The sequence below is a fragment of the Medicago truncatula genome, chromosome 8 (assembly GCF_003473485.1).
Source record: "Medicago truncatula cultivar Jemalong A17 chromosome 8, MtrunA17r5.0-ANR, whole genome shotgun sequence".
Lineage (NCBI taxonomy): Eukaryota > Viridiplantae > Streptophyta > Magnoliopsida > Fabales > Fabaceae > Medicago > Medicago truncatula.
Genome location: NC_053049.1, coordinates 7,105,422 through 7,177,510, shown reverse-complemented (window position 1 = coordinate 7,177,510; position 72,089 = coordinate 7,105,422). Strand labels below are relative to the sequence as shown.

At 33.0% G+C, this 72,089-nt stretch overlaps 6 protein-coding genes and 1 pseudogene across 7 annotated transcripts in view; 2 read left to right on the top strand and 5 right to left on the bottom strand.

Annotated features, from left to right (window-relative positions):
• Positions 1-15,556: 15,556 nt before the first annotated feature.
• Positions 15,557-19,367, bottom strand: LOC11419919 (AP2-like ethylene-responsive transcription factor AIL1). Its single transcript, XM_024773928.2, has 9 exons — positions 18,906-19,367; positions 18,081-18,630; positions 17,714-17,796; positions 17,431-17,439; positions 17,261-17,349; positions 16,998-17,071; positions 16,830-16,880; positions 16,602-16,678; positions 15,557-16,282 (listed from the first exon to the last, which is right to left on the bottom strand). Exons 1-9 carry the CDS (start codon positions 19,123-19,125, stop codon positions 15,702-15,704), a joined length of 1,734 nt encoding a protein of 577 aa, XP_024629696.1. The 5' UTR covers positions 19,126-19,367; the 3' UTR covers positions 15,557-15,701.
• Positions 19,368-25,811: 6,444 nt separating this feature from the next.
• On the bottom strand, positions 25,812-29,502 carry LOC11423981 (ubiquitin-like protein ATG12). The gene is made up of 5 exons (NM_001424897.1): positions 29,403-29,502; positions 29,257-29,315; positions 27,791-27,859; positions 27,646-27,708; positions 25,812-26,283 (listed from the first exon to the last, which is right to left on the bottom strand). Exons 1-5 carry the CDS (start codon positions 29,437-29,439, stop codon positions 26,224-26,226), a joined length of 288 nt encoding a protein of 95 aa, NP_001411826.1. The 5' UTR covers positions 29,440-29,502; the 3' UTR covers positions 25,812-26,223.
• A 2,193-nt stretch (positions 29,503-31,695) lies between these two features.
• LOC11423980 (transcription factor MYB1) lies at positions 31,696-33,493 on the bottom strand. The gene is made up of 3 exons (NM_001424896.1): positions 33,170-33,493; positions 32,753-32,882; positions 31,696-32,559 (listed from the first exon to the last, which is right to left on the bottom strand). Exons 1-3 carry the CDS (start codon positions 33,288-33,290, stop codon positions 32,046-32,048), a joined length of 765 nt encoding a protein of 254 aa, NP_001411825.1. The 5' UTR covers positions 33,291-33,493; the 3' UTR covers positions 31,696-32,045.
• A 1,095-nt stretch (positions 33,494-34,588) lies between these two features.
• On the bottom strand, positions 34,589-46,975 carry LOC11423979 (transcription initiation factor TFIID subunit 12b). Its single transcript, XM_003627215.4, has 14 exons — positions 46,448-46,975; positions 45,837-46,034; positions 45,296-45,526; positions 44,891-45,088; positions 42,719-43,690; positions 40,515-41,021; positions 39,828-40,052; positions 37,826-38,392; positions 37,662-37,736; positions 36,444-36,522; positions 35,755-35,819; positions 35,623-35,658; positions 35,284-35,516; positions 34,589-34,953 (listed from the first exon to the last, which is right to left on the bottom strand). Exons 1-13 carry the CDS (start codon positions 46,820-46,822, stop codon positions 35,334-35,336), a joined length of 3,711 nt encoding a protein of 1,236 aa, XP_003627263.3. The 5' UTR covers positions 46,823-46,975; the 3' UTR covers positions 34,589-34,953; positions 35,284-35,333.
• A 14,111-nt stretch (positions 46,976-61,086) lies between these two features.
• On the top strand, positions 61,087-64,568 carry LOC112416100 (disease resistance protein RUN1). Of its 2 annotated transcripts, XR_005643702.1 has the most exons (4): positions 61,087-61,264; positions 61,370-62,471; positions 62,744-63,029; positions 63,133-64,568. XR_005643702.1 is itself a non-coding variant. In XM_024773339.2 (3 exons), the coding sequence occupies exons 1-3, from the start codon at positions 61,194-61,196 to the stop codon at positions 62,810-62,812; spliced, it is 1,242 nt and encodes a 413-aa protein (XP_024629107.1). In that variant the 5' UTR covers positions 61,087-61,193; the 3' UTR covers positions 62,813-64,568. The 2 variants fall into 2 exon arrangements, 1 of the variants encoding a protein (XP_024629107.1); XM_024773339.2 differs by having other exon boundaries at positions 62,744-64,568.
• Positions 63,119-64,568, top strand: LOC11419918 (disease resistance-like protein DSC1; annotated as a pseudogene).
• A 7,076-nt stretch (positions 64,569-71,644) lies between these two features.
• Positions 71,645-72,089, bottom strand: part of LOC112417486 (uncharacterized protein DDB_G0285291) — a 2,943-nt gene continuing 2,498 nt past the window's right edge. The window contains exon 3 of the mRNA XM_024773343.2: positions 71,645-72,089. This exon is cut by the window's right edge and continues 365 nt beyond it. Within this exon, the coding sequence (XP_024629111.1) occupies positions 72,032-72,089 (58 nt within the window). The 3' untranslated portion in view covers positions 71,645-72,031.

Below are 72,089 nucleotides of genomic sequence, written 5' to 3'. Positions count from 1 at the left end.
ATATGAATTTCAACATATTCCTATAAGTTCTCTTAATTGCATGGTACCTATTTCTACTTTACTTTGTACTGTGATCTAGTTTTTTTTTCTTCAAATGCTACGATCTAGTCTGAATAGAGATATTTTAGTATAGTGTTTTAAAACTCGAACCGAACTAGCTAATAAATCTTATCAACCCTATTATAAAAAGAACTAAATAAAACCTATATATTCTATGACATGAAACTTGTTGAACTTTATTGATTGATCAAACTTTATATTTAAGTAGTAAAGTATTAGTAGTCATTTCGATTTATTTTCACAGCTAGCTAGTGATTAAGATAAGAGGGGGAAAAGGGGATAGAAAAGACATTGTAGTAGTAGAATACTAGTGGAGCAAGCAAACAAACAAGCAAAAAGGAGCAAAGAAGCATGTTGGGCGGATCCAGCTAAACAGCCGGATCAACGCAGTCTCTTTTACCACAAATGTCAGCAACATTTGTCCTATTGCTCATTTCTTGTTCTTATGTCTATGTCTATACCTATCTCCCTATGCATGGCATCAATGTTTTGTCCCATTTACAAGTCACTTCCGAAAGAAATTGAATTTCTTCATCTACAAATCGGTTGGTAACTTCATGAACATTCATACGCAAGAGTTGAAGTTTAAATTTCGGATTCTCCACTACTTCGCATTTATAGTGTGTTAGTTTTGTCATTAGACTACTTAAAATGATAGTCTGGTGCACTAAAGTTTTCGTATATACAAGGTCTGTGAAGGAGTCACACCAATTGATGTATAATACACAATCTTTCCTTGTCCCTATAGATTTAAACTCGTGATATTTTAGTCACGTGACAACAACTTTACCATTATCACTAGATTACTTAACAAAAAACATTGCACTTCTTTCAACTCACAAATCATTTGATTATTTGTGACCGATTAAAAAGGTATTCAAGTATGTGTTTGGTCAGACATTTGGTTTAATGTAGTCATGCGGTGAAAGAGAAACTAGGAAATTTAACTTCACAAAATCACTATAAACATAACATTCGAACGCGATAATTGACATTCTGACGTGGAACCAAACATTGCCTAAATAAAAAAGGGAAAATGTTGATTTTACTAGATTACTCTTATTTAATATTGGTGTTATTTCTTTATCATTAATACGAGGATTAAATATGTTTTTTGTCTCTATAAATATGTCAACTTTTTGTTTTAGTCCTTCTAAAAAATTTCTTCAACTTTTAGTCCTCCAAAAGTTTTTCATCTTCGCTTATGGTCTCTCCTTTAAAGTAAACTCAGACGTAAAATTCATATTTTTGAATAAAATTTTGCAGAAAAATTTATAATATTATAAGAATCTCTAAAAAAAAAATTAATTTAATTTATGTAAACATGAAAACATATTTAACCCTTAATACAAAGTAAAAAATATTGATTTGAAAGTGATACAAATTAGTTAATATTAATATTGAAAAAATTAGTTAATTAGATTTTATAGTTGAAAAAATGAGTTAATATTAATATTGTATTAAAAAAATTAAAAGGTAATTAATCGTGAGATGATTTTTTTATAAAAGGATCACTCTTGAGTAGTTGAGAGTATTTGTGAGAGGATGAGAGTGTTACTTTAGCTTAGGTAATGGTTATTTTGAGAGTGTTGTAGGGACAAAAGGTGGCATGTTGGAATTGTTGAGACATAACAAGGATGTGAAATGAATGAAGGGTAAAAAGGGTAGTCATGGTGTGTGAAAGGGAATGCGTCATGAGCCAAAAGAAAAAGTGACCTTAGTCTTGTTGTGGATAAAAAGGGAACTTCATTGTTTATTGTTCCCTCGCCCCATCGTTTTAACTTTACTTTCAATATCAATAGTTTTCATAAAGAGAAAAAAAATAAAAATAAAGATGTTATGAGAAAAGTGCAAAAGTTTTGAGTTTTAGGACACTGAAGTGAAGAAAAAGAAAGGGTATTACGTGACAATGTCTTGGAAATTGAGGCTAAGTTGCTTACAGTAGTTAAAATTCAGCTGGGTGCTATAGGGTACCCCAGATGGCCATTTGGAGGAATGGGGATATCCCTATATATCTCTATGGCCACATTATATCATTCTCATTTCATGATTTGATTTTGATATATGGTAGTTGGATTTTTGTTTTTTTTCTGTTGCACATCTATAGGAATTTCAGTGGTATCTTACAGAAAAAATGGCTATTGGACTGTTCTGCTTTAGCCTTAAGATATATCAGGAAAATGTGCAACAGTTATATCTTAAGACTTATTATTTAACTAAATTGGATTTTTATGGTATTTTGTGGTACAACAGTTATATAGGCTGTTAAATTTAGAGAAATAACGTTTCTTTCTAACAATCCAACAATTTTTACTGCTACACCATAAAGCAATAGTTGTAGAAGTCTAAAGAAATAAATTCTTATGGAAAATTGTATTCTTAGTTAAATTTGAAAGAAAAAAAACTTAACGATCTAATAATTAATTACTTTGTTTAAAAATCTTAAATAATATTCTTAGAACACCATTAGCAAGAAATTTAATAATTTAACATATAATTACTTCATCATTAGAGTCAAGTATGGGTACTAATCAAATGTGAGAGAATAAACTTCTTTGAATATTCTATTTTTCTTTGAGCATTCTATTTTAACTTTCTTTGTGAAATTGTCAATAAACAAAGTTTGAACTTGATGTTTAAAACTAAATCCGATCAATTATTGATCACCTTCCCAATTATCAAACATAACAGTGACATTTAAATTTGTACTAGGTTAAAACTTACACTTTAAAAACAAAAGCAAATGGTTAGAAACCCTAAATCGGAAGAAAAAAAATGACAAACATTAAAAATAGAAGATCTAACCTTTGATTTGAGCGTAGTTACACAAAGAGAGTCAAAAAGATGAGGAAAAATCAAGACCTTGGTTTGAAATTGTTGGTGAATGTGAGGCTGAGTGATATGAGAGATTGAGTATGCATGAGGGTTAGATATGGTCGTGACTGCGAGTTAAACGATGACGATTAGGGATTCTACAATTATGTTTGTGACTAAGAGTGAGAGAGAGCTTCAAGATCGACCTTCATATTTCTATCAGTTAAGTGAGAGAATGTGAGGAGGCAAGGCAACAAGACTAAGTCTAAGTGAGTGAATGCGGTAATGCAAACCCTAAAAATCAAAATGCATGCGTTTAACATCAAAACAACATCGTTTGGTATATTATATGGGGCATGGGTTTGGTTACCTGTGGTTCAAAACTTTCCACCCACACTCACCCACACCAACCCAGACCAAATCGAATTTCGACCCCGTTGGCTCGTAACCCGTTTGTATATGCCCGTCTCACTCTTTTTTTCTTCGGTTACTAACGGGTTTATGTTCAGCCTTGACTACGTGAATAAGAAATTATTCTCTCTATCATAAGCTTCTCCTCATTTTTTCCCCGTCTTCTCCTCCTCTTACTCACATTATTTTTGTTGAAGAATGACGGATGTATGAGTGAATCTAAATCCCTAACATTTATATTTTGTTGACCCGTCAAATAGAAATGTCTCCCTGTAAAAAAAAAATTCACCCCAAAAGTAAAATTGATTTGTGACAATATTATCTTTTATTTTGGATAAGTTATGTGACATTTTTTTATTGGAAACCTCTCAAGTCAAGACAATCGTGTATCCAACCCAACCAGACTATGGTGGCTAAGAACGATTCTCAATAATCTCTTATGTTGATCCCCATATGTCTCATGATAGAACCGTTAATCATGCTCTAATCACACATTCATAATTCCTCATCCAGATTTATGTTCATGTCTCCTTAGAAATCAAGGACGCAATGTTACGATCCTATAGAACAAATCATATTTAAGTAAGGTCTTAGTTACGTGACATTGTATGAATATTATATAATACAAGTAGTTGAAAATGATTATCAATTTACTTTATTAATTAATAATATTATTATTGTATAACTATAACTATTTAGCCAAGTTTTTTTAATGACAAATGTTATTTGTTATATTAAGATTTGAATTCTGAATCATTAACTCCTTAACCTTTTTAATATCTTAGTTCAACTAAATAAGTTACCCATTCCCCGAATTCTTTAACCAGGTTGTCATGGGTTGTATCCGTGACTATTGCGTATGAGAAAATTTCGATTGAAATGTGATGATTCATCTTAAGTGTCATCTAAATTCTTCGACGAAGATTAATCACCATTAAATCCAGGGGCGGATCTCTTTGGAGACCTTCAGGTGTCATGGTATCCCCTAACTTTACTATATATACCCTCCGGTCACAAATATAAGCAAAAATTCATATTTTAAATTCATTCAATAAATGACATACGAGAACTTCTATGGTACACTCACAATTTTGAGTGTACCGGTACTCTTGTTTTACAAAATATATAAATTAAAGATCACTTTAATGAAATAAAAAGGTATTTGTCAATATTTATATTTTAGAAAACATCATTTCATAAGAAAAACCATCATTTCATTGTTTATAAGGATCATATTACAAAATTTACATTTTGTCATAAAAAATAATCAATATTCATTGTCATGAGTAATGAAAATTCTTAAAAATTAAATTTTATTTCGTCGAAGCTTTTGGTATATAAAATTTAATTATTTTAGTTGTCAATGATAGAAAATAATTATTTTTCTTCAAAAAAACAACTCATTTATTATTAATTTTACGACTTGGTGTACCGATACATCCAATGGATGTACCATAGAATTTGCCATGACATATTACCCCTAATAATGCAACATGTTTCACTTGGTCACCAGGGGGATTTGAACCATCTTCCCGTCACAATAATCCAGGAAAACCAACCACTTGACCTGTTATCTACTAATTGCTTTAACTTGAAACCGTTTAATATATAATACATACATTTTTGGCACCCCAAATAAATTTATTCAAGATCTGTCACTGGTTAAACCGTAATCATAATAATATATAATCTCAAAAAAGTTGTATAACTAGGACTCTGGCTGTAAAAAAGAAACTGGGAGTCTATGGTTCATATAAAAATAGTACTATATCTTCGTAAACATGGAATACTTCCACATAATTTTAATTGGGCATAAATGTTTTTATGAAGAAACAAACAGCAAAAGTAAAAAATGCATTAATATTTGATTTTTTAAATGTCGAGAAATATATAAATCATTTTAATCATGACATAAGAACTACTAATTAATTCAGCGACAAACGACTCATAAGTCATACTATGTGATTACAATATGGGTAATGTTAACCCGTGTCGTTATCTAGTGCCTCCGGACACTGGTTAAGGAGTTAAATATAATAAATATTACATTGAAATTTGTGCTGTACTATTCAAAAACATAAAAAGTGTTACTTTTATTTTAAAATTTTCTTTTTAGTTTCCTTAACTAGTGTCTGGATGCACCGGTTAACATGACCTTGCTATAATTAGTAGATTAGATTTTAGTCTACAATCCACGTTGACTCTAAATAGCATCTATCTTCCATAAATCTTTGATTAGATTTGAAATGAAATAGTAGCCAAATAGACTTTAGTTAAACTCGAATATATCACAACTGGTAGCATAGATAGGCTGTGTTTGTTTACAGACTATCGAAAATGACCTGTCTATTCCTAACCCATAACAAAATCACACCCTTCAAATAAAGGAACACAGAAGAAGTACCTATATATATAGCATATTATATAGATGGTAAAAATGCTTAAACTGTCACGCTAGCATGCAACCCATGCAATCTCTGAACTCAGCTCTTATCCTATTCTTCCTTACACAATCTAATTAATCCATAGTACCACCTAGCTAGCTAGCTAGCTAGGGAGTTGTAGCATAAATATAACTTGCAGTTTGATTGCAATAACGCTCAAAAAAGAAGAAAATTAAGAACAAGCTATTAAAGTACACCAACTTTGTTACGTAATATATATACTTATTCCATTGAATGGTTAATTAGGTGTTCATGTTTAGGTGACCATGATGAATAACCTTAAATTAATCTTGTTCTGAACCGGTCAGAATACCAATCACACGTTAACACGTGGTATGACACATCGCCTTAAGGCTCCACGTTTGAGGGAGCACGCCAATTTAAGTGCACCATGCTACGCAGAAGCACGCTCTCGCGGAATTGCCCTACATGTGTCCTCTAACCATCCCTAATCACTTGTTTCACTCTTAAGGTATAATCTGTGTTGGATCCAAATATGTTGACTTGCAATGGCAAGACTTTATATGATAGATATTTATTGAAAATTTTTAGCAATGTAAAAGTGATATATAATAACATCTTTATTATTGAGCAAAATACTCGAGATTATAAACACTATCCTATTCTTTTTAAAAAAAAAAAAACACTATCCTATTATGGGAGCCCCTGATATGGACCCCTTTTATTAAGGTCCACCCATGGTCCTTGATAAATTACCGGTTATAGTGGGTGAATACATTTTCCTTTCATTTAATTTAATTATTTATATTTAATTGTTTATTGAGCACAACCTTTAAATGACAAAACTGACCCAAATTATTGTCTTAAGGTGTTATCCTTTTATTCATGATGAATCTATTTAACAAGTAAGGATAAGATCAGTGATTGCAGGTCTTGTTTCACGAAATAGCAAGGATCGAGTTTCTGAATATGGTTTTACATTAACTACTAAGGTGTATGTATTCGTTCTACTAAAGCAAAATGAATACATCGTAAAGTTACAAATTACAAAAACAATAGCAACTTGTTCTTTAATCTCCATGGATGACTATTTCTTTTTAATCTCTACTCACGAGCTCTTTAAAGAGGACATTTTCTAGAACAAGCAAATCTAAGCTGCAGAAACATGCTAAATTTGCCTAACCTCAACACGAAGGAAATTACAAATAGTTGTTTAAACTAAGCAACTTTAGTTTAAAATTTATGGAAGAGTGGATCTCAATAAAACTCTGCCAATGGAAAAAGTTGGATATGGTTTGGGGCTTTGGGCATCCAGTTGCATACGTTGTCCATGAAAATTAAAGATGGGTTTTTCTTAAGTTTGATTAAAGATTTAAGGACCATTTGAGTTGAAAAAAGATGATTATTATATTCAAGAATTGAAGCAGCACTTGCGTAAACAATGGTGGAAGGAGAGAGAAAACGAAGACATTGAATAATGGCATGTCCTGCTTTAATTTTTTTTTTTTTTTTTGTGTTATATTAATATCCATGTAAACCGGAAATGAAGTGATTTTACCCATTAAAACCGGTCATTTATTAAGGACCATGGGTGGACCTTAATAAAAAGGGTCCATATTAGGGGCTCCCATATTAGAAAAATCAAAGACTCATCAACATCTACAAATTAAAAGTTTTCTTTACGTGTCTTTATATTTATAAAATATGGTAGAAATTATTCAAAATTTCATCTCAAATGCATTTACACGTTGATTTTATAAAATTAATGAGCAAAACTCTTTTTTATGATATAAATTTCCATTTAACGGAAGCAATAGTTTAATCATCAAAATTTTAACAAATATAACCGGAAGAGTAGTGGGGGCAGTTGTCCCAATTTAGTCCACCTAGATCTGTGCCTGGGTATGATTCACTTTTCACAACACTTTCTACATATTTTTCTTTTCGGGGGCTGTTCAGGGTTCACTTTCTACACACTCTTTCTCAGTTCCATTACTAACATGCCTGCAGACCTTTCGTTCTACCGCGAAGACTTGACGCCGTTGAACCGGAAATCGTTACCGTCGTACCGGAACATTATCAGCCACCGTTGCCACTCATCCGTTCTCACCGGACACAAATCAACAATTCAATCTTAGACTCAAGAGCTTCTTAATTAAGCTACTCAAGTTACCAAACCTGTGAAACATATTAAGTGGATCGTGAACCGACTTAATCATATGCAAGGAATCTGAATAACAAATAACTCGCTGGCAATCAATCGACCAACACAAATCTAGATCGTGGTAAAGTGGAAGAATCTCACCATGTAAGATACAACAGGGATCAATAAATATTATTCAGTTCTCTCAAATTAAAATAAATATTATTTGTCGTTATTTATTCCTTCTATTTTTGGCGCTTTTAGATTAATGAGTTAAATATGTATTTGCTTCGTATAAATATTCTAACTTTTTATTTTAATCTCCATAAAAAATTCCTTAAACTTTTAGTTTCTTAAAAGTTTTTTCATCACTATTTTCTCTGCTTTTAAGTCAACTCATGTCTATGATTTAAACAATTTCTTGAACTCTTAGTTTCTCAAAAGTCCTTCCACTATAACCAACACTTTGGCCACCACTATAACCACCACTCTATTAGCCGTCTGCTGCCATCTTTGCAACCACAACTTTCAACCATGTTATTCTAATTATTATTAAATATATAAATTTTAAATTTATAATATTTAAGTGGGTCTTCTAGATTTAAATTTAATTTTTGTTAAAATAGAAAACTAAATGGTAGCATTCTAAAATTTTGTTGAATATCGGTATCATGTGGTCAAAACTCATTCAAAATTTGATTTGAGTTTTAGATAAACTAATACATAAATATGACACATCATTAAATAATTGAATGATAAGTATATGTCCAATCAAATTTTAGGGTTACAGACTCCGTTACCAAATTAAAAACTACACCGAACCAGCCTAAATTTGGACGATTAAGGTACCGTTTGGCCAGGCTTTTTTTCGGTCTAAAAGCTACTTTAAAACAAAGTTAAAATAAAGCTCTTTAAGAAAAAGGTTAAAGCTGTTTGGTTTCTTTATTTTTTTTTAGTTCTAAAGTTATTTTTGAGTTAAAAGTTGTTTGGCAAAATATTGTACAAAATTTTGAATTTATTATTTTTTGGTGGTGTCTGGGGTTCGAACCCGGGACCTTGCATATATTTATGCATTATCTATAAATAAAAAATTTTGAATTCATTATGAATTAACATAATAAATAAAAAAATGTCTAAAATATTTTTTGAAGGGAAAAAATGTTTAAAATATAAAAGATATATTTTTATCAATACTATATTTACTCAATGACGTTTATTTTGTGTAACATGAATACAAATTTGTATCATCATATAAACGACTTGTTAAATATTTGAATAGGATAAATAATTTAAGGAGGCTCAAATAATAACATAAATAATATCAAAGTAGTTTGGAAAATTAAAAACAATAATCATTTTTTTTTAAAGACATAAATCATCACAAACTCAAATATTTCTACTCTCCATCAACGCAACTCCTATTTGATTTCTAACTTTATTCATGTAGCCTCCATCTTGCACTCTTCCTGGATTATATGAACTGATTTCTTCATTTATATTGCTTTCTTCGTCACGCTCAATCATATCTATAATATGTATATGTGTGTATATATAATGAGAATAATTGGTTTTTTCTTTTCCAATTATACTCTATAACAAATTTTGTTATAAGAATACCATATTTTTAGTGTTGGTCAAAAAGATAAGAATTTATATATATAATATTATATTTGTTACATTGCTGGTGTCATTGAAAAAGATATGTTTAGTTTTTTTAATAAGAAAAAGATATGCATAGTTTGTTACAATACAAATGTGTAAATTATATATAAGTATAATTTTTTTAGGCAACTACACTTGTACTTTTAATTAAAATCAAAATTTTATAAAAATAATTATATGCATTACACAACACTAACAAAAATTATACGCATTAGCATAACAAAAAAAAAAAAACAGAAAGAGGAACATAAAGTATTACTCTAAACACTAATGCGTGTGTGTATTTCCGTGGTTGAAGAAAGGGAATAAAAATATTCGGTGTCATTCATTGACAGCGTGAATACAAATATTTGCGTGGTTGTGATGATCAAAAGATATTGAAATTAATATATAAGTGATAAAAAGATAATAAAATTCCTTAAAAAAATAGATAATAAACTTAAATGGAACCTCATTAAAAAATTAAATGGACCGGTTAAAAAAAAAAAAAAGGATGAAAAAAGCGTATTGAAAAAATAAAACAAAAGGTTGCCGGCGGGAGTTGAAGAGAGATGCTTGTGAAATAAATTGGGGAGAAATAGTTTTTTGAAGTAGCATTCAACAACTTTTGGTTAAAGCTCATTCCATTCAATTTTATGCATTCTAAAAAAAGTACTCTTTTTCGAAGGTACTTTATTGATATTGTGTTTGGCCTAACTTCTCCTTAAAAACGTAGAAAAGCTGAAAAATAGCCGGGCCAAACGGTACCTAAATATAATCTCATATTGAATAAAATAAAGACCAAATTTATAATCAAACTTAAATATAAAGTAACTTATATTTGAAAGATGTTGAAACCATATGTCAACTTAAACATAGACTTCTAGAAAAATATTGATGATTTAATAACTGTACCTAACCACTACTATATAGGCAAAGGCTATAGTAGAAGACTTGACTTTTTTTTTTTTTATAAAATTGTTGTCAATCATTGGATGTGCTTGAAAACTTTTGAAGACCATAGTATTATCATACTCTTTAAACATTATATTCACACTATGTTCCATCATCTTTCTCTTTCCCTCTCCATATCTCTTACTCGCCCAACAACAACAACAACAACGCGATGCACCGCACAACAACGACGACGAATTTTGGAAATCTTAATCCAATCTAATCAACCCAAAGTTAGAGAAAACAACATTCATTAAACTCAAATTTCATTTAATCTAATTCACCTCAAAACAAAATTGCAGAAAATATTGATTTTTCAATTATTCAATTCATTCAACCCAAAGTTCACATATTCATCACTAAACTCAGATTAAAGCGATTAAATCCGTCGCCAGACCAAATGTTACACAACAAAACAATCAAAATCGGAATGGAAAATCTCACAGAACTCAGATCTTGAGAGGGATGGTGTTTAAGTTCAGATGTGAACACAAGCTGGTCAATGAAAAATTACGAATGAAAATAGAATAAAAAGAACAAAAAAAGACGTGTTGGTGTTGAAAAAAAACGACGATTTGCTGTTGAAGGTCGACGAAGGAGAATTTATTGTGTTGGAGGTATAGCAATCAACAGAAAGTGTAACAACAACAATGGAGTTGCTACAATACACGTCTCTCTCTCTCTCTCTCTCTCTCTCTTAGATCTACCAAATGAAAAAAAAATCTAGTGTGGAGGGATTATGGTAAGATCAGTGTTCTTCGTCAATCTAACCGCAACACATGCCATTTTTGTTATAAAAAAAAATCAATCTTTTTAATATCTCCTACTGTGAGAGACCTATTCAAGCCTCCTACCATAAACAGCACCCTACTATATAATGTAAATGTGCATGTATGATGTGAATTAATATTAATGTATACACGTTTATATACTTGAAATTGTTCAGAGCTATTGTATCTAATATGGATTTGGTGATTGCATGACACACATAGACTGTAGAAATGAACAGAGCTGGAAATAGGATAGTAATGATGGAGAAATGTCTCTGAATGTTTAAGCATCTTGTCCTATACATGTTGTGTCTTTTTCTATGTCTCTTGCGTCTCATGGCCCTCTCTGCCATTATATGCATATTTCTCTTCTGCAAAGAATCTCTCTCTAAATTTTCTCCCTGCAGCAAACCCCCAAAAGGGCCCCCCTTCAATCCGTACAAAATTTGTTGCAGTGATAAATTTTGTTTGTCCCCTTTTACTTTCATACAGGCTATACAAATAAATGAATACGCCATTTTCAAACAGGAGTTTTTGTTCAATTTAGGATATATTGGAAAGTAACATGATTGTTAATTTAATACTTGCTATTACACTCAAGAGAGTGTGTGTTATGTACTCCAGTTCTTTGCATTAGCTTATTCACACAATTTGATATAGTAGACGATCTCAACCATTTACTTGCTATCAACAACGTTTACTTGATCTCGATTGATTTGTGATCAAATGGTTGAGATTTGTTACAGCGACATGTTGTAAGAGCAATAAATTCAAATGAGTGTATTATTTTCACATGAATGGATTCACTTGATTTTTCTCTTAAATTTTTCTTTTTCAATTTCACCCTTAACTTTTTCCCTCATTTTATATAGAATATTCTTTGATAATCGTCAACGTTGTTAGAGAGATATTGAATATAAAGAACAAATTAGAGAGTCGTAGGAAATAACTATGTTTCAATTCACCTTCTAATCGTTTTTCTCGCATCCCAAAGTTGTTTTTGATGTGAGAATGGTGATGTGTCTGAAGTAACTTGACCACAATACCAAACACACTATATGTCTAGTTGTATAAAAAATATCATATGAAATCAATAGTTTTGTTGAGATGATTGCCTAAGGTGTTGTAATAGTACTAGATATGAAGGTTGGTTGTACCATAACTTTATTACATGCTTGACTTGAGCAAGCAGACAATGAATCTCCAGATGATGCTTGCTCCATGGTACCATAATACTTTATTGTTCGTTTGATATACTTACCTTAGTTATATTAATTAAATAAAGATCATATATATGTAGCATTCATAAAAGATTTGATGAAAGTACATTAAAGTGATAGCATGCATGGTCAAAGTTACTTATACAAATAACACTTGCATGCTTCACCTCAACTCAACAGACAATGAATCAGCTGCCATTGTTATATTCGTACTTGACATGCTCATGTGTTGTTCTTGATGTCAACAGACAACAAGCACCATGCAGTCATTATGCAAACTTTGTGCATTTCTTTTACGTCATCAAACACACTATGTGTTATAGTTAATGTCATCAAACAATAAGCACTAAATGATTATTAATGTGACACACATGTTTTGTGCTACACTTGTTATTAGTTTACAAACACAATGTCTAACATGCATAAAACACCATATACACAAACAAATGTCTTTTTTATTATTGAATCAATAAATAATAAGGTGAAATATGTTATTAACCTTGTAACCTTATAAATAAATAACCATTAATTTTAGTCTATGTAAAAAAGGTTATAATAATAGGGTTTTGAAAAAGGTTTGGTTTAGGATTTTTAAAAAGTTTGTTGAAGTAAATATGATAGATTTATGCTATCAAAAAAGCAAGTGAAGCCAGATAGGTCGTCCGTTTATGGATACTATTAAAACTTATCTTTTATTTATATCAATATATAGTTTATATTAAACATAAAAATCGAGAAACAACTCAAATAATTGACTTTTTAAATAGGCTTTAAAGCCCTACAATTTAAGGCCATATAATGATACACAAGTTTTATAATGAAATAAGTTTTTATGTTGATTTGACACTATTTAATGATTTTAATATGAAATAGGTCTGTAAATAAGCTTTTAGATCAAACCAAACTTTTAAATAAGTTAGATCAAATAAAAAAAAAAAAATAGTCCTATGAAAATCTATATGTCAAGCTCAAGCTTACAAATTTTTCATAAATCAAACTTAGGCCTATCAAAGTCTGCCTTGACGAGACTTATTATCACCTCTAGATTGGAGTCATTCTTCCCATTTTTATTAAAATTAATTTTCCTTCAAAAAAAGTGAAATTAATTTTATTTTCTTCATCAAAAGACACTAGATATTTTTGTCTTGTAGGAAAATGAGAATGGGCACACAATTTAAGGCACCTCCCCATTCATCCATCCCCTTTCTCTCAAGTCAAAAGGGGTATTTTTTATGACATGGCGACAGATCTTTTAAGTGAGTGCGCATTATACCCATAGGTGTATTTTAGCAGGTTGTTCCCTGCTGCTCAGCCGTACCGTACTATGGTAGTCTCCCTTCAGGCGACAACTCTTTGACTGGGTCAAACTATATCCTGTTGTTTTTTTCTTTTTCTTTTTAATCAATGTTAATTTATTAGTTAAGGAATCTTTAAATAATTTTTTTTTAATTTGAAAATGTAAGTTTTTATTTTCATAAAAAATTTCAATTTTAATTGATTAACCAATATCTTTGAGGGATTAGTTAACATTCTCCTTAAATTATTTATTTTTGAGTATGATGATCTCTTTTTAATTTGAAATAATACGACATTGGAAACACATGACAATGATAATATAAAATAAAATTCCAGTTATTTAACTTATGACATGAGTAAAAGAAAATTGATTTCATTATTTGTTTTATTAGTTAATATACACTTTCAATGACCAAAGTCTTATGAAAATAAGCTAAAAATATGTATCGGAGATATCGTAAATCATTTTTAAGAAAAATTCCGATTAACAATTCATAAATGTTTATGTCAGTAAATAATTTTGAGTGTGATATATATAAGATCCCGATCTCTTAGTGGTCAAAATAATTAATCTATTGTTGCTCTGAGTGCTCTTCGAAGTCAGTGGTATCGAAGTCATTAGTTGGCCTCATGAGGGGGACTGGATCAATGTGTATATAACTTGTGTATCAAAAAGAGTATATCAAGTTGTATTGAATCTTAATTTGTATCAAAAGTGTCTTTGCAACAGTGATTTGGATTTGAAGTCATGTAACATATTCTATTTGGATATATATAATGATGTGAGAGACTCACACTTTAAAGATGATAGTTAAAATTTAAATATAAATGGTTAAACCTTAAATTGACTAGAAATAAACTAAATGAATTATTTGTAGGAAAATGCTAATTATTCTGAAAACTTATCTCACGAGACATTCACGATAGCAGTTTACAACTATATCAACACACCTATTTCATTTTCATCTTCATCAACACATGATTTCCGCTAATCCCCACATCTAACGGCTGCCAATCTTTCGCTATACTTTCTTGATAAAATCTTTCACTTTAAATAGCAACCTCTTGTTTATAAAAGAAGTAATCTATATTCTCAATGTCTTAGTATTTTGGATCGTATAGTGATGTTTTAGTCTCTTGTTGGTGTCATTGTGGGTTGTCACTTGGGTCATTGTAGGTTGCTAATTTTGTGAATACATAAACTACTTAAGACTAAATAAGTAAATTATCTACTACTTAATCAGGCGTACTTAATATCAAAGTAACGTTATGTTGCTGAGTAGGGAAATGCCTCATCTTGTCTTTGATGTTTGTCTTGATTCCAAAAGACATGGATGTCACTGTTTTATTTCCCCGCTACATTCCATTAATTTATTACCCTCATTTTATTTGCATGACAAACTGAACCAATTTTCTATAAAGATTTCATGCATGAAAATATCTTTCTAGTCAATGAAAAAGTACTCATGACAACTTGTCAAATGATCATTTTAGATGAATAATAATAAGTTGCTAGCCAAAAAGACATACTAATTTTCATTTTCATGATTTTGTACAAATCTCATCATTGGTTTTATGCAACAATTTTCATTCCAACAAATAAATAATCTTGAGCTAGTTAGTATTGGATTAAGCGCAATATGACAGCACACAATCATACATTTCTCGATCGTTCAATCAAGATCAGATCGTTCAATCAAGATCAGACAGTTCAGTTTTTGAAGAATTTTTTCAAGAAGAGTCCAATCTTACTTAGTCGGTCGAGAAGCGTATGACTGCATACAACCCGGATCCATATTGGATTTGAATTAGTGTATGTACCCTACCTACTGAACACATAAGGAATCAACATTTCTGACATAACTTTTCCTTCAAAAGAAAAACATGTTACTACCATATACCAAACATAAATAATCATTCAACAATAATAATTCTGACATTTGATTTAATTCCTAAGCTAATGTTTTTTAATGTCAAAACATTCCCTTCATTCATTCCACAAAGCAAACATAGGAACTTGATTAACCAAACCCAAATTTCCAAGCCTATTGTTGTTCATGTGGTCATTTTCATTGCTTCCATCATCAAATTTTGGTCCATGCAGTGTGAAGTAACCATGTCCATAATCTGCTCCACTCACTCCAAACTCATTAGGTAGTCCCAATGAACATTTGGGACTTTGAGGGTTCATCTCATTCTTGTTGCTTGGTGAACCGTGCTGTGATGATTCGGTGATGTTGGTGCCGTTCTGAGGTTTTTGCTCGTCGTTGTTGGAATTCCACACCATGTTGGACAATTCATCAGAATGTTGTTCACCATCAGTAATAGTCAGAGGAGGCGGCTGAGAAAGTGTCGATGAACTTCCACATGAATTGAAGTCCTCGGCTGTGGTTGCGGGAGGGGTGGAGTCTTTAGGAGAACGTTTTGCGAGATCTCCGGTAATTAGAGTTGAACTTGAGCATATTCTCTTGACATCATACCTACTTATGTCAAAGTTGGTCACAGCACTTGTTCCCCTAAACTTGATTGCTGCAATATCATATGCTTCTGCAGCCTCTTCTTGCGTGCCTATATAATTTTTATGGCTCACTAATTAGATAAAATATCAAGATACTCAATTAAACTAGAACATGATATCATAAAAGTCAGATTATATTTCACACTATATATCATGCTTAACAACAATGCAAAATAGAATGAATGCGTAGGTTTGGATTTGCGGTGTGATTTTGGAGCTTCGACAAAATCATGGTGCCATATCATGATTTCGTCAAAGCACTTATAACTTTGTACATAAGTAAGGAAATACTTAATTTAACAAAATCATGGTGTCATCGTGATTTCGTCAAAGGATATAGAATATAGCGAAGGAGGATAGGGAACTTACTAAATGTACCAAGATACAAGTCCTTGTTTCCTGCAACCCTTCCAATCCGAGCCTGCCACCTTCCATGTTGATGGTGTCTGAAAATTGGAGACAAGAGGAAAAAGATAAATTGTTAACCAATAATAGTCCATGTGTTTAATTATAAAAACAAAAGCTGAAATTGCAGCAAATAATTCATTGAGAATTTTACTAATATTAATGAAAAAAGCACAACACTTTGGGCCATACCTTGTCACACCTCTATACACAGACGCACCTCTTGAAAATCCACTGCTCTTCCTGTCCAAGTGAAGCAAAAAGGACCATTCATTCCATATTGAATAAAATTGGTGAAAACAAAAGGCCAAAAGGAAGAAAAAAATTCACCAAGTTCACATGGAAAAAATTTAATGGTACCTTCTTAAATTGGCGACAAATTCTTGCCGAGTCATGTGCTTCATTTCTTCAAGTTCCTTATCATAAGTGCTTAACTGAGCATTTAAGAAAGTAGTAGATATAGAGTGATCACAGTTACTAACTATGTAATGTTTCAAACTGCATATACATTAAATATACAAAATAAATATTTGACTTTTTCTAAATATTTTTTTTTCCTTGTAGTGAATATTAGTAAGAATTTTTTACAAAGGAGTGAACTGTGCAAGTCTCAGAAACCTTACAGGGAAATTTATGTGAGTTGTTGGACCCCAATACTTCAGTGCAGCTAAGTCATAAGCCTTTGCTGCTTTTTCTTCCTTATCATACCCACCTAATAATAATGCAAATATGTTATGCATTTAATTTAATTTATGTGTTACATTACAAATGCATTTTTAGGAGTGTGACTTACCAAGGTAAACTGTGAAAGATTTGAAGAAGCCATGAAAGGAGAAGAATCAAACAAGTGCATGAAACAAACAGTTAGTATATTCTCTTTTAAAACAAGAGAGGAAAGAAAAGAAAGATTGAAAATAGAAAAGAGGTTAGAGGACTAGTTTGGTTCTTGAAAATAGTTACAAAACATGCTTCCTTAGTCAATGACAACATAAACCAAAAAACTAAAAAGTTAAAAAAAAAAAAAAAAAAAAAAAAAATTGAAACAAAATCAAAAGTGTATGTCATGTTTCTCTTACCTTGCCTTCCTTTCCTTGTTTGCCCTTCTTTTCTGCAACTATTATCCCATAAATGTGCTTCATATCTCCCAGTCCATCTATGCCTAAACAAAATTAAAAATACAAATTCAACAAAAAATTATGTATTAAATAGCAAATTGTCACAATACCAAACATTATCTTAAAAAAAGTTGATATAAGGACAAAAAAATTGCAACAGAAAAATAAAATTGGTCACTGTATTTGGCATATGTAACATTTAGCAAAAGAAATAGTGACCAATTTGTTTTTTTCTTCTCTAAATTTTTGTGGCAGTTTCAAAGTTCATATATAAAACCTTGAATAAAACTATATAATAAACAAAAATCAAATTAATTAATCTTAATACCTTGTAACACCACGGTATTGAGAAGTTCTTTGTCCAAAAGTATCAATAGATTTACGAGGAACAGGTTCTCTAGCATTAGATTTTGACAAAGACCTTTTCCTAGGATCTTCATTCACTTGAACATTAGAAATTGCACTACCAACACCCCCACCAACACCATTTTGCACACAAGGACTCATAGTCAAATTAAGAGATTGAAAACCATTTCCATCACTAGAAGTTGTTTTCCCCTCAGAAGAAAACTGAGTTTGAGTCATCCAAGATTTATACATGCTATTATCATGGATTAAAGCATGATGATTGTTGTTGCTGTGATCATTATATGCATGAAAAGAGTGAATCAAAGATTGGTTTGTTAGATTCTCCCTTGTGTCAATCTCTGGATTATTATTGGTACAAAAACTTGGTGACACATTAACATTAATTTTAGACATAGTACTAGTAGTAGTACTATTCTGGTTTTGGTTTGAGTAACATCCCAAAAAATCTTCAAGTTTTGGTCCTTCTTCATTTGAATTTCCATCAGTTATTGCATTCTCATATCTCCATTCTGTCACACCAAAAATCCATACACAAATTTAATTACTAAATCATTATCAAATTATTAAAATAAAACAAAAAAATTACTGTTTTTTTTTGTTTCAATTATTCATATCAAGAGTATAAAAAAAAAACATTTTTTTAGCAACATGCAAATAGTTTTGAGCAAAATAAAAAATACCCTTTTGAGGACTAATAAGTAAGAACAAAAAAATGCTACTAGAACATGCAGAACCATCAAAAAAATGTTACTAATAAGTAAGAATAAAAAATACATATATATACCTTGAGGAGTAAAGGAATCAGAAACACAAAGTGAACCATCAGAACGTAGAGGCATAATAGATAAATGATGAGGATGAGGATGAGAAGAAGGAGTAACATAGTTTCTTCCTATTTCTGATCCTTCAGCTACATGGTTTTGGTTTTGGTTTTGGTTTTCTGTACCAAATTCTTCATCAATCCTCAAGTGTGGAGTGAGAGAAAATCCTAACCAGTTACTCATGTTTGTCTAAAGAAGATGTTTGGATTTTCTTTGTTAGGAATGTTGGAGTTTGAGCTCAAAGTTCAAAGCTAAGAATGGTTTGGTTTTGAAAGAGATGAAAATTTTCCATTTAGTTTGTTTTGTTTTCTGTTGAGGGTATCTGAATCTTCTTATTAAGATATCATAGTCATTAATAATCATATGAGTTTGATATATCGTGGGTCTTTTCTAGGCTAGGATTGTGAAATGAGTGTGAATGAAACTAGATATGTGTTTATATATATAAAATAAAATTTATATATTTTTTTAATAATAATATTTGTTGAGGAGGTTTAGACAAAAAGTTAGTGTTGTTGTGTCGTGTAATATTGTGAGGTTTGTAATGAAATGAAAGTGTTGGGTTTTGTGCCAGCTCTTTCATTTCTTTCTCAGATTTCTGCAGAGGTGGCCACGGCATGTAGTAGCAGTCTAATAACAAAATAAAATACTATAATCTTTGGTATTTATATTTCAAGAGAGAGAATAGATGCCAAACTCTCTCCTCTATGATTATAATTTATGAAGCACGGACACTAACGAGGTTAAACATATTTTGGTGTTGGATAGATGTCGTATACGATACTGAATATATAACTACATTTAGTTAGGTGATTTTTTCAAATATTTAATAATATTGGTGTGTCAGTGTTCGTGTTGTGTCTAATATTTTTATTCGTGTTTCATGGATAAATGATTAAGTAGAGGTTGATTTGATGCTATGTTGCAATGCTAATTTTGGTTGATATATGTGATTTGATCAATGGTTAGGGTTGAATACACTTAAGAGATATGGTGGTTTGTGGAATAGTATTTAAATTTCAAGAGAGAATAGATGCCAAAATGTCTCATCAATAACTATGTTCTATGATGTATGGACAATCTTATTAAACGTATTCTGGTGTTTGATACGTGTTATATCTAATACCGACACATATAATTATATTTAATTATGTAATTTTTAAAAATTATTACTCGACGTGTCCATATCTGTGTTTCATATACTAATGATCAAATAGAGGTTGATTTGATGGCTTTTAAATTTCAAGAGAGAATAGATGCCAAAATGTCTCATCAGTAACTATCTTCAATGATGTATGGACAATTTTATTAAACGTATTCTGGTATTTGATACGTGTTATATCTAATACCGACACATATAATTATATTTAATTATATAATTTTTAAAAATTATTACTCGACGTGTCCATATCTATGTTTCATATACTAATGATCAAATAGAGGTTGATTTGATGCTATGTTGCACTGCTTTTAAATTTCAAGAGAGAATAGATGCCAAAATATCTCATCAGTAACTATGTTCTATGATATATGGACAATTTTATTAAACGTATTCTGGTATTTGATACGTGTTATATCTAATACCGACACATATAATTATATTTAATTATATAATTTTTAAAAATTATTACTCGACGTGTCCATGTCTGTGTTTCATATACTAATGATCAAATAAAGATTGATTTGATGCTATGTTGCACTGCTTTTTGTTTACTGTTCGATCTAGTATTGACCGGTGAATGTGATTCGATAAATGGTTAAGGTTGAATGCAGTTGAGAGATATGGTGGTTTGTGTAATAGTGGATGTTTTGAACTTGAACCTTATAGACTATAAAGATAAATAAATAAATTATAGTATAAGAATAAGTAATGTACTGCTACTTTTAACAAATAATAAATAAGTTATTGTAAATATACATAAATAAATGAAATCCTTTATGTTTAAACTTTTTTAAGAAAATGTTAAAAGTGTCCTTAGGGTATTTGGTTAAGAGAACATAAATATAAATAATTTGTTGAAAAATGATGAAAAGTGTTGAATTCAAATTTCTAAAAGTTAAAAAGTTGTAATTCCCAATGCAAAATTACTACTTTTAGTTTCCTTAATATGTGTCCTTAGAGCATCCACAATGGAGATCATCAAATTGAAGGTCTTAAACGGGTCCCACTTGTACACATCACTTTTTTATTATTTTATAATAACAGTACTTAATAGGTACCCAGTCACTCCAATAGAGATCTTCTAACAAAAAGTCTAAATGGGTTCTACAACTAACTCTTAATCATTTAAATTCCACTACTAACATATTATTTTAATAAAAAAAGTGTGTGGGAACTTAAAGATGGGGTCTTAAGTTAGACCTCAAGTCTTACAAAAACCCCCAAATTTTTTCCTACAATAGGAGTACCTATTAGGTACTAGGTCTTAAATAGTGAAGACCTCGTCATTGTAGAGGCTCTTAGCGCACTTGTTAACAAGACCTCTTTTTTAATTGATCCTTCAATTTTTTGTTTTCGAATTGGTCTTGCTCATTTGCATGTTATGCTCCTCTTACTTTATTGTAATTTATGTTACTTTTTGTTACTTTATTAATTTATAAATTTTGTTCCATAACTAAAGATGAAAGCATTACATACATATGTACATTCATCACATCTCACGTTAGAGATGAACAATCATTGTTTGAAGTTTGTGAATTCGAATCGTAGAAATGAAAAAAGACATTATTGCAAAAAAAATAAAAATAGTTATTAATGTATTTGGAGTTGAAAATTTAGATTAAAAGAAGAAGAAAAAAATTAAGAAACTAAGGAGTGGGACAAATCTAGCATATTTATGTGAGTTATCTCAATTTTAAAATGACATGCATATTTTTTTAACGAAACTTGTTAAAACAAAGATAGTGCAAACATAATACAACACAAATGACCAATTTAAGTAGCAAAAGACTGGTCCTTTGAGGATTCACTCCAACAAAGTGAGAAATTAGTTTATAATAGCAAAAATGAGTTTGTATCAAAATTGATAAAAAGTCTAAGCTTAGTATTCTAACTCTCATAAAGTGGACAAACAATTCAATCGTATATCAATTTAAGTGTAAAATGACAACTTCTAATAACTCCCGGCATAGAGGATTTGAAATAACGCTTAATTGATAAGTTTGTGTTTTTTCTTGAATATTTCATTGTTGATGATAACTTGCCTTGTTCTACATTTTCATATTATCGTTCGCTGAACGGCGATTAATTGTTGTTTGTTTTAAAATGATAATTAATTATCATTTAGTACTTTTTAAATTGTTTAAATCAAATTTAATTGATGTAACGATTTAAAAAAGTTTTTAGAACAATAATTAGTTGTCGTTGAAGGTATTTTGAGTATTTTGACGTGACTGTGAGCAATTGATAGGTGTTTAAGGATCAATTTCCCCATATGGGTAGATCAGAAACATAGCACCCACATTATGGCCCAAAATGCTTCAATAGTCCTCTTCTTAATACATTTGTTCTTCTATTTAAAAAAAAAAAAAAAAAAACTTATTTATCACTGTTGAGTTAAATGCTCAAACTCTCAGACTAGAAATATCTCAGCAATTGTTGCGCTAAAACTATTGAAAAATGTATGCATTTGATTTGAAGAATTCACATTTTGCCTTAAAAAAAAATAAGAAAAACGGCAACGGTATCTTAAGGCGGTTTAGTTCCTCCATAAAACAAATGTTTTTCCTTTCTAATAAATAATAGTCAACGAAATTTACTCTTTCTTAAAATATGTCCAACGACAATATAACTACTTTTTTTTTATTTTTTTTAATTGATTACATCAATTTAAAAAGTTATTAAATGATTTAACAACGAACAATAATAACCAAATTCGAGCAATTGTTGGATGCTTAAGGAGTAACTATCAAAGTCGAATGTTTTAAATTGAACGTTTATGAGAAATAATAATGGTAACATGAAAAAAAAAAAATTGTTAGAAATATTATGCGTTATTCATGGGTTAAGCTCATGTGGATATGCAAAAGTATTTATATATTTATTTCTTTATCATCTTTTCATTCTTTTGAAAATTGTTTTTAGATTGAGTTAAAAATAAAGAAACAAAGAATTGTTTCTAGAAAAATGTTTGACCTAAATTAGTTTGCAGCATTCGTGACCCAATTGAACCATTTGGTCCAATCGACTACTAGTTGCAATTGCATTGCATGTATGCTTACTGGTTAGAGCAGTGGTGCCAATTGGTTCAGATTCACTGTGAAATAATGCAAGTTGCAAACCAAGCACAACACAAGTACAAGTTGTCCTCTATTATGTACGTATCTTTAATTTTAGTTGGTGTTTTTTTAATTGAGGAGGTCGAGATTTGAATCTTAAACCTTGCATATATTATACATTGTTCCTACTAACTGAGATAAACTTACAAGGACTTTTAGTTGGTGTTTAATAATACTCTATTCTTTTTCATTCTCTTTAACACATTTTCTAAAATATTTTTGTAATTATATAAAAAAACCAAAAGATTCTGAAGAAAAAAAAAATAAAGTCGTTTTTTTATGACCTTTTACGGAGGTATTCCAAAAAATATATATTTTACAAGGGGTAAATCAAAAAAAATATTTTACAAGGAAAAAAATAAAAAATGACATATATTACAGATGGGTAAAGCACCATTAACCTAAAATAGTTTGAATAACTGTTTTTTTTAGTAGTAAAAGTAGTTGTTATTTTTGTGTGATATTAATTATTATTTTTCTAATTCTACCATAAATTAATATTATCTGAATTACTTTTAAACCATTATTCCACTAAACATTTACAACAACGACTAATAATAATCAATGGTTAATAAGGATAATTTATAAAAAATAACATTTGTTTAATTCATTTATATCTGTTTTTAATCAATGTCAACAAACCTTGAACAACAGCTATGTTGGATCAGATGAGTAATATAATGTATTGTTTCTCCGCCCCTAATTTTGGTCTTTTTATTTTTAGCTTAATACTTTAAAATTTTGGTTGTTTTAAGAAACTAGGATAAAATACCAAACCAAAAAAAGAAAAAGAAACTAAGATAAAATAAGTGTTTTTTTTTTCCCTTTTGTACTCATACAAAACCAAAAGCAATTTTTTTTTTTTTTGAGAGAACCAAAAGCACATATTTAATAACTTTAATTGTGCCAATTAACGATAGGGTAAGAAATAAATAACTTTTTTTTTACACATACATTTGATCAAATCATTTATGTAGAAATATTTTAGGAACTTATTTAAAAATGAAACATCATATAGTAATTTAATTGAATACATGTGTAACAAAAAAATACACTGTCAATGTATACAGAATTAATCATTTCTTAATATGTGCAAAAAAACATATAAACACAAATAAGTTCATAAATAATTGAATTTTTTATCGATATCATGAAGTTGTATATGTATAAAAAAAGAAAACTAGAACATCCAAGGGTGAGAACTTTGTGGTAATTTAGGAGGGAAACCTTAAAATCTCCGCAACAGCGTTGTCAGCATGGCACCATAGGTCAGGTGAAAACTATATGCATATATATAATAACGTTAACTTTTCATTCTATATTCACATTGTTAAAGCATTATGCACCCATCTGTCTGCTGCATTGCATTGAAGCCCATGCAGATTGTAGACAGTTTTTGTGGACTTTGAAGATCAAACCAAATAAGTTGCGAGTTACTTCAATGTGGTTGAAATTTAGACCAATGTGAGTTACTTTGATCATACATTTCAATTCAATGAATCACATGCTCTTCTGTGTCCACTATTTATTCATTCATGAAAGACAACTTAGCTTAGGTCTTGGAGTTACTGCAGATACCACTTGTTTGAATTTGGAATATGAAATTATTAAACTATGGTTGACTTCATGGTTTACCTTGAATAAAAACAAAAATTATCAGAGTGAAATGATATCAGAGATAGCAAAGTTCACATTGTATCTTAAAAAATGCAGTTTAAATTTTCTCAAAAATAGTTGTAAAATGATCTTTAATTCTTTTTTTGTGCGGCAAAATGATCTTTAATGCAACAACACTTTAATTAATAATAATTTTTCTTTTTTCCACTTTTTCAATTGTAGAAATATATAAAGTTTGTTGTTCGAAAGTATACTTTCAAACACAAAATCATCAAGTTTTTACCACTAAGATGTAAATTTGTTCAAAACTTTTACTTATATTTAGTCCATACGTTGAAAAATAATGTTAAAAGCTTCAATTGTGATCTAAAAAGACGAAGTTCAGATACTACCACGCATGACATTTATGAAATGATAATTAATACTCTTAGAGTGTGTTTGGATGGAGGAATGTTTTGAGGGAATTCAACTACTTTAAATTCACCTCAAAGTAGTTGAATTCCCTCAAAACATTCATCCATCCAAACACACTCTTAAGTTTTTGAAATTTATTTTACTTATATTTCATTTGTTTCATGTAGCATATTTTTCATGAAATAAGACAAGACCATGGTTATGGGTTTCTGTCAACGAAGGCGATTCGCAATGAGTGGTCCATCACTCCAATTCATGGTACTATTATGTACCTCCACCCTCTCTATTTACAAAAGAATCGTAACCTCATGCGGGTGAGGGGGAGTATACTAATAATCTTCTGCGTTCTATGAAATCATGCTCATTGTAGTTGTAAATTACAACTTCACATTAGCTACTTAATCAGATATAAGCAAAAAATATCAAAGATATTATGTCTAAATTTGGATAAATACATTTGATATTTTGCTTATATTTAAGGCTGAAGTGAGTAGTGCACAAATATATCAAGTTGCAAAAGTTCTACTACTAAGATGTATAATTCAATAAAATTATTGGTTGAAGCTATATACATCATCATGATATATTGATTAAAGAATAATAGTTGAATGGTTATCACTTCAACAAGCATACGAGTTTCTAAACCACCATCATCCATGACTAAATTGACATGATAGATTTCTCAACAAAAAAAAAATGGCATGAATAAAACTAAAAGGGTGGCTCCATTATGTAAAGACACTCCTAAAATAAAGGCATTTCAAACCAACAAGTTATGAAGAACACATGTTAGTTTTTGTTCCATTTCTACCTTGTCAGAATCTTCAAGTTCAATAGCAATATTGTACTTTGATTGTATGCAATTGAAGTCCGAGTTTGTGCTGAAACGTGTGGTAACAACTAAAGAAAAACTATATATATTCACATTTTGGAATTTGCAGGTTATATCGACCAGCAACTGTTATTTTAGTGTTAGCCCCATGCCATAGAACAAGCGTAGTTGACAACCAGTTTTCCATCAAAGCCAAAATTCTGAAAAATCAAAGTGGCCCATAAGAGAAAATAAAAACATAAGGAGATAATCAGAGATACTCTAGTACAATAAATTGATTATAGGATAAACTAAGATACTCTAGCATAAGATAAAAATATGTATTTTCTTATATTCTAACTATCTCATATTACTTGGAAGCAAACACTTAATAAGTATGCGATCATTGTAGCCGATAATATCAAAACTCTCCTACAAGCTAGTACATATATGTCATATGCATCAAGCTTGTCACATATGGGATGGCTTGACGACATGACACATGCCTTACAAAACCAGCAAGCTTTCAAGCTTTCATGCCTTACAAAACAGGGACAACAGTCGGTGAGATGCCCAATTAGAGATATCTGGTGCTAGGGCCAAAGTAACCAGCTCTAACACTTGGTTGAACAACAAAGACAACCATGGTTCAGTTCTATTACTGTTTCTGAAATTTAGGTTTCTTTCAAACTTACAAGACTAGTAATTATGAGCTCATACTAGAAGTAATCTGAAAATGCTAGAGTAAAATTACTTAACATGTTGTGATTATATGCACCTTAAGTAATAATCAGATTCTACCATTGACATGAAATAATTAATCTGCTGCAGCATTATGATAGGGACCTTGGTGTTATGGGGTGTCCAAGTCCCCAATTAAGCAGCATGAAATGCCTGATGGAGTATTTAAGTGCCTTGGTTATTCCCCCCTGATATCTAGCTTTTAATTGAGGGTTCCTCAAGTGTTTGGATAATTATCAATTGGTATTATTGTTGATTGCCGATAGCTCGGATAGGATTACCTGTAGAGGGCTGACAGATAGGTAAAGCGCTGTAGTGTGCAGCTGCCGGGATGTTGGCTCTCAAGAGCGGTGCTAGGATAGGGATTTGAGTATTATAGAGTGCCCAAGTCTCACATTGAGTAGTATGAGATGCTTGGTGGAGTATTTAAGTGGCTTGGCACTTCTCTCTTGACAACTAGCTTTTAAGGGAGGGTTCCCAAAGTGCTTGGATACTTATCACACTTCCTATGAGCTAATGGTTCCATTAGTACTTCTATCTAGACACCTACTAATTACACATATCGTAGAGAAGCTCAACAACTACCATACTACTCTACCAATCCCCACCTCAAAAAATAAAATGTCATATACAATACTATAACATTGAGACTATAATTAACAAGAAGCAAAAGGCATCATAATATTCACTAACAAAGAAAGAAAAGCCAGGCAATTTTATGTTTTTCCTCAAAAGGTTTTACACAACGAAGATAACAAGAAGAATCATCACGACAATATGCATCATTTACATTCAATGTAAATATTAAAAACAACGGAAAAAAGAATCCAATAATTTCTTACATTATACAAATCAATGACCAGTTCATCAGGGTTCGGTGAAAAAGCACTGTTGACATATACAAACTGCAAAACGAGAAAACAAAAAATTGAGCATGCAGAGCCTTTAAAGAGCCAGATGGGGGTAGAGTAAATAGTTATTGTTTACCAATGATTCCCTGTGGAGCTGTCTGCGAAGAAAGTCTATCACTTTGGCAAATTTATCAGTTCCAGCTATCTGCCATGTCAAATATATATGTAAGTTTTTTACACTTCAAAATTAAGAATGCTTGTTATCATAGAATAAGAGATTCAGTCAATTTTTTTCATGAATTCCTTAATATAACGACTTTCAGAGTTCAGTTTAAAACTAAATTTTTTGTTTATGCACTCCAAACCAGCATTTTCTATATGTGAGAAAGTAAGTATATATACTAACATCAAGCGCAGGAAATCCTTACAGAAAAAAATCTGCACCCTTCTTTCCCCATTGTCAGCATTTAAATTAGTGTGCAATCTCAATCAAAAGGTGCATATAAAATGAAATGCAGTATGGGTTTAAGGTACAAAGAATAATGTCAAAAACTTGAGGATAAACTATATAAAAATATTTTGCTCGAACAAGTTCGTTAGAACCAATGGCCGCTATTGATTCAAGTAGCCACCAAACCTACCTAGTGGAGCATGGTTTTTAATTGTCTGTTTCATTGTAAATCGGCGCAGTTAACTATATATACAACTTAAATCTTTTCTTACTACATAGGGTTGGCCGCATGAATTGAACAAGAATACTCTTGTGAATCATATCTAATGACAAAACAAATCAACATAACTGAAAAAGACCGTGATACTCTGGTGAATCATGTCTAATGACAAAACAGAAAAACATAACTCTTTCTTAGATGTTTGGTCTGTAGTTTTTCTTAGACTTCTCAACCCTAAATCTAATTATTGGACTACCCTCCACCTGATTAGCTCTTCTTAGGGGCCTATACAGGTCTTCTCCACAAATGCTGTACAACCTAAAGTGAGAGTCTATCATCCTTTCACATTTGTCATAGTTAACTCAACTTCAAATTTATTTATAACAACATTGAACTCCGTATGAGATAAAATTGTATTAACAAAGCAACAAGTAGCCAATATTTGAGAAGTCTCCCTGGAGTGTTTATCCGTATAATTCCAAAGGTAGACAGCACATGAACTATGTATGAATAGAATTGGAAATGAACAGAAGTTAAAAAGTAAGAAATGTTGATGATTTGATGTATACCAACATTGACTGAGGGCGATGTATGATAATTCATATGCTTAATTTGTTCAACATGGTTCCATTAATCAATTTAAGAAGCCACATTAAGAAAAGGCATGACTGATTTCGTTACCACATCAAACCAATCCAAGCAAAAGCAAACATGAAGAACTTATAAAACCTAAAACTCACACCCAAAAGAGAGAAAGTAATTATCTCGATTACTAATTCACCTAAACCATGTGAATTAACGATTCACATAAAAAAAATACACACAATTCAGATTTAAGCACAATCCTCACACCCAAAAGCTTAAATTAACGATTTTTAATGCGAATTGTGAAGAAATAAAAAAAGACCCATTAATTAAAGAGGAAAAGTACCTTGAATTTGGATTGTTTGAGAATAGGAGCATCACCGGTGGCTCTGAGATGAACAACCACTATCACAAAAAAGATGACAATAAAATCAAATTGAGAAAGAGAAAAGAAAAGATTGAGTGATTGATTGATGAAGAAGAAGAAGTAACCTTTACGAACAGAAGTTGGAGATTCAGCAGCAGCCATGGAGAAGAAGGAACACTGAAGAAGAAGAAGAAGAACCAATTTCAATCCCTATTTCCTACGAAGAAGAACTAATCTTTTTTCTTTTTTAAATCATTTCAAGTAAATTTAAAGGTTTAAAATATCAAATATTTGCAACTCAAAAATTGAAATAAAATGAAATGAAAAAAAAAAATGAGGGATAAAAAAAAATAATTGCAATTTTTTTTTTCCGATTATTTTATTATCTCTGGATTTCTTTTAAATGTATGCAGTAATTAAAATAGTAATTAAAAATAATTGTATTCTAAATTGTCACCCTAAATTTAGTTTACAAGAAAAAAAGGATTGTTGAAAATAAAATTTAAAAGTAACTAAGTGACATTTTGTTTTTTTAAGGGTAAATGATATTTTTGTTAAAACTTATTTATAATTCTCAAATATAATTTTTTTTCCATATATTTAAGATCGAACATAGTCACCGTGAGCTTAACTCAGTTTATAAGGTCCGATGTTCAAACCCCAGACACCACCAAAAAAAATCTAACATAGACATAAGTTATAAAAAAAATAGATAAATTTCGGCAGATCTGGAAGCATAGATAAAAAATAGACATAAATTCAATCAATGATTTGGATGTCAACGTTGCAGATCCGGAAGCATGAATATTTTGGTGATTTAGATTTTATCATATTATTTGCAGGAATTTTGTCGTTGTATGCTATTAATTTGGGTGTTGTGAGTTTATTCGCAGATTCACCCTTTACGTTTTTAGCGATCTTGATTCTGATGTATTCTATCAATTTGAATGAATGAAAACATCAACGATCTTAATTAAATTTTTAATAAATGTGAAATTACAAATCGTCGTGTAATTTGGGATCTAGGAAGTACTAAATAAATAGAAAAACTTATACAAGGAGTACATAAATCTAGTGAGTATTAATAACTTAACCTAAAAGGTATCTAATCAAATTATATTCGTTGGTTAAAGAGTAATTATAGGAGAAAGATAAGTTTTCCTGTTATGTGAGATTTACATGTAAATGGAAATGAACTTCATAGGCATCTAGATTAGATAGATTGGAAAGTAAACCTTTGTATGGTATTGGGACTGATATAACTAGTTAATTCAGTGTTTTGAGGTAGTGCAAATTTGATTTTAGTTGAAAATGGGTTTGAACCGAATGGTTATGTCTAGATTTCAATCACTCCAATGTAAAAGTTACATAGAGTTGCATTTACCAGCTAGAATCGTGTTATAATTTAAATGCAATTCTCTCTTCAAGTGTAGCTTTTGTTAAAATCACAGTAGGTTCTTGTTATTTCGTCAAAGTTATCATGAATCTAAACATACACTTATACGCCAATCAGCTGAAAAGACACCTATGAAATGACGGTGAAAGTTTATAAACATGATTTTGATTGATGCAAACACAAGTGGTATAAATAACTCTTTTAGGACTATATTCTTTTAAAATGAATAATTTACCATTTTTTACGAGCAAAATTAATAGTTTACTTTTGAGACAAGAAATCATCTCAAACATTGGTTAGAGTACTATCAAGGAAATATATTAACAGGTCAGTGTTTTATACCTAACATGTGTATGTGGATCATCTTAATTAAAATTCTCTCTTTAATTAATTGTTAAGATGTCTAAAATTATCTTCAACAGGGATAATTCACTTTAGTATAACCAAATTTTTCTATTTTATTAGCACAGTAGTTTATATACACAATGTTCTCTTTTGGATAAATTTGCTTTCACATTGATGCTTTCTTTTTCCCTGTGACTGTCTATCATCTATTGTTGCAAGCATCTCTTTAGGAAAATTAAATTGTTCAAGTTGAAGGAACTACTGTGATTTGTGACCTTAAACCTGAAAATTTGTGACATTTAAAGTAGATATAAAGCAATTAATATTGCTGAACCTGACACTTGAGAAATACTCCCGATGATATTTACAACACTAACACACACTACGCATCAACCACTTGCATAGATCCGGTGATAATTCGGAATAAAAGATATACACACGAGTTTGATAATGAATATATAGTCGTTACGGTTACACACACAGTACTCCTGTTTGTTATGTTGCTTCTATAAGCTATCAAAACTGAAATCCTTTGCATAGTATATGCTAGTATGAGTATTTTATCTCTTCATGTATAGTTACATATTTATACTCAAATACAGTTATAGATGCATAAATTAATGGCATGGCTCCCAACAAAAAATTGGTAAACAAAAATTGTAAAACTCCAGCACTTTCTAAATTATTGTGGCATAATATCTACTAGAAAAAGTGAAATTATCGACGGAAATTAGTGATAGAAAAAAGAAATAATCTTCTACTTTAGCGTCTATAATTTTGTATCAATTAGAGACAAAATCAAAGACGAATTTCATGTTTTTCGGTCTCTAATTTTCCGTCACTATATTCAAACTTTTTTGGTATAAAGGATTGGTGATCAAGTGACATAAAGAAGAAGCCAAGAACTTGTTCATCTAGTTACATGTTTAGTTAGGAAATACATATAAAAATGGCATATAGCAAAGGCTATATGATTCCCAATTCACTTGACCTTTTTCTCTTGGTCCCCTCATTGGAATAAATCACTTCAATCATTTTCAAGTCCAAGAAAGGAAGCCATCTTCTTAAGCTCCACATCCAAAAGGATCTCTTGAGGGTCAAATTTCTCTGCTAAAAGATGACAATGATCAGAAGGTGATGATGAACTATGAGTACTATTTGTTGAACTCACCTTGTGATCTTCCATTTGTGGAATCTTTGAATTAGACTCATCATCACCAACCATCAATTGATCTTGATGATCAAAGTCAATGAAAAAATCAGCAATAGAAGTTTCATCACTTCCTTGATCATACTCACTTCCACTATTCTTTTCCAAAATTTTGTATTGATGAACAGCCTTCAGTCTCCTAGGCTTTGGAGCTTCTGGTGCTACATGTCCACATTTGCCATGATTGTGTCGAAGTGAAACAGAAGATGGTGATGGCAATGATGATGATGATGTTGGCTGTTTTTGTAACTTCTTTGACAGATTAGTATTCCAGTAGTTCTTGATTTCATTGTCTGTTCGTCCTGGTAGTCTCTTAGCTATCAAAGACCATCTATATAGAACAAATATCATAAATTTTAGTCATTTATAATAATGAAGGAGAATGAATTGTGATGATTCGATTCCTGACTAGAATTATATTGGTCAAATCTCACTTAGCTCTCGACCGAACTCTAGATCACCATTATCAGACTTGTGTCGAGTAGCATAGGCTAATTTAAAACAAAAATAAAAATAAAAATCACCTGTTACCAAGAAGACGATGAAGTCTTATGATCATGTCTTCTTCGTCGGTAGAGATATGGCCTCTCTTTATACCTGGTTTGAGATAATTCAACCATCTTTGTCTACAACTTTTTCCACACCGCTTTAAACCTACTCCATATAAACCAAAGAGACCAATCGAAAACTATTTAAGAAAAATTATAATAGACAACATGATCTTCTGCCACGGCCAAATCGGATTCAAAATCTAAGGACATGCATGGAACAATCTTGTATCCTCTACAGTCTCTCTAGACAAACCTCTCGGCCATTCAAATTAATCCAACTATCAAGATTTGTTTGGAGAGACAGGAAAGGATACAAGTCTCATGAAAACACATTGAATGGCAACTATAATATAGTTGTGCATTAGAGAAAATCAGTAATTAATTTAGCACCTGCATTTTGGGCAACCTTTTGCCATTTTCCTTCTCCATGAATGACAACATATTTGGAGAGGATATCATCTTCTTCACGAGACCAAGCACCTTTATTAACCTCCTTAGGACTTCTAACCATGTTACTTACTTAGTTACTTTGCTTCTTCTTCTTCTTCTTCTTCTTCACACAAAAAACACTCCACTGCCACTCATAAAAACAATAATGACTATAGTGGCTTTAATTTATTACTACACATATTTAGTAGCTTAGAAAAATGTACGTACTTTCCATGGATCCATATAGCAAAGAGAAAAGGGACAACAATGTTATGAGGGTCATTAGTTAATACAAGAAAAAAATTATAAAAATGAAAAACAAGACAAGAAAACATGAAAGACTTTAAAGCAAATTGGGTGTGAAAATATTGCGTATCGTACTCCTCGTACGTCGACATCACAAGGGAGGGGGACCAACCAACAACTGATGGAGTTTGGCTTCCTTCATATTTTGTCCCACATGCATTGGAATTGGAAACCTTTTTGATGGGTTTCATGACTTTTGTGTTGTGAGACATAAAACCCACATTAGGAAATCTTTAAGTTTAATGAATCATATCAATTGTAGAGGTTAGATAATTTGTCACCAAATTACAAAATGATAAATTATTCTATGAAATTAAACATATGCTTAACCTCTTCAATTTTCATCATTTGTCAGGTCAAAGCCGAGTTTTAATTGTGGAGAAGTGGAGTGTCCGGGGTTCGAACCCCGGCTCCTGCATATAATATGCAATATCCCTACCAACTGAACTAAGCTCAAGGGATATGTTTCTATAAATTTATTTACAACTTTCGCGATGCAAATTCATAAGAATCAATTCAATTGATTGATGGAGAGTAACTTGATTGACGTTCAATAGCTAAAATGTTTATTCACCCTCCTTTAAGTTCCTTCAACAGTAGTTTATAAGTTTTTATTTTTTATTTTTATAACTTATTATGTAAGTCTGTTTCTAAAAATAGTATTATGTAAGTTTTAAGTTAAAATATTGTTCTTTCATTTGAAAATTTGTTTAAAAATACTTTTATAATTTTAAATTAGTTTTTTTTTTTTTGAGTAATCTAAGAGAGGTGAACAAGTACTAAACACCTCTATTATATGTTTTTTTTATACACAACCTCTATATGTTAAAATATACATTTTCATCTCCTAACTGACAAAAATACACTACATTATACTCAGATGGGCATTTCATGTAAAGTCAAGACCGTCCATGAGTTTTTTTTATGCAAAATGGAAATTATGAATTTTTAATAAGTGTGAAAAGTCCTATATCAATTCATAACATTCGAAAATAAAATACAAATTTGCAAATAATACTAGTCATTTTACAGATACGGCCACTAACAACAAAAAAGATACAAAGTGTGGTAAGATATTGCCAGAATAATTACTGCTTTCTGTATAAATAAAATAATTACATACAGCGTGTTGGTCGCATTACAAAATTTAAAAGCTTTACAAGAGTTTTTTCATGCCAACCAGAACTATAAAGTATACAAGAAAGTTTGAATAACTCTACCAATGAATTTATAGGCACCAATGGCCATTACAAATCCATTATTTGGTTTAAATAGTTGAAATAAATGACTATTGAAGGAGCGGGGGGGATATCTAGAGGAGAGTAGTCGCTTAGCGGGATACTTTAACAACTAACTTTCATGTCTAATACAAAATAATTACAATTTTTCTTGGATGCTATAATCAGTAACAGCAAGAATTTCTTGATTTACTTCCAGACCTGAGACCAAAAAAGCGGAAACAAATACACTGGGTAAGTTTATGTGTCGTCTCAATATACAGTTACTAGCTAGTGTTGAAGGACTGAACAGTTTTCATGAGCTTATAAATTCAAAATCTGCCATCGTTGTACAACAAAATAGGATAAACATATGATAGTTTTCTGCATTTAAATTGCAATAACCACTTCCCATGATTTTTGCAATGGAATTGCGAAAGAGGAATATTGATTGCAATAAATTTACATTCTTTGGACTAAAATGACTTGTTGGAAACAGGAAGCAAACATAAATAGATAACAACTTTAAAACAGAACGAACGAAGAACGAACCTTACTAGCACACAGGCAGTTAAACCTAAGACCAGAAACAGAGAGGTTAACTAAAACCTTGTCATCTGCTGTAGCATTTGAGAACTAGTTGAATGAGAAACCAGCTGGTCTGAACTCAGGGGTCTCATTAGATGATGGGAACCTGCAGGGTTGGGATGGCCCTGTCTACTGATATCTTTAGAATTGTTAACAATTGATTCCGGGACTGAAGAGGATTCCATCAACATGCGAACCTGATTGTTGAATGGTTAGCAAGCAAGGAAAGAACGCATTAATTATATTATTGTCTGATGGAAGAAGTATACAGATAAACCAAAGAGATGAATCCTTCAAACTTACCGCATCTAGCCGTCTCTTGTGAAGCTCATTGGAGAGCTGCAAGTTTGAAGCATAGCAAGAATCAAATTAGTATCATATTTTACATTTACATGGTTTTTTGTGCTCGGGAGAGAGAAACTCTTTGGTGCTTACAGGTCTACTCTGGTACTTCTTCTCTTCACTTGAATATCCAGGAATTGTCAAATCCCAATTTTTCTCTGAATAAATGACACAGGAAACAAGTAAATCAGCAAAGCTGCGATGTCAACTCTTTTACCAAATATAATTAAAAATGTCAGTACTATCAATCCAAGTATTTAACTTTAATCTTACCCAAGATATCAAGGAAAGCAATGGTCTTTTTTATATTTAACAAGTTTCAAAGAAGAGTCGATTAGGGCTTATTTCGATACTCCATATTAGACATGATATAAAAATAGCCCAGAGCTCCAATAGGTCTGGGCCAACAATAGACTTTATTGCCCCGTTAAATGAGAAAGCTAAAAATCAAACAATAAATATAGGATACAAAAAGAGAACTAGAAAGAAATGAATTCACATGTTGTGTTAGTATGTAAATCTTCCGCACCCCTCTTAGCATGAGTCAACAATATTCAGAATAAGAGTGCAGTATTAACCACAGACAAAAACCACAAGGGCATTATTGTACATCATCTAAAACCAATAATATTCAGAAAACGTTTTTCTTTTCTAGCTCTATTTGTGATTACACAATTAATTTTTTTTTCCTAAGTAACAGTAAAGCAATGCAGGAGTTACATTCTTCTTTTGCAGGGATGGTTGAAACTCAGGAAGAAAAAAAAAACACACAAACAACATACCTAGGTGTAGCAATAAATCCTTGGACTCCAAAGTTGATGATTTTCTATGTTTTGCCAAAATACAACCGTGTGTAGTTACCTGCATATAAGAACAAGTAAGTTCGTAACCAAAAAATGTTACACGCTGAGATAAAAACAAAATCATCTGTGGATTTCAACATCAAAACACAGAAATAGAATACAGACATTTACAACAACCGCTACCATGCCTTATCCCACTAGGAGAAGTAAGACATTTACCATGACAAAAATATTTATTGAACAAGAAAACTGTCCATCCCTGTCATTCATTAACAAATTTGAGCTCATAACATAAAGACTAAGAAAGAAAACTCAAAAGTCAACACTTACCCAATTTTTAGTAATGGCTCATTTACTATGCAGAGAACAGGGGAAATAATATCCTTAACCACCATGATGACAAGCACAATAGGTGTTTAAGTAGTTACATATCTCAAATTAGCCGTGCAGATATTAGTGGTAATGAGAAGCGATCAATTTTGAACTTTAAAATACTTTGGAAAATAGTCAACATCGGATTATCATATCAAAGAATCACTGAAATTAAAAGTGTGTGCTGTTAAGGGAGGGGTCAAAATGGATTTAACAGATAATAAAAATTTAATAATATCTGGAATCCATAGTTCAATCGTGAATTCAAAAAATTCATACACACTGATTTCTCAAATTGAAACTAAATGCATGCTTAACAATCAAACCTTATCCCACTAGGCAAAATCGACTACTCATTAGTCAATTATAATTATTAGAAAGTGTGTTATACTTGTGACAAAATCAATCCTTTCACCAACTTTGCTAATAATGAATTTCTTGATGCTGTAGGTTGTGGTGGTGGTGGTGGGGGTGGGGGTCTGTCACCATTAGCAGTGCAGACATTCACCAATGATCCCAATCAGTGTTGTTGTCTAAATATAAGTCATGGCGGGTTTTTGCCAATCTGTGAAGGAATGGCAGCACTATATGGCTGGTTTTTTGGCTTTTAGCCATGATCCTTCATCCGCCATCGATAACACTGATCCCAATAGGGATCATCCAGGATACCAAAAGAAAAAAAACATCACAAAAATTTGTATTAATGATAAAGATGAATCACTCCCTCCGATATATTTAAACAACATGACTGTGGCATATCATCTCTTTTTAGGCAAGCACATATTGCAATATGAGAAAAAAAGGTAAGCATAATAGATTCCTTACAGAATCAATGAAGTCATCGGCAAACTCTAAAAGAAGATCTATAACTTCAGGGTCCAGCTTACCCTGTGGATCCACCTGTAGTAAAGAAGATTAAATTCAAAATTAGCCATTAAACAGATACTTACGAAAAGAAAGAAAAAAGACTAACCAAGTTTAAAGAAAACCTGTGCAACTAAATCCTGTATTTTTCTCTTTCCAAGTACTTGGTTTGTAGCTGCTTCAGTTCCTTGACTTGAACTTCCGCCAGGTGTGGTCGCACCAGATGCAGTAGCATCTGGCTGCGATCCTGTTAAACTTATTGACTTTTGACCTGTAGGTCCTGCCACCCTAGGAGAGTGCAGATGTTGCTGTTGATGAACAGATGCTTGTAGTTGAGATTGTTGTTGTGGCTGTAGAAGTTGTTGTTGCTGCTGCTGCTGAGGGGATGGCTGCTGCTGATGAAGCTGAGGTTGCCCCATGGATTTCTGCTGCTGCATAAACTGGGACAATTGCTGTTGGTTCAGGGTCATAGAGTTTTGTTGCAGTTGACCAGATGAAGCCAGCTGCTGTTGCTGCCTCTGATGTTGTTGAAGACGCAGCGGGGAGGCAGGGCCAGACATTGCTGGCATTTGCTTAAGCCACTGACTCTGTGTTAAAGAGTTATGCATCATGCCAGGCTGCCCATTCTGAGACAACCCAGACAACTGAGAATTCATAAAAGCAAGGGATGATGACCTTGGTATACCTTGAACCTGTAGTCAGCAACGCTGTCAATGTTTTAATATGACTCAATTCATTTTGAAAAATAGTATACATATTTACATGCATAATGAAACTTCAGTAACTTAATACATTATACCACATAGCAAACTCCGCTTACAAGTATATGAATATGAACTTTGAAATTTTTGGGTAAACTATACCCTCCTCCCTTGAGAGCTCCCATTTTAAGTAAACGAACCTTTTAGCGATAGTGAACAACTATAAATTAGCCCCCTGAAATCACACCTTTTTCTACAACTTCCAATATCAACCAACAACAAATTTTGAACACTTCATCATTGAGGTTGGAATTCAGATCCACTTTGGAACTTTGCCCAAAATCATTATAATGTTCCATAATTGATAGTAGGTTTCAAAGATATACGTTGATGATGTTAGGAATCTCAAATACAGAAAACAATTATCAATAATATTTTTGGTTGAATTAAAAAGGATTACGTGTTACACATATTCATCTAGGTGGTGAAAGAAATGTAACTATTAAAATAAGGGAGGGCAGTGTAATTTAGACTTCTGTTAGGAGAGGGAATGTAATTTATTCTAATTGCTTTCATTCTAACCTCAAAAATATTATGATGAAATTCCCGTTTCCCTACTGATATTCAAATGCTAAAAACTTAGTTTAGCTTTTGAACTAGATATGATAACACACAAACACATTTAACTACTTTCGAATGACTGTATTTTGCTCCCTTGCCTTCATAAACCATTGATATATTATAACTACTTTTTAAAATTCTTAAATGAAATTTCTATTAAACTAATTCAAGCTGTCAGTCTAAACTAAAGGATTGGATTCAAAAGGAAAAAAAGGTGTTAATCATCTTGCATGACATATTGAAAGTTGAAAAGGATATAATATAACATTTTCCCCTGAAGTTAAATTGATTGCAGTTAAATCCTACAAAAGGATATAATTTAACATTTTCCCCTGAAGTTACTAAAAATGTCTGACCTCTGCCTATCCCTAAAACTATAAGACAAAATGAAGACGCATGACAAAAATAGGATAAGTGGTCTACTCAAATCATCATTCCCAAGAAAGAAATGGCGCCTTATTAAAACTCTGACTTCATGTACATTTAAAATTTAAACCATGTGAGAATACGATAGCTTTATTTTACGAATATACAAGTTGATGATCGGCAAGCATAATTATTTATTTGTTCCTTAAATAAGATCATAACATATAAAGCTTGGGTTATAGCATCTATAAACAATTTAAAATAATAGCTTCTCATATGTGTTCGTACAGATGGAAATTTCAAATCTTTTATAAACTTCTTTATTCAACGTTCCGATAAACATGTATAAACTTATAATGACTTTTTTCATAGCAGGAGAAGCATAAACTTATATATTTTGAGAAACAACATAAGCCGGAAACAAATCCAAATTGGGTACCTGTTGACTGTTAAGTGCCTGCTGTGAGAGCTGCTGCCTCATTTGGGCTGGAGTCAATCGAATCTGCTGCTGCTGAGTGTAAAGACCTCCATTGGTCCTCATTTGAGAGGCTAGATTGGGCGACCCCATCATCCCAATAGCTTGTTGCATTCCTTGCAGTGATTGTCCAGCAGAATTCGCCGAAGAAAATTGTGAGGATTGCACCATCCCACCTTTTTGCCTCGGCTACACCAAACACAAATTCAAATCTCATAATCACGTTAACACTTAACACCAATGACCAAATATAAATTCTATCCCAAAATCACATTCACAACAATGACCAAACACAAATTTAATCTCATAATCTATGAAGCACTGACGCAGCCACATACCGGACACGACACTGGCACCGGTAAAAAATTGAGAAAATGAATTAATTCAAAGCAATCACATGTGATGGTGTCATGTCAGACAACATACACGCCTTTGATCAGAGGTGTCGGTGCTACAAAACTCATAATCAAATTCACACAAATGACGACCAAGCACATTCAATTTCGTAATCGCATTCACAACAATAACCAAACACAAAATCTTGAATGCAATGTTACAAATTATGACACCAAACACAAACAAAAAATCCAAAATTTCATCTCATAAACTAAAAATTGCAATGCAAATAAGAAAAAGAACCAATTTTTATACCGAGGTTAATAGGTTAAACTGTGCAGCTCCAGCACCAGACAACATAGGAAAATGACCACTCTGTCCAATCAACGCCGATCGCGACAAATTGGAAGCACTGCCACCCATGGCAGCAACGCCGCCGCTTAATTGCTGTTGCTGAGCAGAGACAGCAGCTGATCCTCCAAAATTCATCTGCCCACCATAAAGTGCAGCTTGCTGCCTGGCAACAACTTGCTGCTGCTGCTGAGGTTGAATTTGATTAAGGCGGGACATAGAAGGAGAACGTTGTAGCGTTTGTTGAAGTTGAAAATTGGAGTTAGGGTTAATGGTATTGATGGTGTGTAACTGTTGTTGATCTTGAGAGAGAGATGGTGATGAATTTGACATGTGAATTGAAGGAGATTGTTGTTGTTGAGAGATTGGTGAAGGAGATGGGATTGAAGGGTTTGAAGAAGAGGGGTTCTGAATTTGAGAATCCGGTGAACCAATTACGTTTTCCGCCATTGGATTGGAGGAAGAAGAAGGTTAAACACGATTTGGGAATTACAAAACCCTAATTTACGATTGAGAGAATTAAGTGAGAGAGAGAATAAAAATGCTTAATGGTAAAGGAAAATAATTATCGGAGAAAAGAACTTGATAATCCATTTGGGTTGGGTTAAAGGAAATTTAACTCTCCATCATCGTGAATATAACTCAATTAGCAGAGACATACATTGTTAAATGCAGTGGTCGGGATTTGAACCGGCACATCCTAATTATTCATCTTGAAAAAAAGGTGAATTTTAGTCATGGACCACTTGAACAAAACAAAAAAAAAAAAAAACTAGGGATATAGTAGTAAGATGGTTGTCGATCTTATTTTGGATGGGTCGGGTTGACCCAAAACATGAATAAAAAAAGTGTATTTACTGTGATGATGATGTTATTTGACGTGTTGTTTTGAGTTTATTTCTTTCGTAGATTTTATGAGTCGGGTTAAGATTTCGTGGTGATATGGAATGAACCCTTACTCTTCAATCATCATCATCCAATCTACTTCAAAAGTGTGCTATAATGGAACGAGGGATGAAGTAGAACCCAAAAATATGCAACTTCAAATCAATGATAATTATTTTTTTAAAGCTAAAAATAGCAAGTAGGTGATAGTATTAGTTTTTTTTTTTTTTTTTTTTTTTTAAGAATGGTGATAGTATTAGTTGATAACTCATAAGACCATCCACAAAAAAGCATCTTAAATTAGGTGTTTACATTTATTTCATATTTCCACATCACTCATTTTACGGTAATACTTAATAAGCACCACTTTTCTCCAACCCAACACCTCAAAATAAATTATTAAATTGGTCTCACAGATAATTTTATATCATTATATTTTAACAACATTTATTTATTTTATTAAGATTTATTAAATGGGACCCATGAAAAATGAAGATAGAGAGGGTGCTTCCATAGCCACCCTTCTCCATAGCCACCCATATATTATTCTCCACAATGAGAGTGCCTATTTAATACGGTGCTAAATATGTGAAGCACCCACCATTGTGTATGGTCTAAGTCATATCTCTCTAATTACTCATAACTTATAATTGAAGGTTGATCAATCATAGTTGATAAAGTTAGTTGAATGTTTGGCAACATTAACGGTTCAATTAATTTGATAAATACAAAATCAATGAACCTATGCCTCTGTCCATTTTTTAATCAATCTCATATGAGAATTGATTAAAATTTGGCTAAAATATGGTTTTGGTCCCTGCAAATATGTCTCGTTTTGGTTTTAGTCCCTGTAATATTTTTTGCCTCGTTTTGGTTTTGGTCAATTAAAGTAAATAATTAAAACTTAGGTTCCTTTCAAAAAAAAATTAAAACTAAGGATTCTAATTATTTAATAAAATATGGAGGGTGTTAGAAATACTCTAACTCTTTGATCAGTGTCTATGAAGTGAAACCTGTACAGTACCGTTACATTAAAACCAAGTAGGAGAACATTAATTTTTTTTAAATAAAAATTATCTTGTTTCAGGTTGAATTCAAATCGAAGGTGTTCCAGTTACAATGAGCATGAAACCATGGCAGTATTATTGATTTACTAAAACATAAGCATGTTTAAAACAGAATTACACATATAGGAGACAAAATACAAGGACCATAATAGAAATTAAAGTTCAACTCTGAAATGATGAATCCTAAAACAAGGACCAACATCAACATTGATTTTACTTGATTAAAACAACAAAAAGAGTTACGAAAATGAACAAAGCCATAACAATGGAAATGACCTTGAAAAACCTCAGCAGGATCTTGATAATAGCCTTGACTTCCTTTCTTGTTTCTTTCAATTCATTCACAACAGACATGATTTCAGTTTGTCCAAACATGGCATTTGTTCTGGTTCCTTGACTTAAACTTCCGCCAGGTGTGGTCATGCCAAATGCAGTAGCCTCAGGCTGAGATCCTGTTAAACTTAGTGACTTATGACCTGCAGGTCCTGGAATCCTCAGAGCCTGCATCTGCTGCTGCAGAAGTTGAGTTCGTTGTTGTTGCTGTTGCTGCTGCTGCTGTTGTAGAACTAGTTGTTGCTGCTGCAGTAGAAGTTGTTGTTGTTGTAGCTGCTGCTGAAGCAGAGGTTGCCCCATGGATTTCTGCTGCTGCATCAACTGGGGCAATTGGTTCAGGGTCGAAGAGTTTTGTTGCAGTTGAGCAGATGAAGCTAGCTGTTGTTGCAACCTCTGATATTGTTGTTGTAACTGTAGCTGCTGCTGTAGAAGTTGTTGCTGCTGCTGCTGAAGCAGAGGTTGCCCCATGGATTTCGGCTGCTGCATCAACAAGGGCAATTGCTGTTGGTTGAGGGTCAAAGAGTTTTGTTGCAGTTGAGCAGATGAAGCCAGCTGTTGTTGCAGCCTCTGATATTGTTGTTGTAGCTGTAGCTGCTGCTGTAGAAGTTGTTGATGTTGTAGCTGCTGCTGAAGCTGCGGTTGCCCCATGGGTTTCGGCTGCTGCATCAACTGAGGCAATTGCTGTTGGTTCAGGGTCAAAGAGCTTTGTTGAAGTTGAGCAGATGAAGCCAGCTGTTGCTGACTCTGAGGTTGTTGAAGGGGCAACAAGGAGGCAGAGCCAGACACTGCTGGTATTTGCTTAAGCAACTGATTCTGTATCATGGCAGGCTGTCCACTCTGAGGCAACCCAACCAACTGGGAATTCATAAAAGCAAGGGATGATTCAATTCATTTCAAAATATAGAATACATATTTACAAGCATATGGAAACTTCGGCAAATCATCACATTATACAACATAACAAACTCCATTTATATGAATATGAATTTCTTTGTCAATTTTTGCATAAACTATATACCCTCCTACCTCACAGCTGCTTAAATAAATTCAACTTCCACCCTCTTATTTTTAAAAGATTAATTTATATTAAATCCATTTTGAAGTAAAAGAACCTTTTAGTGGATAGTGAATGACTTTTAAATAAAGGCTCCTGAAACTTCTCCTTTTTCTACAACTTGCAATTCCAATATCAATGACCAACAAAATTTGAACACTTCATTATTGAGTTTAGGACTTAGATTCACTATGGAACTTTGCCCAAAGTCATTATAGCAATCGATATGTGAAAGAAGTTGCAGCACGAGAGAGAGGTGAGGATACATTCAAATTATTCAATGCATGAAAGTTAGCATGGGCGAGAAGCACCAAGAAGTATATGCAGATATGACAAGAAAGTGATAAAGCCTCAGGTTGTACATTCATTTTTATAATTGACAGATAATGGCATATAGCATAAACCAAAAAGTTTCACGGTGTTTGTGGTGACCGTTTTATAAAGACTGTTATGAAGACTATGAAAGTGTATTGGTTGCAGTTAAATCCCACAAAAGGATATAATTTAACATTTTACCTTGAAATCACTAAAAATGTCCTCAACCCATCCCCAAATTTATAAGACAAAATGAAGATGCGTGACAAAAACAGGATAAGCATTCTACTCATCAAATCATTGCTATTTCTTAGAAAGAAATGGAACATTAATAAAACTTTGACTTCATGTACATTTAAAATTTAAAATCAAAACCAAGTGATAATATGACAAGTTTATTTCATGAAGATACAAGTTGAATAGTGGCTAGCATAATTTCTTTTTCGTTCCTTAAATAAGATCATAACATTTAAAGCTTGGGTTATAGCATCTATAAACACCTTAAAATAATGGCTTCTCATATATGTTCGTACAGGTAAAAATTTCAAATCTTTTATAACTTCCTCAGTCAATGTTTCAACAAACACCTATGAACTTATAACGACTTTTTTCATAACTTAAGAAGCATAGACATATTTTAATTGGGAAACAGCACAAGCTGCACACTAATCCAAATTGGGTCATACCTGTTGATTGTTAAACGGAGCCTGCTGTGAGAGTTGCAGCTGCTGAGCATAAAGAGCTCCATTAGTCGTCATCAGTTGAGAGGCTAGATTGGACGACCCCATGGTCCCAATGGCTTGTTGTGTTCCTTGCAGTGACTGTCCAGCAGAATTCCCCGAAGAAAATTGCGAGGATTGCACCAAACCAACTTGCAGCCCCGGCTACACCAAACACAAATCCAATCTCATTCACATTCACAACAATAACCAAAAACAAATTCAATATCATAATCATATTTACAACAATAACAAAACACAACCTTGAAGCAAATTTTACAAATTACAACACCAAACACAAAAATTCCAAAATCCTATCTCATAGATTAACTATTGTTAATGCAAACAAAAAAGAAAATCAAATTTTTATACCGAGGTTAATTGGTTAGACTGTGTTGCACTGGCACCAGACAACTTGGGGAAGGGACCACTCGGTCCAGCTAACGCCGACTGTGACAAGCTAGAGGTGTTGCCTCCAATGCCAAGACCAACGCCTCCGGCTAATTGTTGTTGCTGAGCAGTAACAACAGCTGACCCTCCAAAATTGAAAGCACCGCTGCCAATGCAAACACCGACGCCTCCGGCTAATTGCTGTTGCTGAGCCTTGTAATCACATTTACAAAAATGACCAAACACAAATTCAATAACATAATCACTTTACAACAATAACCTAACACAAATTCAATATCATAATCAGATTTACAACAATAACCAAACACAAATTCAATATCATAATCACATTCGACATTTGTACAGGTGGAAATTTAAATTCTTTTATAACTTTCTCATTCAACTTTTCCATGAAAACCTATAAACTTATAACGATTTATTCATAACATAAGAAGCATAAACATATTTTAAGTAGGAAACGGCATAAGCTGCACACTAATCCAAATTGCGATATAGCTCATACCTGTTGATTGTTAAGTGAAGCCTGTTGCGCGAGCTGCTGCTTCTGACCATAAAGAGATCTATTAGTAGTCATCAGTTGAGAAGCTAGATTGGACGACCCCAACGTCCCAATGGCTTGTTGCATTCCTTGCAGTGACTGTCCAGCAGAATTCGCAGAAGAAAGTTGTGAGGTTTGCACCAAACCAACTTTCTGTCCCGGCTACAGCAAACACAAATCCGATCTCATAATCACATTTACAACAACAATCAAACACAAATTGAATATCATATCATAATCAGAATTACAACAACCAACCACAAATTCAATATCATGATCACATTCACAAAATAAACCAAACACAAATTCAATATCATAATCACATTCACAACAATAACCAAACAAAGATATCATGATCACATTTACAACAACAACCACACACAAAATCTTGAGGCAAATTTTACAAATTACAACACCAAACACAAAATCTTGAAGCAAATTTTACAAATTAAACACCAAACACAAAATCTTGAAGCAAATTTTACAAATTACAACACGAAACACAAAAAATCCAAAACTATATCTCATAAATAAACAAGGTTTAATGCAAACAAAAAAAAATCAATTTTTTATACCGAGGTTAACAGGTTAAACTGAGTTGCTCCAGCACCAGACAAGTTAGAGGCGTTGCCTCCGACGCCAACACCGACACTTCCAGATAATTGCTGTTGCTGATCAGGAACAGCAGCTGATCCACCGAAATTCATCAGCCCACCGTAAAGTCCGGCTTGCTGCACCGCAACTTGCTGCTGCAGAGGTTGAATTTGAAAACTGGGAACATTAGGGTTAGGGCTAGGGTTAAGATTGATGATGGCAGGTAACTGTTGGGGAATTGGTGAAGGAGATGGGATTGTAGGGTTTGAAGAAATGGGGTTTTGAGTTTGTGTGTCAATTGTGGATTGTTGTGAACTGATCATGTTTTGCGCCATTGTTGATGGTGGTGTAGCCATGGATGAAGCTTGATTGAATTGGAAGAAGAAGAAGAATCAGAATCGTTGTTACTAAGAGTCAATTCTTCACTTCACTTTATCAATTGGATGATGAAATTTCATTGTTTATGACTATGTTGTTCTATTTATAACAAAAAGAGTCAAGAAGACAAGTGTCCACATGCAATGTAACGGTTCATTCTTCATGCAGGGTGACAAATAAGGATTTTTCTTTTAATAACAATTTTTTATTATCCTTAAAAAAACAATTTCTTTATTTTTATTAAACAAAAGAAATTATTTTTTTTTGAAAAAATTAACAATTTTTCTTTTATTTTTATAAGATGGGTTGACCCTAGTCAAAGGAGCTAGGCTCCTACAAAATGACAAACCAACGTTCGAAATATCGGTTGTAAAAGTTACGTTGGAAATGTGGATCGCATGAGCTATTTTAATTTAATGTTTAACATAATTGAAATAGAATGCTATCAAAATCTAATCATATACATATCATTTGGCACATCGTTTTGCCACTAGACCGTTGCGACGGTTCTTCATTTGGCAATCTTTATAATCTCAAAGATATTTTATTGAAGTTTAACAATGCACAAACTTATTTGAGATTAACTTATTTCAAAGATATTTCTCAAAATTGAAAACCATCAAGCAAATTAAAGGGAAACATTGATAAAAAAAAATTAATCAAGGACTAAATCGATCGACCAAAAACGACTATTACATCAATAAAATATCATTGGGTAGAGATATTTGTGAATATATTTTAGAATTCAATATAACAAAATAGTATTAGGATGTAATTAATTATATATATGTGTAATAAAAATCAATTCACAATTTACAAATTAAAGGACTAAAGATGTTTTTGGTCTCTTATCTTTATTTCAGTGTTCATATTGGTCCATTATTTTTAAACAAAATGCAAGTTTGTTTAATTGGTACCTTATTAGTCATTTTCATCCATCAAAAGCTAAAGACTTTAACAGTAGTATATATGTCATGTATCTCGGGTTGCCTATTGGAGGGAATGCCAGTCGATTGGTGTTTTGGAAACCTCTCATTAATCGTATTAACTCTAGATTGTCGGGTTGGAAGTCGAAACACTTGTCTTTAGGTGGCCGCTTGGTTTTACTGAAGTCTGTCCTATCGTCCCTGCCTGTTTATGCTCTTTCTTTTTTCAAGGCTCCGTCAGGTATTGTTTCCTCTATTGAATCTATTTTTAATAATTTCTTTTTTTTTTGGGGGGGGAGTGCAGATCACAGAAAAATTATTTAGGTTGATTGGAAATCTGTTTGTCGGAGTCAGGAGGTTTGAGGTTTGGGGGTAAGGAGACTAAAAGAATTAGCGTTATTAGGGAAGTGGTGTTGGCGGGTGTTGGTGGATAGGGATAGTTTATGGTTTAGGGTGTTGATGGCGCGGAATGGGTTGGAGGGCGGTCACTTGAGAGTTGGAGGGAGTGACGGTTCTGCGTGGTGGCGGAACATACCGGGTTTACGATTGGAGGGCTGGTTTATTAATAATGTTAGTCGTTCGTTGGGTGATGGTAATAATGTTTTATTTTGGACGGATATTTGGCTGGGAGAGTTGTCGTTACGTGATAGATTTAGTAGGTTGTATGAGTTATCGTTATTAAAGGGGGAATCGGTGGCAGCAATGAGAGCTTTAGGGTGGGAAGAAGAGGCTGAGGCATGGAGGTGGAGGCGTAGGTTGTCTGCGTGGGAGGAGGAGTCGGTAGCGGAGCTTAGGCTTTTACTTCAAAATGTTTCTTTACAGGTTCAGCAAAAGGACAGGTGGCATTGGAATGCGGATTCCTCTTCTTGTTACACAGTTCAGAGTGCTTACAATACGCTCATTGCCCAGGTTCAGGTTGATCATGTGACGGAAACACCTTCTCTTTGGCATAAGGACGTTCCGTTGAAGGTGGTGCTTTTTGTGTGGCGTTTGTTTCGTGATCGGCTGCCTACGAAGGTTAATCTTCATAGGCGTCATGTTTTAGATGTTGATGCTCAATTTTGTGTTGCTGATTGTGGTCTCATTGAAACATCCAATCATTTATTTCTTCATTGTAATTTTTTTGGTTCGGTTTGGAATGTCATTTTTCAATGGCTTGGCGTTGTTACAGTCATGCCTCATGACGTCCAAGGGCACTTTAATCAGTTTAGTTTTTTATGCGGTGTCTCTAAGACGAAGCAATCTATTCTTCAGGTGATTTGGTTTGCGACAATGTAGGAGATTTGGAAGGAAAGGAATAATAGGATTTTTAATGCAAAGGTTAGTTCTATTCTGCAAGTGGTGGACATAATTAAGTTGTTAACTTTCAAGTGGTTGAAGGTGAAGTTTGTAACTCTTCCCTTTAACTATCATGATTGGTGGCTTAGTCCAATTACTTTACTAGGAATAGGCTAATAGTTGTTCGGTGCTGAGCTGTTTTGTGGTGCTTGCTCTTGTATTCCTTGTAAAATTCGTACTTTGTATCATCTTTAAGGTTATTATTCCTTCGCACACCTTGTGCTAGGAAGGCCTTTGTTGTGTTAATATATTTCATTTTAGTTTCTTAAAAAAAAATAAAAATATATGTCATGTAAGTCAGCATCTCCTTCTTCCCACTTTATCAATTCCCCTATAAATCAAAAGGTTTAAGTGCAGTTTTCTCCCCTATTTTGACTCAAACTGCATTTTACCCCCCTTAATTTAAAACTCAAAATTTCACCCTCCGTGTGTAATATTATTCGGAGTTTTGCCCCTCTATTTTAAAAATCCAAATTTTACCCCTAGTTTAATATTTTTTAGGATTTAGGTGATGTGACTTATATAATATTAAAAAAGTATCCACCTATTTAAATTATTTATATTAAATATTCTGAATAAAAGAGAAAAAAATCAATAAATAATAATAATAATAATTTTTCTTATATTTCCATTCAAAAAATAATTTTGCTTATACTCACACACCAAAATCCAAAATCCAAAAAAATCAGTTTGCTTATATTTCCTTCTATGTATTTTTAATGGGACTTTTTTTGTTTATTTTGATTTTTTTTTCCTACCTTTTATATCCTTTTTCTAGTATTTTTTCTCCTTTTGGTTTTATAATCTTTGATTTTTTAATTCTTGCTTTTTCGGATTTTTTTTCCTGCATTTTATGGTTTTTTTTTAAAAAAGTTATTCAAAATTTTGTAATTAAAGAAATATTTAATTTAAATTATTAATTTTTTACATTAATTTAAATTATTAATTAGGTGGATAATAAGATAATATTTTAAAATCCACATAACAATGTCAAATCAGCATAAATCAGTTTAAATTTGATTGGGGAGTAAAATTCTGAAAAATGTAAAACAGGGGGTGAAATTCCGACTTTTAAAATAGGTGTAAAATCGAGTTTGGGTCAAAATAGTGGGGCAAAACTGCACTTAAGCCAAATCAAAATTAAGGTTCATTGAAATCAATTTTTCCCCAAACTCTTCTCCACAAATTAGAGATTGTGTTTTTCCTTCTGAGCTAACATGTCAAATTCACGAGGTTTCTCATCAGTTTCCTTTCTGAATCGTCAAACAATGGCGCAGAAGGTGGATCCAACACGAATTCACATTGATCTCGTACTTCAAAATATCAAATTCGCATGAAAATGACTAACATGATACCAATTAAACAAATTAAACATATGTGCATCTTTTTTTAATAAGGGATCAATATGAACCCCGAAATAAAGATAAGATACTAAAAGGATTTTTTTTATTTTTTTTTTACCTTAAAAGATGTTTAAGCCTAAATTAAATTTGTAATAAATATAAGATATGCATTTTAAAAAAAAAGTTATGCTAACAACTGTCCTAAGGGAAGAATGTCTCAAATGGGGGTTCCTTATATAACAATGACCAATCTCTGATAAGGACCTCCCATTAGAGGAAGAAAAAATTAGTCCTTATTAAGCAACAAAAAACTATATAAGGACTATATCTCCTGAGCAACTAACGGATCTCACGTTTAAAAGAATTAATAAAATATGTACTAGTTGATCCCACTTGTAAAAGAAGTAATATTTTAATAAAATATGTCATCATTTTAAATAAAATGTAATTCATGCAAATTATTATCATTATTTTTTAACGAAGGAATATAAAATTTATTATCTTTGTTTTTGTTTTTCAAATTATTAGAAAATGTGGCACAAATGTAAGTTCATATGAATAAATAAAAAATTTATAATTTAATTTTTTTAAGGACTATAATTAAATATTATGAGGTAATTTATAATTTAATAAATAAATTATTTTTGTATAATGGTGTAAAGTTAGTGGGACTTATTTAAGTACTTTTCATTGGAGCCCTTATTAGTGTATTGTCATTGGAGTCATTGAGTCCTTAATAGATACTTTCATTAAAAAATTATAAATAAATGATGTGTACACGTGGGGTCCATATAAGAAGTCCTTATTAGTGTACTATCATTATGGATGCTCTAGAGCATCCACTACGGTGAGGTCTTCACCATTTAAGACCTGGTAGCTAATAGGTACCTCCATTGTGGAAAAAAAATTGGGGGTCTTAAAAGATCCAAGGTCTAACTTAAGACCCCCATTCTTAAATGAGCCCACATCACTTTTTATTAAAATAATAATTTTCATGGCTATTAAATAATATTTGTGGGACCCTATTAGACCTTTTGTTAGAAGATCTCCATTGGAGTGGTTGAGTACCTATTAAGTACTATTATTAAAAAATTATTAAAAAATGATATGTTTATGTGGGACCCATTTAAGACCTCAAAGTTGAGGGTCTCCATTGCGGATGTTCAAAGGGCACTTGTTAAGGATTCAAAAAGAGGAAATAATTTATAAATTTTAGGCAAATAAAGTTCTTTTTTGAAGTTTCAACGTGTTGAATACACAATTTTCAAAAAAAAATTCTTCTTTTGACTTCTAAACAAGTGCCTAAAAACAGTTGTTAGCAATTCGAAGAAGAAAAAAATCTTAAAATATGCAGCATTTTTTACTTAACTTTAATTTGAAGTACTACCTTAATTCACGTGACATTATCTTCATCATCTTGCATATCAAATTTCAGATAATTTTAACATTCATATATACGTTATCTAAAAATGAAGCTTTACTTATAATTTAAGTAACGTTCTTTTGTTTTAAAGGAAATAACTTATAGCTTTTCATTAGATATCAAATGCCAAATACAAGAAGGTACACCATTAAAATCATGGGGACTAGCTAAGAATGTAGCCTCTCGAGCTAAATTATGAGCGACTTCATTCGCTTGTCTCCTACAAAACTCAACCTTAGAATTTTCAAAATAAGAATTACACCACTTCCTACAATCATCAATAATGACTCCAAATTCTGAGATATCATCGTTACCCGTGTTAAATAGTCTACAACTCTCTTGACATCCAACTCGAAATTGACATTTGGGAGTTGTAGATCATGAACCCACTGGATAGCTTGTGACAGACCAAAGCTTCACCTATATCCGACAAACACGGGTCTTGACCACATCGTCCTTGCTTTCACAAAATTCCCGCGATCATCTCGGATACACATACCATAACCAACGACATTTAAATGTACCGAAAAGGATGCATCCACGTTGCATTTAAACCTTCCCCTCGTAGGTTTTTGGCACCGAAACTGATCCTGCTGCACCTGTGTACAGCTGCTGCCAGACATGGTGTTAACCGTATGTGTTTCAGCACCAATTACAGACCTGTCAAACCTGTTCCTGCAATTGTTTGCTGCTTTCCACCCATGCAGCAACTGATGTGCACGCTCAACAATTGACTGGCTGCTCTCGGGCATATTTTGCCAAACTTGAATATTCCGACTTTTCCACAAGCTCCACACTAAAGTAACAAATAACTGAATTTTAGTATGTGGCAGATTTTGCAGTAAGGCGGACACTATATCTGCTGCTGTGTTATTTGTTTGCATCGCCACATATATATCGTTTGAGAGGTGACTGTCCCGCCAAATGCTCCTCGCTCTTTGACAATCAAACAGAACATGAAGGTCATCTTCATAATTTCCATCACACATAGAACACATAGAGGTACAGTTCACTCTTTTATCTAACAGTTTGGCACGAGTTGGTAAGCATCCCAGGCATATTCTCCATATCAAGTTCTTCACCTTCGGAGAAGCCTTCAACTTCCAAATTCCATTCCAAAAACCCGGTCTGTGTAGATACGAATTATCACCAATTTCTTCCATACAAATCCGGTACGCGCTTCTAACGGAATAATGTCCATTTTTCTCGGCTTTCCAAATTAATTGGTCCTCCTCCACTTGTCGAAACAAAGGTGTTTTTAGGATTTGTTGGGCTGTACTGTTATCAAAGTAGCAATGAATAACATCTTGGTTCCAACACCGTAAGTTGTGATCTATAAGGGAGTGAATTTTGGCATGTTGGATAACCTCGCTATTTTGCCCTTCACCAGAAACACATTTCCCACCTTCGAGCCATGGAGCATCAAATATTGGTATATTCACTCAAATTCCAATTTTCCATCGAATACCTTCGCGAATTACTCTCTTAGCGCTGAAGATGCTGCGCCACACAAAACTTGGTTTATGGCCTAGTTTCGCTCCCAAGTAGTCACTACTTGGAAAATACCGAGCCTTGAATAATTTCGAAACCAAGCAATTAGTCTGTGTTTGGAATTTCCATCCTTGTTTCCCTAGCATCACTAGATTAAACGCTGTCAAATCCTTAAACCCCATGCCCCCATAGTTTTTGTGCACAGTAAGCTTATCCCAAGATAGCCAATGAATTCCTTTTCTCCTACTACCTCCGTGTCCCCACCAGAAGCCATTTACCATCTTTTCAATTTCGTCCACCAGAGTGGTAGGAAGCAAAAACACACTCATAATGTATGAAGGAATTACCTGTAAGACAGATTTTATCATTACCTCTCGCCCGGCTTTTGATAAGCATTGGCTACTCCAAATCCTTAAGCAAACGTTATTGTTAAAATAAAAGAGTGTGATGAAGTATTAAATACTTTTTCATTTGTATGAAATAATTCAGTTACATTTTTGTCGTCGGTTGATATGCTGCACTTGAATACTCTTAGGAGAAAATATACTGTTTTTATCTTCAAGCCTGAAGTGTAACAGGTCCTTGGTTTGGGATAGGTATATATAAACCACGATCTTCATGCTTCAGTGCATTAAAGAAGCATATTATCTTCTGACCATGTCCATTTCGACAAAACTCGAGAGATTATTGTCCCAGCAATGTCATGGAATGCAAGAGATGACCCTGGATTTGTAATTGCCACTTTCTGAAAAACAGGAAGAGATGTGAGCATAAGCTATTGTTCTCTTGCCAGGGAATCTCATGTTCTTGTAGTTTATGTTTCTATAATAGTTATGTTTTGTTTGGCCTGTTGAAAAGGATAATTAGTAAAAAGGATTGTATGGATTAGAGAATGCTTAGTACCACATTATTTAAATCATCACTGTCTATCAATTTTGAAGTGCAAGAAAACTTTTGTTGCTGACTTGAAAGAATGATGTAAAAGCAGAGAACATAGGGCTCTTTCAGGTTGGAGTGTTAATAGCCCGGATCGACCCATTGAGCCAACCGATCCGAGCTTTTCGGGTCGGTTTTATTGTATCGCACAAGAAATAGCAGGATGGCATGAATTCATATTTTAATACAATATATCAAGAACTAAATTGATGGACAAAGGATTAATTTTATCAAAGATTTTCAACTTCATAGATTGCTTTGAAAGTGATTGAATTGTTCCAAGTCTATAATTTTTAGGGACTAAAATGGTGAATCTTTTGTTTAATCTTTCTCTACATATTCATGAATTTTTTTTTTTTTTTTTTTTTTACACATACATCTAATAGATTACATTCTAATACTATTTTGTTATGTTAATTTCTAAAATATATTCACAAGTTGTTTAAATAAAAAAACTTCGCAAATATCTCTACTCAATGAGATTTTATTGATGTATTAATAATTTTTAGACAATCGATTTAGTCTTTGATTAGTTTTTTTTGTAGAGATGTGTTATTCGAACAATTTTTTGGGTGACAAATTATTTGACAATCATAGTTTTATAAAAAAAATAAGTATTGACACGAAAACCAAAACAATAGAAAGATAAAGTAAAATCATGTGAGTATGAATGAGAAAATTATCCAAAAAAATTATGATAAAATAGATGTTCAATTTTTTTTTTTTTTTTAATCAATGTCAATCATGCATTTAATCATCAAAGACTTTGATAATTGCTTTTTGGCTGGAAACAACCCACCCACGTGTAGCTAGGGCCTAGAATAAGTTGGTTGTTATCATAGCCAATGCCCAATGGCCTCCGGTCTTCCTCTCTAAATTATAGTTGTTTAAGGTTTGTGTATCATTATTAAAGAAATGATTAATTGTGTTGATTTCAATGATAAAATTAGTAGCATTTACTAAAACATATTTATTAATTGTAGTTAATGAAGTAGTTAAGTTGAATGAAATTCAATAAATAAGGGTATAATAGTGGAAAAAAATAATAAATGCTGGTGACAATTATATTAAGAAAAATAAAAAATGGTAAAGAGACAATAATTGTGAGACGGAGGGAGTATTTAAAAAAGAAATTAAGTGTGTCATTGGTGTTAGATTTAGTTAATAGACATATTACTAGTATCCAGATTCTTTTTCATCATTAATTATTGATCTTCATTAATAACAGATTAAAAATTGTTGACACATAAGTAAAATACGTTTTTGCCCCATCAACAGTTAACTGCCGAGAAATTTTAAAACCGGCTGCAATTAACTGCCGAGAAAAACTGATTATGCAGACAGTGGCTTCTGCATAATTCTAAAGCATTTCCAAGCCGTTTTTCAACCTGTTTTTTTACTTGTAATTAAACCAGAGCATTTTCAAAGGCAATATAACTTATACAACATTTAAACTTAGTCATAAACAAGTACTCCCTCCGTCTCTATATCTAACCATCCATTTGACTTTATTTTAGTCCCTAAATGTAACCCCTTTTCAAATTACTAGATGCATTTATTATTTTTTCATAAACATGCCCATAATAAATACTACTAACTTATCTTGAAATATGAAAAGTCAATTTTAATGCACATACAAACAAATGACAATTTTATAATATTAACACACAAAATAGACACATTAATTACACCAAAAAGTTTTCTTAAGAAATGTGAAAAAAGCAAAAGGGGTTTACATTTAGGGACAAATGGAGTAAAATACAATATCTTTTACAATTGTCCATAATTAAATCAAACCCACATTTTGTTCAAAATACACAAAAGTTTGAAATTCATGAAAACGTTACATAGTGTCCATAATTAAACAACACATTACAACTCAGTACACATCATTAAATTAAATCTCTACTTACATTCAATGCAATTGCATATGGAACGAACATACATATATAATATATTATTTTCCACCATATTCCGAAACATAAATCTGACGTCGCTATCGTCGCGAATAAGCCAAGGCATATAGCTTGCCATTTTCCATGCGTATTCATCTCTATCTTCCTCTAGGTCTATGCATGGCATTTGACCAAACAAGTGACGTGTATATTGATTTTCACCAAGATGCTCAAAATAAGTGTTAAGTTGTGTCTTCAAATCATCAAGAGAGTCGGTCGGCGTTATCATAACCTTAATTGTCTTTTTAAAAGCGGAGTACCTAACATGACCTTCAATTTTTGCAACCTCAGACATGTTTCACTTCACAAAAGCTTTATGAAAAAAAAAATCATACATTAGGATGTAATTAAACGAAACGTAATAACGAATAAATCAAATGCGTTAACATTAATAAGCTATAAATAAGTATTGCACTAGTTTCACCACATAAAAGTCATATTATCATATATATATATATATATATATAAATTACAAAATGTTACTTATATATTGCCCACAAAAAATTGGCATTACAATTTTGACCCCAAAATACACGTCGGTGTAATTTCTACAAAAAAAAAAAGGACTAACACCGACAAAAAAATCACTCATTAAAGACCAAGTGATTGGGGAAGATCAAGTGAATTAGAATCTTCCTCATCTTCCGCAATAACTTCAAATTGTTGCTTTGGTTTTTCGGGAGTGTCCAACAAAATAGGCGCCGCTTTGTTTGACTCATTTTGTGGTTTCGGAGGTTTGTTTCCACTTCCAATAGCCATGAGCTTTCGGAACAACTCATGTTGATCCAAATACCCATCTTCCCAAGTCACCGCATCTTCTTTCTTGTGATTGTGCCAATCCGTAGATAATGGAGGTAGTGGACAACCATTCTTCAAATAAATAAGCACGAAATGATTCGGAATTACCCCAAGGCACATGATGGGAGTTTTTTGCTTACCCGGCGGTGGTGGCCCTCTTAGTGGGAAAAAAGATTCCGAGTTTCCAACTTCAAGATTTGTCAACACGACCACACACCTTTTGTAGTAATTAGCAACAATGTGTCTCATGTCTGGAAAAGTCAACCACTTATCGACAAGATGTGCACAACCTTTCATATTTGCGGGAGGATGTAAGTCATTTAAAATGTAGTTATAACGATCCTCACCCGCAAATACTTCAACATAATCATCTCTATGATCCTTCAACTCTTGAATAAGATGTGTACGAATCATGATATGATTTTGTTCGGTCAAGCCCATGAACTGGGCTATAGCCCGGAATCCACAATGTCCATCGCCTAAAACATCAACCACTTTTTCAATAAATGGAAGCATGAAGCGTGGCATATAATCAATATGCCTCATAACCGGGATAACCTTAGGCTTTGGATACCGAGAAGGTGTGGAAGTGGGGAAAGTGATGTTTTACCAAGACGGACACATTTTTTTCTTTTATATGATGATGTTGTTGGTGATGGTGACGGTTGACTATCCGGATTTTAGGAATCAACAACCTCCCACGAAGAAGGGATCTGACTAGTCGATGTAATTTTTTCTTTAGACCTCACAATGTCCACGTTTTTCTTAGCTCCCTTGGTTGGTACTTTTCATGGTGGTGGAGACATCATGGTGGTTTCAAAAAATGCCAAATGCCGCAAACCCTCTTTGACTTCAAGCTTCATTTGGAAAGGGAGTTTCTTGAGACGTTCTACAATACCCTTCAACTCAACCTCGACAGAAAAACCATGTTCATTACTTTCTTCGCCCATACGTAACCTATGCCAATGGTGGTGTATCTCATCCAATAAAATTGACTTCTCTTCAAGGAGTTTAGTAGCAATTTTGCATGCACATGGTAGCCTGTAGGATGTCCTTTGAACACAACCACTAATTTCCTTGTCCATGCACAATGTTTCCCTACAACGTGACTCTTCCAAAGCAATGTTGTCCAAAACATATCTAGAAACATGACAACCTAACCCGGAGTACAAAGTGACATATTTGAATCTATGTTCCAAGACGGTAATGCTCTGACCAAAGGTTGTTTGTATCGCAGTGAACTGAAGCACCAACATGTCATGTATTTTCTCCCAACAAGTACCCAAATCACCCACACTATTGTCCAAATATTTCTTTACTAAAGCATGAGCCGATTCTACCCTGTTGGTGGTTCTGCAACCAAGATGCAACCCAGGTATGCCCTCACTATTTTCTCCTTCACTTCTTCCAAGGTGGTCATGGCATAATTTAAGAAAATTGGGAAATCATTACATGTATCTTGGAACTCCACTAATGCATTTGCATATAATTATTGAGTGTGCGATTCAACCATAGCTTTCCGAGCCCTCATTATCTAAACAATATCGCGAGGTTTCACCTCTTTCCCATCCTTTTTTCCCAAAGGATATTTACAATCTAAGATGCACATTGTTTAACATTTGCTTGCACATGAAAGTAACAATTCATTGCATAACTTTCGGGGAAAATATTTGCAACCGCTTTCATCAAAGACATATCCTTGTCAGTCACAATCACCTTAGGCATATTCATCTTTGACGTAAGAAGTTTAGGCAACATTTTTAAAACTCAAACAAAGTTTTCCTCTTTCTCATGTGTCACAAATCCAAACCCAACCGAATATGTCAAATCGGTCAAAGTGACCCTAACTACCTCAAACATTGGCATCTTGTACATGTTGGTTTTGTAGGTGGAGTTCATAACCAAAATCGTTGGAAAATTGTTAAACAACTTAACGGATGTTGGATGAGCCCAAAAGATATCTTCGATTGTAGTACTTTCACTTTGTGTTCTTGAGTAATAAGTATAGTTGTGCTCATCCAACTTTGAGATTATATATTGCAACGCACCTCTATTTGCCTTCCATATTTGTTGACGTTCATTGTACACTTGCTTCACATTTGTCATGGAATGTGGTCTTTTGTTCTTCAAATGTATCAAAATATTTCTTGGAAGCATCTTGCTCTTGGTCAAGTCACGTACAATCATCTTGTCGTCCTCCTTTAATCTACTAGCAAGAATGTATCCTTCTAAAGTCGGCTCCATCGCATGGTTGTGAACTCCATTAAGAATGTTCAATCCCCACTCCTTTGTTTGCCTACTTTGATATCCACTAACCATGAACAAGCACCCACATTTTCTTGAGCCCGTTGTCGCATACTTCAGTTTTTTTCGGCACTTTGTGAGCTCCACTCCTTTCACACACTAGGCGGAACATTGGATTGATCAAGCTTGATCTTTGTGTAACAGTTGTAAATCCCACCTTATTTGCTTGACGACGTGCCCATTCAAGCAATTCTTCTCTATCTTTCGACTTAACGTCGTCTGAAAAAACCTAGCTGTGTCAACTTCGTGGGCTTGAAGTGGGAGGACACTGGAGTCAACATATTTAGAAGCTTCAACATGGACGGAAGCTCCATCAGTGTTTGGTTTTGCTTCAACCTTCGCGGTTTGACATCTCCGGAAATTTCGACAAAATTTGGTTTTGTCTCTCCCGGAACATCTTCCGCGTTCTCTAACATTACTATAATTAAACAACGCAAAAATATGAATTAACAACTAACTAATGCATAAACATCAATGCCATAATGAATTAAAACAAACAAAAAAAAAAATTGGAAAAAATGACAGTAGCTGCCATTTTTTCGTTGTGAAAATTTTTTCACAAGTTTTTCTCGGTACCTTACTACCGAGGTTTCCCATGACAGAGTTCTACGTAACTGACGTAGATACTCATAACAAAACCAAAAAATAAACCGATTAAAATGCTCAATAGTGTGTAAGGGGAGTAGGTGACTGTTTCATCTGATGAAATATATTTCTCGGTAGTCAACTACCGAGGTTTTCCTCGGCAGTTAACTGCAGCCGGTTTTTGAATTCTTCGGCAGCTAACAGTCGAGGGGGCAAAATCGTATTTTACTTGTGTGCCTCAGCCTTATGAAATGTGTCAACAACAATTTTCTAACAGATTTGAATCAAGGAAAAACTAACTTATGTCCTTAAAACATAAGTTAATGAATCAAATATAGTAATTTGTTGTTGAAATATATGCATTGAATTTAATTTTTGAATTTATAATAAATAGAATGTACAAAACTTGAAGGAATATTATACTTTTGATTTCCTTAACATGTGCCCTAGGCACATAATTTAACACGACCCTTGAATCAATGCCGATAACCACGGTGTTTAAGCGTTCAAATTTACTGTAGTTGAAACATCTTAACGTTTAAATTTGTGTTTAATAAAGTAACTTTCGTTCTTAATGAGATATCCAATATATACATCCATTAACCACTCGTTGAATCCTGCGTTTAACCATTTAAAATGTTGTTGAATTTTAGTGTCTAAAGACTAAAATTGATGTTCAAATAACTCTCTTTTTTGAAACACTAATAATACAGATACAGACACAACACAATTAAAAGAAGAGATTTTAGACTTTTCTAAGAGTTGACAAACAAACTTGTTACTCTTTCATCTGAGAGTTGACTCAAACTCCTGTCATCCTAATCAATGTCTTCTTCTTCATCCTCCAATCCTCAGTGGATACATGATGTTTTCCTCAACTTCAGAGGGGAAGATACTCGTACCAGCCTCGTTTCTCATATGGATGCTGCCCTCACAAATGCTGGAATCAACACTTACATTGACCAACAACTTCACAAAGGAACCGAGCTGGGACCAGAACTATTACGGGCAATAGAAGGGTCTCATATATCTATCCTCGTTTTCTCCAAAAGATATACAGAATCTAGTTGGTGTCTTAATGAGCTGAAAAAGGTCATGGAATGCCACAGAACTCATGGCCAGGTTGTTGTCCCTATATTTTACGACGTTGATCCATCAGTTGTGCGCCAACAGAAGGGTGCTTTCGGAGAAATTTTGAAAGCAATGCAAACAAAATATACTCCGACTCAGGAGAGAAAAGGGTGGAGTATATGTTGTCGAGGTGGACGAGTGCACTCACTCAAGCTGCTAATTTGTCTGGTTGGGATGTCACCAATTGCAGGTAAATCAACTTTTTTATTTTCCAGAATATGTGAATGTGTTTTAACCTTGTGGTCTTTCAAACTTTATGCTCACTCTACATGTTCTATAATTATTACCATCCAAGGAGTGAAGCTGAACTAGTGCAGCAAATTGTTGAGGATCTTTTGGCAAAACTAGACAACGCATCCTTGTCTATTATCGAATTTCCAGTTGGATTGGAATCTCGCATGCACAAAGTTATTGAATTTATTGCAACTCAGCCAAGCAAAGTTTGTATGATAGGGATATGGGGAATGGGCAGGTCGGGTAAAACAACCACAGCCAAAGCCATCTATAATCAAATTCATCGCAAATTTTTGAATAGAAGTTTCATTGAAAACGTTAGAGAAGTATGTGAAAAGGAAAATAGAGGGACTATTCATTTACAACAACAACTTCTTTCAGATATCCTGAACACAAAGAATAAGATACATAGCCCTGCATTGGGGACAACTAAGATTGAGAAAAGATTTCAAGGGAAAAAGTTACTAGTTGTTCTTGATGATGTGACCACAGTGGAACAGTTAAAAGCGTTATGTGGAAATCCTAGATTATTTGGTCCGGGAAGTGTCTTTATTGTTACAACTAGAGATGCTCGCCTGCTCAATTTAGTTAAGGTTGACTATGTCTGTACAATGAAGGAAATGGAAGAAAAAGACCCCCTTGAGCTTTTCAGTTGGCATGCTTTTCGACAACCTAGTCCGATAAAAAACTTCAGTGAACTCTCAAGGACCGTAGTTGCCTATTGTGGAGGATTACCACTGGCTCTTGAAGTCATCGGTTCTTACTTATACGGGAGGACAAAACAAGAATGGGAAAGTGTACTCTTGAAATTAGAGAGAATTCCCAATGATCAAGTGCAAGAGAAACTGAGAATAAGCTATGACGGTTTAAAGGATGATATGGCAAAGGATATATTTCTTGATATATGTTGTTTCTTTATCGGCAAGGATAGAGCCTATGTTACTGAGATACTAAATGGTTGTGGACTTTATGCTGACATTGGAATAACGGTCCTCGTAGAGCGGAGCCTTGTGAAAATTGAAAAGAATAACAAGCTTGGAATGCATGATTTGCTTAGAGACATGGGAAGAGAAATTGTTCGCCAAAGTTCAGCAAAAAATCCAGGGAAGCGCAGTCGATTATGGTTTCACGAGGATGTACATGATGTTTTGACAAAAAATACGGTAAGACTTCCTCTGTATAGAATTTGAAACTCTTGATAATCCTCCCTAATCTTATCAAGATCATAAGACTTTCTATTTGTTTCTAAACTCTTTCGCTTTGTAACTACTGGCTGAAAACTTGTGGAGTACATTATATGAGTTTGTTTACATTGTTGCGTTGATTGTAGGTCTGCTTTGCTTACACTGCTGCAACTTTGTTCATCACTTTACAGCAAACAAACAAAAAATATTTCCTCTTTCTCTTTTCAATATATTTTTGTTCTTGAATGCAGGGAACAATAAATGTTGAGGGGTTGTTTTTTAAGTTTGCCAAGAACCGGCAGAGTTCGCTTCTGTACTGATTCTTTCATGGAAATGAAACAACTGAAACAACTGAAACTTTTACAACTTGATTGTGTTGACCTCGCTGGAGATTATGGGTGTATTTCCAAACAACTGAGATGGGTCAGTGTGCAAGGATTTACCTTAAACTGTATACCAGATGACTTTTATCAGGAAAACCTTGTTGCTTTAGACTTAAAACACAGCAAAATTAAACAAGTTTGGAATGAAACCATGGTACAATACCCTCGTTTTCTTTTGAAACAAGTAGTAATTGTTGCCACCACTTGACTTTCCATTTTTTCTCTATTTTTTATTTTAAACGTTTATCTTCTTGCAGTTTCTGGAGAAGCTAAAAATTCTTAATCTCAGTCATTCTAGGTACTTGAAACACACCCCTGACTTTTCAAAATTACCAAATCTAGAAAAGCTTATTATGAAAGATTGTCCAAGTTTGTCCGAGGTGCATCAGTCCATTGGAGATCTCAAGAATGTTCTACTAATAAATTTGAAGGACTGTACAAGTCTTAGCAATCTCCCAAGGAATATCTATCAGTTGAAATCATTGAAAACTCTCATCCTTTCTGGTTGTTCAAAGATTGCCTAGTTGGAAGAAGACATAATGCAGATGAAATCCTTGACAACACTGATCGCAAATGATACAGCTGTAAAAGAAGTGCCCTGTTTATTAGTAAGATCAAAAAGCATTGGATACTTATCCCTATGTAGATATGAAGGGTTATCCTGTGATGTTTTTCCTTCTCTTATTTGGTCTTGGATGTCACCAACCTTGAATTCCCTACCCCGCACTTCCCCGTTTGGAAACATTTCATTGTCTCTATCTTCCACCGATATACATAATAATAACTTGGGCTTTCTATCACCAATGATTCGTAGCCTTTCAAAACTTAGAACTGTTTGGGTACAATGTCGGTCAAAAGTTCAACTAACTCAAGAACTACTAAGAATTCTTAATCAATGTGATGTAAATTTTGACGAATCAGAAACATCACATTCATCAGAAATCTCAAATCTTTCCTTGAGATCACTTTTGATTGGAATGGGAAGTTGTCACATAATCATTGATACTCGTGGCAAGAGCATATCCCAGGTTCTTTCTCTATCCTCTTGGCTTTCCTAGCTAACCTTTATCTATATATAAGCGCCTCATAATGTAACATTGACACATCATTGGTTCTCTTCGCTTCTCAATAGTTGTCTTTTCAACATTATAGATTAAGTGTCAGCTTATATAGCATTATTTTAGTGTTATAGTATATAACTACTATTGCACAAGAACTAGGTTGCTAGACTATTCTGTACAACTCGTGAATATTGAAACTGTCAATATATGTTGTTCCTCAAGTCTCACAGGGACTAACAACCAATGGTTCGAGTGATTTTTTCATTCCGGGTGGCAATTATCCTTCTTGGTTAGCCTATACTGGTGAAGGACCTTCGGCACTATTTCAAGTTCCTAGGGATATCGATCGTCACATGAAGGGAATAATCTTATGTGTTGTTTATTCATCAACATCTGAAAACATGGGACCTGAATGTCTTACTGGTGTCTTGATCATTAATTACACAAAGTGCACCATCCAGATATACAAGCGAGACGCAGTAATGTCCTTTAATGATGAAGATTGGAAGAATGTAACATCAAATCTAGGACCTGGTGATGATGTAGAGATTTTTGTATCTTTTGGGAATAGATTGATTGTTAAAAAGACTCTTGTTTTATGTACATAAAGAAAAGGAGAGTTCATGTGCTTACTAATATTTTCTATTGATTTGGTTATAAAGCCATAATGAAATATCTACTTGAACACATTAATTTCTCGTCCACTTTGTTTTCTTTTACATGTCATTGGTTGCATTCATTTTTTTTCCCAACTGATTTTTTTTTTGAGGGAGGTGTCATGACTAGACGTGGTAAATATTGCAAATCTTCATTATCAGGTTAGAAAAACTCAGCACACCATTATGCAATGCCAAACATATACAATAGTTAGAATTCTAAATTTGATTCATTCTAGAGTTAGAGTTATGCTTATGTGACATCTTTAGAAATTTTTCTCACACTATTAACAACTTGACATCTCTCTTAATAATATAATAGGATGTAATCGATTCGATGTATGCGGAAAAAAAATGGATTCACAATTTATATAAATTAAATTTGTAAAAAATATACCACATGCATTTTTAAAATAAAAAAATCTTAAATATGCAGCACTTTTTACTTAACTTGAATTTTAAGTATCACCAAGAGAAAATGTCTTGTCAATATGCTGAAATGTTTGAGAAAGACTCACTTCAAAGATACTATGTTTCGAGTAATAGATTTATGGCAGCTATCACTAAATTCAACATCATAAATGTTTTGTTAATATGTGATAGAATTGGTCATTTGAGATCACAAATGGTCAATAGGAGCAAACACCTGCGAATATCTTTGCAAATATATTTTTCCAAAGTTGAATGAAATCAGAGAATGTGTATCTCGATTTATTATTGACATATTGTCAAATGTGTAAGAATGTAGTTTGGTTGTTAGAATTTGGATTTCGTTTTAATAATGCTTAATGTCTTCTGAAAGTTCAATATGTGCTAGCTTTTGTAATGGCAGCAGAAGCAATAAGCTCAAAAACAGAAAACAGAAAATTAGAGAAGAAAAGAAATGGAAGAGAAAGGGACAATAACAATGTTTACTATGCTGCAAATTTAATACAAACCATCCATACATCCTTCTTACATACTTATAGCCAAATACTTAGTAATGACTCAGCCTATGCTTAGCTGATGTCATATGACATAAACCTGCTTAACTTGTGCAGATAACCTTATTACTTGTGCAGCATAGTTTTACTAACAAAATAAGTTAAAATGATTACACACATAAGCAATAAAGTAACATAAACAATAAAGTATTCAGAAAAGTTTTATAGGTCAATTAGTCAACACTCCTCCTTAAAACTTTTCTGGAATACTCCCAGCTTGCTTCTTAGCTCCATGAACTTGGCACTAGCAAGTGCCTTTTTTAAAATGTCTGCCAATTGTTCTTCAGAACTGCAGTGCTGCAATTTTACATCTCCATTCTGTTCAGCTTCTCTTATAGCATGAAATTTGACATTGATATGCTTTGCTCTTCCATGTTGAATTGGATTTTTGGCAGTTGCTATAGCTGATTTGTTGTCACACCATAGCACAATTGGTTCCTCTTGTATATGATTCAGATCACTCAATACCATTTTGATCCAAATAGCTTGATTTGATGCAGCTGTAGCTAGAGCTGTCAAAACGGGCGGGCCGGGCCAAAAAGCCCGGTTGACAAAACGGGCTAAACGGGCCGGCCCGTATTAAAAATTATATATTTTTTTATTTTAAAAAAGTACTATAAAACATTGCTATAATTTTTTTATAAATAATATTTTTAATATGTTTAAATAATGTCTAGCACAAAAGTAAATTGTAAACATTTTCGTATAAACGTCGTAAACTAAAACGGCGAGGAAAATGATTTTAAATAAATTAGATATGTTATGGTTATAGATATTTATATATTCGATCTTTAAAACTATAAATAACGAAATGAATAAATATAATTTTATATTACATTTATATTTGTGTTAATTCATTGAATTTTCACTTTTGTTTTTTACTTTGATAATCAACTAAGTAAATAATTATTTGAAAAATATATATAATTTATAGAATTTTTTTTGTTATGCGGGCTAACGGACTACCCGCGGCCCATTCGGGCTAGCCCTAACGGGTACCGGGCTTTTAAGGGACGGGCTAAAAAGCCCTATTAAAATTCGGGCTCAATATTTTAGGCCCAAGCCCTATATTTATTCGGGCTAAATGGACCGGCCCGTTTTGACAGCTCTAGCTGCAGCAGCAATATACTCAGCTTCAGCTGAGGATTGAGCAACCACGTCTTGTTTTTTGGAATTCCATGAAAATACACCACTACCAAGTGAAAAAACATAACCACTTGTGCTTTTAGAATCATCAACCGATCCAGCCCAATTTCAATCTTACCATCACCTTTGTTGTACCAAATACCAAAATCAGTAGTACCTCTTATGTACCTCAACACTCTTTTGCCCACACCTAAGTGTGTTACACTTGGTGAATGCATGAACCTTGAAAGCAAACTAGTAGAGAACATCAAATCTAGTCTAGTTGCAGTCAAGTAAAGAAGACAACCAATCAAACTCCTATATTGAGTAACATCTGCCTTAGCATCTCCATCAGATTTCGAGAGTTTTTCATTTACAGCAAGAGGTGTTGAAACAGACTTACAACTCTCCAATTTGAATTTTTTCAGAACATCATTAGCATATTTCTTTTGTGAAAGAAATATTCCATCATCAAGTTGATGCAATTCCATTCCCAAAAAATACTTCATCAATCCCAGCACCGTCATTTCAAGGACCTGCAACATGCTCTTCTTAAACTTGTTATTCTCATCAATGTCATTACCGGTAATCAACAAGTCATCAACATAAAGAGAAACTATAATCCTCTTCCCATTGCCACAATCTTTAACATAAAGTGTAGGCTCATTTTGACTCCTCCTGAAATCATTTTGCAGAAAATGTGAGTCAATTCTGATGTACCAGGCTCTAGGCGCCTGTTTCAGCCCATACAAGGCTTTATGAAGCCTATAAACATTGTCTTCATGACCTGCAACAATAAAACCGGCAGGTTGTTCAACATAAATTTCCTCCTCCAGGATTCCATTTAAGAATGCCGATTTGACATCCAAATGAAAGATCTTCCATCCACATTGTGCTGATAGAGCAACAATCAACCGAATTGTTTCATGCCTAGCAACCGATGCAAATGTATCACCATAATCAATTCCAGCCATTTGAGAATATCCTTTCACAACAAGCCTTGCTTTGTGTTTGTGAATGGAGCCATCAGGATTTAACTTGGTTTTGTAAACCCATTTAACTCCTATCACATTTTTATCTTTAGGTCTTTGAGTGAGTTCTCATGTACCATTTTTATTAATGGCCAGCAGCTCCTCCTTCATTGCATCTTTCCATTATGTTATTAATGAAGCTTCTTCAAAACTAGAAGGTTAATTCACAACAAAATTGCAATTTTCATAAACTTCAGCCAGAGATTTGCTCTTTAGAATTGGGGAATCAGATTCAGCTATCTGATTTTCATCTTCATTTGTTGTGTCCTCTTGTTTGTCATGAGCACTTTCAGCAGATTCTGTACTTCTTTGAACCTCATCATTTTTCCAATCCCAATATGCATTTTCATCAACATCAATGTCTCTGTTGATCACAATTTGTTTTGTCTTCAAGTTGTACACTCTATAACCTTTGGAGCTTGCTGCATAACCCAAAAAAATCCCCATTTCAGCTTTGTCATCCAATTTGGATCTTTTTGCTGCTACAACATGAACATAACATATTGATCCAAAGATCTTCAAATGTTTGGCTGAAGGCTTCACACCTATCCATGCCTCAATTGGTGTTTTCTCTTGAACAGCTCTTGTTGGTAGCCTATTCAAGAGATACACTGCTGTATAAACAGCTTCAGCCCAAAAGCTTTTTGGTAATTGCTTTTCAGCAATCAAACATCTTGCCATCTCCATAACTTTTCTGTGTTTCCTCTCAGAAACTCCATTTTACTGAAGTGTGTAGCTCACTGTCAGCTGATGTACAATGTCCATATCTTCACAAAACAAATTAAATTCATTGGAAGTATACTCCTTTCCGTTGTCAGATCTCAAAGCTTTGATTTTGCAGCCACTTTGAGATTCCACCATAGCTCTAAACTTTTTGAAGACATTAAAAGTTTGAGCTTTACTTGTCAGAAAATACACTCATGTCATCCTAGTCAGATCATCAATAAACAATAGAAAGTACTTGTTGTGGCTAAGAGAGGGCATACTCATAGGACCACACAAGTCGGTATGAACAAGCTCCAATTTTTCCTTTGCTCGTGTAACATTTGTTGACTGAAAAGACTTTCTATGCATTTTTCCAAGTTGACAAGCATCACATAAGTCATTAATAAAATTAATTTCTGGCATGTCTCTCACCGTATCATGAGATTGCAGAAATTTTAATGCATTAAAATTAAAATGACCATATCTTTTGTGCCATAGTGCATAATCATCATATTTGGAAACAAGTGCTGTTTGATTCACTTGATTCAAACTTAATGGAAAACTATTTCCACACATTTCAACCTTCACAACTTCAGAATCAGTTAAATCCATTATGACACAAACATTGTTTTTAAAGGAAATTGAATATCCTTTCTTCAATAACTGAGCAACACTTAGCAAATTTTGACTCAAATCTGGAATCAACAAAACATCATGGATATATTTTGGACCTTTGCTAGTGTGAACAGAAACAATACCTTTTCCTTTAGCCTGCACAATTTTTCCATTTCCAAGCTTCACGAGCATGATAGTTTATTAAATCCTTTGAGGCATACAACTTCAAGCCAAACAGAAGATAATATGCTTCTTTAATGCACTGAAGCATGAAGATCGTGGTTTATATATACATATCCCAAAACCAAGGACCTGTTACACTTCAGGCTTGAAGATAAAAACAGTATATTTTCTCCTACGAGTATTCAAGTGCAGCATACCAACCGACGACAAAAATGTAACTGAATTATTTCATACAAATGAAAAAGTATTTAATACTTCATCACACTATTTTATTTTAACAATAATGTTACTTAAAATATAAGTAAAGCTTCATTTTTAGATAACATATCTAGGAATGCATGCAAGATCATGAAGATAATGTCACATGATTTAAAGGTAAGAACGGTTAAGTTCACATTCTACAGATAAGCAAGTAATTGTTATATGAATTGTCAAGTATCAATACTAGAGTTGTTATATGAATGCAAAATCAAATAAGGTTGATTACCTTGGCCTCAGAGCTTGTAAAATGTAAGAAGCATTCAGTGGGAGAGTGTGAAGCAAATTATACAATCCAGCAGCCCCAACGCGCTCCCTAATATGAAAAGAAAAACACCACATTAATATATGAAATAGAAAGTTGAAAAGCATGAATAGTGCAAGAATGAGTACTGGATATTAGCTATAAACTAAACAAATAAAACTACGAATATAACAATAACATAACCAACTGACTGTATGCATAGTTTTCCTAAGGTTCTAGAATATTATGTTTGATTCGCAAACTTGACATTTACAAGAGATTTACAGTTCAGCATAAGTGTATGATTGTTATTTCATTGGGGAGAAACACGCCTCACAACACTCAGATGACGTGGAATTGTATGCTCTTCCGTTCGATTGTGTGCATGTGTGTAAAAATATGTACAAAAGAGGGTTTATTCATACGAGATTATTCAGAGAACCATGAATTAAATTTTCAAGAATTTCAAAATCATATATATGGTATTTGATTCATATGAAAGAATGTCGACTAACCTGTTTTTTGGCACCACATTTAACCGCTCTATAAAGGAGCTAGAAGATCTTTCAAAAGCACCAATGCCAGTATAGCGCTCGTACAGAAGAAGGACGGGGCCTGACCCAAATTACATTGTGCTTTCCCTTCATAAGAAGATATATTTTGCGTCTCTAGAGTGGGTGGAATGATTCATTGTTTTCACGTCTGCTTCTGTTTCCTCGCAAAGTTCTACACTTTCCCTCTCTATTACTTTTTCAACATCAAAACGCAAACTACTGTTGTCACAAAGCAAGGCCACAAAATTCAGCGAAACGAAACTGACATTACCAATCTCATCATATGCACCACAACCAAAACGATCCAATCCCGGTGACTTGCGAGAAATCCAATTGACTTTATTTGTATCAAGATCACTGCATTCTCCAATATCCCTATCACCGAGAGTTGCATGGAATGGATGATCAACAAAGGGACCTAACATTTGGTAAAGCTGATGGAGTACTGACACTCATTTGCTTCTTATTAACTTCGAACCTTTTGCAGAAACATACAATAAACAAATCAGGCTTCAAATTTTCAAACGATTTCTGGCCAGTTGGAGCATTATGAAATTAAATAAAAGCCTGAGGTTGATTCAAATTCAACAATGAAGTAAACCAGAATTATAATCCTTGGCATGATGATTTGCAGTACAAAAATATTACAAAACCTGGAATAATTTTCTAAGCATGCTAAATCCAACACATGTCACACAAACTGATTATTGCATTGCGTTTGTATAAGCTTATTTTGAGATTCTTTTTAAAATAAAAAAATAAAAGATAATAGTTTTCAGTGAGTTTTCCGAGAAAAATACATTATTTCTCAGAAATAAGCTGTCAATGACAGATCTTTTTTCTATAGTCTAATGTTACACACACTGCCCAAGTTCCTATAACCATACAAGCATGTGATAATAAACAGCAAGAAAAAAAATCCTTGATTTTTACCATTTAATAGTTGTTGAGTTATTATTGTATCTCATTTTAACACTATTTTTAAAGTGGAATTGCTGCATGTTGAAAATTGCATAGCAATACCTATTTTTCTGTGAAGTATTCTAGAGAGTAAGACGTGTCTCAGTAAAGTATTCTAGAGATTAATTAAGTACTTATTCATTCAGAAGAGCTTTTTTCTGCGTAATGCAGATTATATTGCTATAAGCTTATTAGGGGTATTCGGTAATCAGATTAAATCAAGTATTTACTGATAAAATTATGGCAAACAGAATGGACTCAATACTAGTTAGTAGGTGATACTATATACAATTTAGGACTTGTGAAATCACCAACATGAGTGAAGAACTTTGTGACACACGCATGATATGAGTGGATGGTTTTATGAAACAATTGTGTTTGCTTTTATCAAACAACGAATGTTAGATGCTATTTACTAAAGCATAAGCATGTTTAATGTTGAGAATTACACAAATAGGAGACAAAATACAAGGACCATAAAAGTAATTAAAGATCAACTTCCTAAAATGATGAATCCTAACACAAGGACCATAAAATGATGAATCCTAACACAAAAAGAGTTAAGAAATGAACAAAGCCATAACAATGGACATGACTTTGAAAAACCCTGACAGGATCTTGATAATAGCCTTGACTTCCTTTCTTGTTTCTTTCAATTCACGCACAACAGACATGATTTCAGTTTGTCCAGACATGGTATTTGTTCTGGTTCCTTGACTTGAACTTCCGCCAGGTGTGGTCATGCCAAATGCAGTAGCATCTGGTTACAATCCTGGCATCCCTAGTGACTGCAGCATCTGCATTGTATCTGCTGCTGCTGGAGCTGACGTTGCCCCATG

Excerpts from the sequence above, each read along its gene's own strand:
- LOC11419919 (XM_024773928.2), bottom strand. The coding sequence starts at position 19,125 with ATGAGTAACTGGTTAGGATTTTCTCTCACTCCACACTTGAGGATTGAT. Across the intron at positions 18,631-18,905 it reads TGATTCCTTTACTCCTCAAG|AATGGAGATATGAGAATGCA; the intron begins GTATATATATGT and ends TTGGTGTGACAG. Across the intron at positions 16,881-16,997 it reads TTTGTCGCCAATTTAAGAAG|GAAGAGCAGTGGATTTTCAA; the intron begins GTACCATTAAAT and ends TCACTTGGACAG.
- LOC11423981 (NM_001424897.1), bottom strand. The coding sequence starts at position 29,439 with ATGGCTGCTGCTGAATCTCCAACTTCTGTTCGTAAAG. Across the intron at positions 29,316-29,402 it reads TCCAACTTCTGTTCGTAAAG|TGGTTGTTCATCTCAGAGCC; the intron begins GTTACTTCTTCT and ends TTTTTGTGATAG. Across the intron at positions 26,284-27,645 it reads TGGTCATTGATTTGTATAAT|AATTTTGGCTTTGATGGAAA; the intron begins GTAAGAAATTAT and ends TTGATTTTTCAG.
- LOC11423980 (NM_001424896.1), bottom strand. The coding sequence starts at position 33,290 with ATGGTTAGAAGTCCTAAGGAGGTTAATAAAGGTGCTTGGTCTCGTGAA. Across the intron at positions 32,883-33,169 it reads AAAGGTTGCCCAAAATGCAG|GTTTAAAGCGGTGTGGAAAA; the intron begins GTGCTAAATTAA and ends TATATGGAGTAG. Across the intron at positions 32,560-32,752 it reads CATCGTCTTCTTGGTAACAG|ATGGTCTTTGATAGCTAAGA; the intron begins GTGATTTTTATT and ends TGTTCTATATAG.
- LOC11423979 (XM_003627215.4), bottom strand. The coding sequence starts at position 46,822 with ATGGCTACACCACCATCAACAATGGCGCAAAACATGATCAGTTCACAA. Across the intron at positions 40,053-40,514 it reads AGTTTAACCTATTAACCTCG|CCGAGGCAAAAAGGTGGGAT; the intron begins GTATAAAAATTG and ends TGTTTGGTGTAG. Across the intron at positions 35,820-36,443 it reads GGATTTATTGCTACACCTAG|AGAAAAATTGGGATTTGACA; the intron begins GTATGTTGTTTG and ends TCATTTATTCAG.
- LOC112416100 (XM_024773339.2), top strand. The coding sequence starts at position 61,194 with ATGTTGTCGAGGTGGACGAGTGCACTCACTCAAGCTGCTAATTTGTCT. Across the intron at positions 61,265-61,369 it reads TGGGATGTCACCAATTGCAG|GAGTGAAGCTGAACTAGTGC; the intron begins GTAAATCAACTT and ends TTACCATCCAAG. Across the intron at positions 62,472-62,743 it reads ATGTTTTGACAAAAAATACG|GGAACAATAAATGTTGAGGG; the intron begins GTAAGACTTCCT and ends TCTTGAATGCAG.